Source organism: Hippocampus bargibanti, linkage group LG08 (assembly GCF_051943395.1).
Source record: "Hippocampus bargibanti isolate YZ-2025 linkage group LG08, ASM5194339v1, whole genome shotgun sequence".
In the NCBI taxonomy this organism is placed as follows: domain Eukaryota; kingdom Metazoa; phylum Chordata; class Actinopteri; order Syngnathiformes; family Syngnathidae; genus Hippocampus; species Hippocampus bargibanti.
The window spans coordinates 15446121-15516912 of record NC_142741.1 but is presented as its reverse complement, the minus strand read 5'-3'; the positions used below and the strand labels follow the sequence as shown (position 1 = coordinate 15516912).

The window sequence follows — 70792 nt, the reverse complement described above, 5'->3', positions numbered from 1 at the left end:
ATAACTTAGCATTGTAATCATGGGTTGCAGAAATCCCAAAGGCAAAACCAAAACTGAGTGATTAATGTCCTGTAGTCAAGTAAAAAAGATATGTAATCCAGCATTTTTAGGTCACTGCAATACAGTCCATGCAATTTGGTACCATGTAATTTTCTTCCGGCCCCCAAATTCCACTTTGTCAAAAAATTTCACCAAACAACCGGCGATTCATGTTTAGAATTTCAGCAACGAGCCTAATCATCTTAAATAATGCACAATCCCAGATGTTTGATGTTGTCAGGAAAGGCATTTTACAATGAGACAATTAACATACATTACATGATCGTAATTTCGACATCTGTACCCTCAGTTTACTATGTCAATAAGCGACAAAAAAATAAGACACAAAGAAAAAAACGTCTCAATGCTACTGTAAAAAAAAGATTCTTTAGAATACCACAATCTCTAAAACTGATTGTTTACATAAAGAAGCCCAAACATGACGGTTGACATGCCATGAGACATTTATATTATTTTGCAGTGCTTGATCGCTAACATAAGTGTGGTAGCTTGTAATGCTAATGTGTAGGGCAAACGACCCGTGCAGTACTTGCCAGATCTTGCCACTGATCGCTGACATTGCAGAAACTTTCTGTCAAGATTTCACCATGCACTTCAATTGTCAGAAAAAAATGAGTAAATGTATTTTGAGTATTACCTGCTACTTGGAGTAAACAGTCAAGTAGCACTGCCCACCACTGACGACTGCCAGCAACGGGCATTCGTGGTTACATGATCAATGGCCTTTGCAATCGACCTTGGAAAATACAAACCATAAAAGATAATGGTGTTGTGGTCAAAGGAAAGATTTTAACTGGACTGTTTCAAAGCAGGAGGGTTACTGATTTTTACAGGGTAAATCTGTCAGAGCTTACTTGTTTCCGACCAATTTTCTCCTCCCATTTTTCAAACAAAAGATGCAATGTTATCACAGAACGTTCCTCAATTCTAATGAATGATTAAAACATTTTTGCTACACAAGATGAATATTTCCCATCTTAATTTCACTCTCGAGATGAAATCTATCAGGGTGGCGGGAAGCTGAGTTTGATCCCAGCTGACTTTGGGCGGGAGCGGCAGATGTTTCAAAACACGCTTGAAGAAACAGACCCTGGAATCCCCCGCACAAAAAAAGTGTGGGGACGGACTGGAGTGAGTTGGAATGACGAGTGCAAGCATTATTTTCGGTCGGTGGACCTCCAAGAGGAGAAAGAAGATTCCGGCCATCAAGTATCAAGTGCTGGAAGTGAGTCAATTTCCAGGGACAGTTGTTCCAAATGGAGTCACTGACGGTGCACACGCCGGTAGCATAGGGTTGGTTCCCATTCAGTGACGGTGTGAATGTGGATGTGAAGGTTCTTTCAAGCAATGTTAAAAATAGATGGATGGTTGTTTGTGTCTGTGTGCCCTGCGATTGGCTGGCAACCAAGTCAGGGTGTCCCCGGCCTAGTGCCCGCAGACAACTGGGATAGGCTCCAGTACCCCACGTGACCCTAATGAGGATTAAGCGGCCTGGAAAAATAGATGGAGGGATGTTCCAAATGAAAGCAAAAACCTTGTCAAGTCTCAATAATACACGTTCCAAATTCTGTGCGGTAACTGGGAGCACTTTGCTTGTGTTCTTCAGATGCTCCAAAATTGTGGGATCCACCCTCAAACACCCTCAAACTTTCATGGAGTCATACCCAGTGACATAACAGGAAAAGTTTATTTGATGTTTTTTTTCTTAACAACAATTTTCAGGTTTAATCATTTTGGATGGAAGCAAAACCATCATAGAATGCCACTCATATCCAAGAAGTTTGAGGTGAGTGCATCATGGCCTTGTGAGTTTAGTCTAAAATCAATTTTCGAATGGTGGATGCTGTAGATGTCAATACTTTTTAGGTTCAGTGCGGCATTATCAAGGGCATGGTATGACAAACAGTGACTAAGGCCGAATTAGTTGTCTGCAACACAGAATCACAAACAGGGTATTTAAAAAAAATCACTATAGGGTCGGTTAGAGAGTGCCCAATGGTAACCGCCACGAAAATCCACCCCTGGAGATTATTTTTCCTTAGGTACCAGTCCATTAAGGCTCAGTAGACACCCTCTAATGTGTGTATTAAAGCTGTACTGTAGGGAAAATTGTTTAGGATCATGCCTAGCAGTTTTTTTTTTCTTCTGTCTATTCCAGTTTCCTCTCAAATTCCCAATTCTTTATGCGCCTGGTACTTGACTGGCAACCAGTACATTGTGTACCTCACCTCTCATCCAAAGCTGGGCGGGATGGGCTCTAGCTTGTCCAAAATAAGGACAGAAATTGGATGGATAAAAGCATGACCCATATTTGTATGTCTGGTTCTGTCAATCACTGTGTACAATCACAACACCTTGGAAACTGACTTCAAGTGAAATAATAGGAAGGATCAAATCAGTGAAACAGAGAACTGTCTTTTCATAAAAACTAAGAATATTTCCATTGTTCAGGTTGCCAAGAATGATTGAATAACAGTCGAGAATTCAAACTCGGTTTCTTCTTTCCGAATGAACCATAGACGATTGAATGATTATAATATTGAATTAATAAAAGAGATTTTGATGTTCAAAACTTTTGTTTTTCTGCTTGTCTGAAGTCCTGATGATCCCCTTTTGAACCTCTCAGCCAGACAGCACCTCAAAAGAGGTTCAACCTTTTTGACATGGAGATGATCACTTGATAGCGGTATGTCATTTTTTTATTCATTTTTTTTTTAATTTGATGGTGCACTATGATAGCAATGTTATAAAATAATTGACACCAGATATCTTCAAACTTCCTGAGACTGCAGTCCACTATTAAAACAAGGCGGCTATTGATGCTGAATGAGATGAAACAAATGGTGCAAATGAGTCAGCGGCAGGTCACCCTCCCTCTGCCCTCACTCCTTCTCAGTCTCCCTTGGCTTCTCACCTATTAAGTGTGTGCTGATGAAAGTCGGAGCAAATGAACGAAAACAATGGAGAGTTTCTTCCAGGCGAGTTAAACAAAAGGCCCGGCCGGGATGATGTAGCCGGTTTTCCCCTCCAACACAAAGCCCGGCTCACAGGAATCATGGATTCCACGGACTTGACTCAACCGACACCCGCCTTCTCTACTTATCCCTCCACTCCCCCACCAGTGGACTCTCCCAACAACCCAGCCGTTTGTTGCTGTTGGGTGGGAAGTGATGTCAGCAGGGGATGCACCATGCCAGGACCCCGCCTATCTGATGTCACTTTGTGCATAGACGAGAAGACACAACACCGTGGGGCCTCTCTGGATTGCTGACTGTTGATTTTCTGACATGACTGACAGGCATCATAAACGTGTGTGTGCGTGCGTGTGCATGTGTGTGTGTGTGTGTGTGCATGCGTGTGAAATTAGCGCAATATCAAGATAACCTTATAGCCTGAGCAACATTCCAGTGGTTTCCAACTCAATGGATGAGAGCTTTCTGTGGTTTTGTGATTCCGACTGACGCAATGTCAGTAGTCGTAATCGTTACTGGTTAAACCACACCAACATTATTTTTCTCTGAGAATATCAAGGCTATGTATGCACTGATAACATAATGTGACCACATCTATTAGGGACCACAGGGCCATGCTAAGGACAAAGGAGGAGTTTGAGCGTGGATTAGAAATAAATTGTCACCTATTATGTTCCTCCATGACTAGACTGAAAAGACGTTCTCTCATGCCAAATTACATTTAATTGAAGATGTTTTAGTCCTCAAAAACTGTCACTTACAACTTGTGGAGCAATGTCAGAAAAATGCACAGGTTTATTTCCATCCACCGCTTACATATATAACTGCTTCAAACAACAAAGTGTATGCAAGAAAAGTGGCTAAGATTGCACGACTGTCTGTGTCTTATTTTAGGATCTGAGCACCAGAGCCATAGAGGCCCAGATATACCACACCGGACAAGTCCACTGGACAAAAAGTTGGTTGTGCAAAGAGGCACCTGAGACGATACAACACATAACTGCACGGTGTAAGATGCTTGAAGGGAAAGCTTACATGGAGCGCCATAACCAGGTGGCTGGAATAGTCTACTGAAACATCTGGGAAGAGTATGGACTGGAAACCCCAAGGCCAGAACGGGAAACACTTTCAAAAGTGGTGGAGAATGACGGAGCGAAAATCTGAGATACAAGTCTCAAGTGATGGAAACACCAGAAAGAAGGAACACGTGAAACTGCAGAAATTCCAAGGTTTCCGAGAGAAGATGCAGAGAGCCTGGAATGTAAAAGTGACTGTCGTAACACATCAATGCTGGTTTGACAACAAACAAAATATATATAAACCTACAAACGATGTTGTGGCCAAGACCCACTATGGAATGAAAACAAAAGGTAGCTGTGAATGAATTACAATCATTTTATTTTAAGTGTAAATATAGTTACTTTATTGAGAGTTGGAATTTGTCCAAGTCTTGTCACCAGTTGGTTTTGAACTGACAACGTTGGATATGACTCTGGAAATTGAAACCAAAAGAGATAACAATCTTTCCCCAAAGACAAACAAGAATCGGAAAAACAAGAAAAGATCATAATGATCTGAGAGCAAATAATCAGAAAACCAGATTATTGTTTTTGGTCTGTTTCCGTAAAGTAATAACTTTGGACAAAATATGACTCTTGGATAAAAGTGCATTAATGTAATTTCATTAGGTACATGGGAAAAAAAAAATAGAACAAATGAATGTGGAACACACAATGACGCCGCCTGGTCACTCCCAAAGAAAACCTCAACATCTTCAGCTCTGCTACCTCCAACTTTGCTTCCTGTCTTTTCTTCTGTGGCACTGTCTACAGTCCAAACATCATGGCTGGTCTTACCACTGTTTTATACACTTTTCCTTTCATCCTAGCTGAAACCCTTCTATCACACATCACACCTGACATTTTTCTCCAGCCGCTCCAGCGTGCCTGGACACACTTCTTCACCTCTTTTCCACACTCTCCATTGCTCTGGACAGTTGACCCCAAGTACTTAAAATCCTCCACCTTCTTCATCTCTTCTCCCTGGAGCATCACTCTTGCACTTGGATCCATCTCATTCACACACATATATTCCGTCTTGCTGCGACTGATCTTCATTCCTCTCCTTTTGTATGTGGCTGGTCTCACCACTGTTTTTTACACTTTTCCTTTCATCCTAGCTGAAACCCTCCTATCACACACGTGTTTCTGGATGCATTCAAAATATGAATATCGGGTCCATAAATCAAACAAAAGGGCTAAAGAACACTGACAAAAAGGACAAACCACACCCTCAACAATAATAATAATTCAAAACTATCAAAACAATGATAACGTTTTTGAAAGACAAATTGGGAGAGGATGAGAGGAAACCTCACGCCCTCTCAGACTCCCGCCATCACAAAAGTAACCTTCGTTGTCACCGATGGGAAGCCAACGGTTTCCCGCTGCAAAGTGTTTGGACAACAGCCTTGGAAGTTGAGCTCAGAGTGAGGGATCAAACGGCGATTTCCCACGGAAACGCAGGCCGCTATTTTGTTGACCCAGCTGTGCACCCTGGCGCCTTCCCAAGTGCAAAAACCTTTTCGCCAGATTGCAGCGTCATCCGATTCCCCGGCCAGTGTTCAGACGAAACCAACATTGCAAACTGTAGTCAGGTGTTGGGGAACCACCAATTCGCTTCCAATGTACCTCGCTAACTACGGCCCGCGGGTCACATATGGCCCGTTAAGCTTTTTAATCCGGCCCGCCGAATTTGTCGAAATTATAGTAAAAACAGTGTCTGAAACTCGTGACAAAAAGGTAGACAAAACGGCAGAAAACTCAGAAAAGTTAACTGCCCAGCTTTTCACAACATCAAACACGATAAGACCAGCAATCACAAAAAAAAACAAACGTGACAAAGTATTAAGCTTTTTATATTAATTAAAGCTGTACCTACGACTAATGTTACCTTGCTTAATTTACGGTAAATGTCCAAGGCTGCAGATTGCGCTGCAGTTGTCATTTGTCACAATGGTGCACAATGCAATGTTTGCATTGCTTGCGATGGGCCACGAAGCCCCTTTCATAACTCTCACGTACACTTTACAGTCACGGTTTGATATAAACTTACGTTTTGTAGCGTCACACATGTTGTTAGCTTCTTTTGAATCTTTCTTCTGGGCTGAGGTTCTGTGCATCTATTTTGGAAAATGAGATGCAAATGCACAACCTTAGAACGCTTGCGAAAGTCCGGAAGAAAGAAGCAGACTTCTGATTGGCTGCCGTGCCGAGTATGCAAATTTAAACTGCAGGTAGCCTATGTCTGTGGCGACGGTACACGTGTACTGTTTGTGCGTGAAGGCGAGGGCGTCCGTGGAGGGTTTGTAGAGGCGCGGTCTGGACAATCCATCCATGATTTTGCGGAATTTAACAGAAGTAGGTATTATTGAGCTTGAATATTTCGTTGTGTAATAATATGTTTTGAATGTTGAAAGTGATTCCATTTTTCAATAAATGTGGATTTCTTAACTTTGCCCCTTCGATTGAAACTTATTCAAAACACGCAATCTTGATAAATCGCAGTGAATATGTTATTTTAATCTATTTCCATTTCCTCCTCCCAGTATCTGCGAAATAGTCTGTAAATGCCATATCTTGCATATTCCTTGAGACAAATTTATTAATTGATCATGGATATTTTTCAAATTTGAAAGACAGTTAATAAATTGGGTATTAGTGTACTTACTGTGCTATGAGGTTTGTACACACTACGTTTAAAGGACAACCGGCACCATTTTTTTTTGTTTCCTACTGACATCAGAAAAACGTTTTATAGCATCTAAAATACCCAAAACACGCAGGCTGATATTTTTAGTCAAATGAAAAACATCAATAAAAATGACTTCAAAATGAATCCGGAACTGGCCAGTTTCAGAAGGTCCCACCCCCTTATTCGTGACGTCACGCCAAGATGTCTTGCCTTGCTCGAGAATCAAAACAATGGCTTCAGATTCGGAGAAGATGCGTTCTTGTTACTCATCCAGTTATGAATATGATTCAAATAGTTCTGAAGAGGAAAGCATAAATGTTTGCAATTGATTCAAGGAGTCCTCCCATTTCAATTCGAGCCGTCAATGACAGCAATGTAGCACCCAGAAAATGCAGAAGATGGCGCCCAAGCTCCGTTGGAAATGGGCTGATTTGTGTCAACTAGTATCAAATAGTAGTCTTGGTGCAACACACAACGATTCACCATCGCGTTATTTATGTGTTTTCCTTCTAATTTTGCCATCAACACGGATCAACACGAAGTTTTCAGACCAAACAAAGTACCGCAAAATGCATTGTGTGTCGCTTTCTCGGTCAGGGGCGGTCCAAACGTGACGTCACATGGGGATTGTCATCAACTCGAAAACAAGACTTCATGAATATTCAGCGCGAGTCTTAAAACGTAAAGTATAGCTATATGCTGTGGAATCTTTGTAAAATACGCTCAGTCGAAGTCATTTGAAGTGATTTTACAAATTATGGACATAACTTGTCCGGGGGCGTCGGTTGTCCTTTAATACTTTAGGTTTAGTATTTCCGGCCCAAACACTCCCTCCAAATGCTCCTGGCCCGGCCCGTCTGTCAAATTTTAGAACGCATTGCGGCCCGCGAGTCAAAAAGTTTGCCCACCCCTGCTCTAGATAGAGGATGCTAGAATTTTACAACATCAATTATACACAACACCATTGCTGGAAGTCTTTTTAAGTACCGTTTCTAGATGCATGTACAGTCGAAATTTAGCTGGCAATGTAGAAGTCGTAACATTGACTGAGAAGGTCCACATCTCTTAATTTTATTTCATCTTATTTTATTTTATGAATTGTTTCATATGGGCGGCCCGGTAGTCAAGTGGTTAGCACGGCGGCTTCACAGTGCAGAGGTCGCCGGTTTGCGTCCCGCTCCGGTCGCCCTGTGTGGAGTTTGCATGTTCTCCCCGGGCCCGCGTGGGTTTTCTCCGGGTCCTCCGGTTTCCTCCCACATTCCAAAAACATGCATGGCAGGCAGATTGAACACTCCAAATTGTCCCTAGGTGTGAGTGTGAGTGTAACCGTTGTACGTCTTTGTGTGCCCTGGGATTGGCTGGCAACCAATTCAGGGTGTCCCCTGCCTCGTCATTGGTGCTCGTATTAAACTGGTCAGTTTAAAAATTGACTTGAAGGTAAAGGATGGTGACTGTTGAGTACCACATTTACTGGAGGACTTACCCGATCTCAGACATCAATAACAGGGCTGCTCATTGAACATCAATGTACTAATAACTTCCTTGCTTCCATTTGTGCATGAGAACAAATCTGTAAAAACATATTGATAACAGCTCAATGTAACATGGTGCAACATTATGCTCACCCTCATTTAACACCCTCTTCTACTATTACAGTATTATTTATCTCATAATTTTTCTGATTTGATTTTCTTTGATAGCTTGACATATTCCCATTTTTGTTGTGTTACCGTCATGTATGTACAGTATATGAAGTAAATTATATAATATGAATTGGATTGCCTTGAATTTGTGTTTAACATTTTGTCAATAGCAAGGAGAGAGAGAAAGAGAGAGAGACACACATTCCTTGCTGCTGTATAATACCTTCCTGACAGGACTACATAAATTTCATTGATAGATCAGATGGCTGTTGGATTTGAAGTCCACGCATGTCATAAACTCTACGGTTCCAAAATGATTTGCAGGGATTCAATGCCAACTGTTTGACGGCAGTCTATTTTTAGTTTTCATTCACGCTACGAAGGGGCAATCGATTAACTTCCAATTAATTTACATGTTACATGTTCCTTTTCTCGATGAGACCAGTATGGAATGCCCAATAACATTTAAATCACATTTTGTGCAATGTTCGTACTAAAAATATTTTTTACTGTAGTATATTTCACTGTTTTTGAAGTGTTTTTAAATTGTGATTATAAGAATATATTAGGATGCACAACCTTAATATACAATACAGCTCACAAAATATAAATCGATTTTATTTTGATAGTGCATTTCACAACAGCTGCATCTGTAACAATAAAGCACCTTACATAAATCATACCAAAATTATAAAACAAAAAAAGAAAGTCAAAACAAAAAAACTAAACAAATAATGTGACACAACATAAAAGACAGTCATTCAATTTTCTGCACCCTCCTTGTTGTATGAAGCAGTTCTATATGAGAGGAAATGATCAAAGCATCCTTCTCACCAGTGGATCAAGGACGGCATGGTGGAATCTACTACAAACTAAATGAAATAGTATTCTAAATGATGAAAGCAAACATGAAGCTCTAGCATCCATTAATGAAACATCTTCTGTCCTATGTAAATTCGCTCCAATTCCAAGCAGCGACAGTTCCGCATATGCATCGGCGCTCTGCGCTGACGCTCCTTTTTTCTTATCGCTGACTCCTCAAGCCATGCATCCACCAGCTGCAGACTGGAGACACTTGGAGGACAAGCTGATTCCATCACACTGTAAGTCACATTACATTATTCCATCAGATATGTAACAGAGGCATGCATGGAATACTGTTTGATCTGGGATATAAAAAGGCCCTATTAATATCCACCATGTATCACATTACTGGTATGTCCTTTTCACTGAGATAATTTGTGGATTCGCTTGGACAGATGGTTAACTGATAAACGATATTTTTATCACCACTCCTCTCTATTGCAAATCCTTTGCCTGCCAATATTGCTACATTATTATTCTGGCAGCACAGGCGTTTAAATAAATGCATGGACAGGATCAGCCACTTGAGGTCCAGAGGATGTTGGGCCACCAATGAAGCATGCAAAACAGAAGTAGACTATGATGTCATCCACAGAAAATAAAGGCATTAGCGAGAAAATTAAGTTAAACAAAATATTGCATCCTGCATGTCCTGAGTTGGTTGAGCAAGTTGAGCAGGTTGTCACGCTGGCCACCATGCTGAAAAAAAATCTGGTTATCCCCCTACATGTTTCATATTTTGCATTCATTTTTAAAATTTCATTAAATGAGGAAAATGAGCCAAATGGGTTACCACATAAACACTTTATTGCCACACAGAGATTTTTTTCGGAAATAAAGTAGTGATGTCAGGCTTACAAATATGCATTCACTATTCAGCAATGTCATGTAGAGAATACTTCGCTGCACTCATATATATCTTTATTTGGTTGAACTTTACAAGTAAGCAGGAACCGATACTGAGTGTGAGTGAGGGTAAATGTGGGGCGGGGGCCAGGGGGCTGCTTTGAAAGCAACACTGTAATACAACAACGGCGAAAATTTTACAGGTGCACATCCAGCATCCAGCAAGCACAAAAACAAGCTGGAATGTGAAGGGAATGAGTTTGTACACATTGTCTCTTTTTGCAATTTTTACAAAGCTTTTAACTCACTCTCACTGCAAGATTAATTTGTAATACAAGTACTTCACACCCTCTTCTTTGTGAGCACAGAGTAACTTTTTTGCCCCTTGCTGCACTTTTTGACATATTTCTTGATGAATCAAACGTTAGATAGATAGCCAGACAGACGTTTTTGGTCAGCAGTCTATAGAGGCAACAACAGATGGCAAGGCGCTTTCAAAATAAAATCTAGAGCCATGCAGGTGAAGAAACAATAGAGGCAAAGCAAGGCTTTTATCAATTACAACACAGGTTTACAGAAGCATGTCTAGGCTGGTGGGGAGAAGCCTCTTGTGTACAAATTTGGGACAGCGATGTGTTGGTTAAATGATTTGGGACTCTCTAAAGTTTCACATTTTTAGAATTGCATGATGGGCTGTTATCAAACGCTAGTAGGGGGAATTATAAGGCTCACAACATAGCTCATTAAAACCGCATCCAAGTGGCTCCGCTGTCCATGTGCACACAGATGGAATCCATCGAGGAAGTTGTGGTCATTCATGTGTGGACTGACATCCATTCATCGTGAGTGTGCGGTTTAAAGATGCACGTTATTTGCATAAATAAACCTTCCACAGATGGATGACCAACACAGATGATGACTGGTCTTAACAAAAGCTGAGTTTGCCAACATTACAGCTACTAACATTGGCTTATGTTTGCTTATCGCTCTGAAAAAAACTACTTTTGTAATACTGATGCGCTTGGTAAACATAATTCACACCTGGGATGGGCATGATCAATAACACTTTAGTTGATCCCTAGAATTCAGTAACGTGTGTGAAACTGATTGCGTTTGGCATCAAATGAAGCTCAACATCTCAATTGTTGTTTGATGTTTAATGAAATTTTGTAACGTTGTTTGCGGTCAACAGAAATCTCAAGAAATTTGCTGTCTAAAGTGGTCTCCATGTATCAGGCATCAATCCTTATTTGGATGGCCATCTCTTGGCGTGTCAAGAAAGTTTAAATAAACCAAAAGACTTCCTTGTCGAAACCATGAAGAAGCTCACCGCTGGCATAGACTCCAGCCCGCCCGCAACTCGTGAGTTCAACGATAAGTCAGCAAGTTTACTTGCTTCCCAGTCAACTTGTTACCCATATCACGTGAAAAGGAAAAAAAACAAACAAACTGCAGTCTAGTGTCTTATTTTTCTTTTCATCTAAAAGAACCTCAACTGACATCTAAGGACTTAATTGCGGTCAATGGTCTAAAAAAGTTTAGATTGGGGAGCAATAAATAAAGACATGTCATCTCAAATTCAAAGGAGATACTATGATGTAAATAATGAATGAAGGGATGCCCATGCCTAATTCATGGATTTCCCATTACAATCCAAGGTAATACTGTAGTTGTAAAGCAAGCCGCCATTTTAAAATGAAGTAGCAAAACTATATTGGTGGGAAAAAACAATTATGATTCGTCACTCTGTTGTCCTGAGTTTGATCACACTGACAAAAGAGAGCATGTTTTCTGTTGAAGCTATCTGGTCAAAATAACAGAAATCGGCGTGTGGAGAGGGTAAACTTAACAGGGTAATGTTCCACTTTGGGAGGTTGTATTAGAGCCGTAAGTAAGGCATGACCAATTTAAGCACTGCTGGAATCAACCTGCAATGTTTACAAACCTACATTTCCTTCACGGTTGTGTTGAAAGCAGTTGCTTCTGCATGAAAGGCAGAATGGCTAATTGGCTCTGAGGCAATTTTTGTGGTACAGTATTCCTGTGTGAAAGAGGCTATCCGTAACCCTTTAAAATAAAGGGAAGGGGTTTTTTCCTCACATTTTTTATGATGCTTGAATGAGAGTGCAGAAAGTAACAATTGAAGACTTAGGGATAGAAATACTTTTTAGAGATGGCTTTTACTCTGATAATATAAGGGTGTGGTGTTCCTCTCGCATGTGGAAACACCAAGGTCGCCAAGGTGAGCTGTGAATGTGATGATTTCATGGCCCTGGCAGCCATGGGGATTTCTAAACAAACACACACAAACGCACATGCACATGCGCACACTCACACAGACAGACACACACACACACACATTGGAAGTTGCACATCGCCACACCAGGAACAAATGGGATGGGTTCGCTCCGCTTCCTTTTTCAGAAAATGTGAGGTGTGAGATAGTTTGTTAAACCAACATGTGCAAGGATTCTGGAACAATCAAACAGTGGCAAAATAATACATTATACAAGGCCTTCAATCAGCTGACGGCGCCCTCTGGGGGATCAGGACTGTTTTAACACTTCGCTCACTGTGTTTGTGTGTGTGTGTGCGCGCGTGTGTGCACGTGTGTGCGTGTGTGTGCATTGGGGGCTAGCAAGGTGGGGGCAAGAGGCTTAGGCATGCTCCAGCAGCCACTTGAAAAGGGGGACGTGGTGAGACTCTCTGCCCGACTGAGGTGTCTCCTCCCTGGGATGAGGCTGAGCGTGCGTCTGGCTCTCTTCACAGTAGCGTAACAAGCTGTGCATAAGGTCTCCCACCCTCCACTTCCTCTCATGCAGTCTTTGGACCACAGCCGGCAGCTGAAAACACACCAAAAATTTTAATTTACGAAGAGTGAAACACTGCCTGCATATGAAATCATAGCACTAGATTTTCAGATTGAAATGAATGAAATTTGTGAGAATTTAGTCCACTTGGTCACAGTCATTTCACATTCATTTTTGATAGATTGTGAAACAGCAAAAAAATGGAACCATTTTGCAGCATTATGTCAATAAGAAGCTTGTTTCACTTGTATTAGAGAAGATTTAAAAATGAGCATTTGTGACATCACCAAATGCATCATGCAATCAATGACTTCACAAAAAAAGATCAATGTCTCTAGAACTAGAGTCAAAAAATGGCCTGTGTTGTAAAGCAGAGGTCTCCACGGACCGATACCGGTCCGTGGGTCACTTGATGCCACGCAGAAAGAATAAATAATTTACGTTTTATTTATTATCTGAGTCTGAACTATGTTTTATTTTGAAAAATGAAAAGTCACCGCTTGCAGCGCATTTCCGTGACGAGGAATGGGTCGCAAAGCTCGCTTAGTTGTGCGACATATTCAACCTGCTCAATGAACTCAATCTGTCACTTCAGGGGAAAATGACAACTGTCTTCAAGTTGACTGATAAAGTAGCCGCATTTAAAGCCAAACTGGATTTGTGGGGACGGCGCGTGAATAGCAGTGTATTTGACATGTTTTAAACATTGGTGGGGTTTTTGGAAGAGACTGAGCCCGAGCCTTCATTCCCCCAGCTGATGCTGATACTTCCCAGCCACAAAAGACCCACGAACTGCCAAGGAATGGACCCGCAACCCATTTGTCAACAAACCAGGTGAATCCAGCATGCCTGTGCAAGAGGAAGAACAACTGCTGGAGTTCGCAAATGATGGTGGACTTAAAAGTATGTTTGAGACAACAACTCTGTCGGTGTTCTGCATTAAAGTGATGGCAGAATACCCAGAGATCGCCACACCAGCACTGAAAACCCTGTTGCCGTTTCCGACATCTTATTTGTGTATTAAGCGGGGTTTTCTGCAGTGACAGCAACCAAAATAAAACTACGGGTAGACTGGACATAAGCAAGACACTTCGGGTGTCATTGATCCCATTATCCCTAGTTGGGACCGTCTTGTTGCAGAGAAACAAGTTCAGAGGTCCCAGTGATTCAGTTGTAGTGAGTTGTATTTTTCCTGCGCTTTGTACTTGTTTTTGTGGTGTATCTTATTTTGAAGGCACGTTTAAACATTACCATGGTGACCATAGAGTGTTCAGGGGCAGAGACGATGTTACATAATGTTGTTGTTGGCGTGATGTTACCAGGACTCTGCTAATAAAGTTGTATAAAAATACACAATGGATTCACGTTTATTATTATATTTAAAAGAAAGAAAAAAACGGTCTCCATGCCTGTTGTATCATTTTATGTTGTTGTATTTATCCGCCGGTCCGTGAAAATATTGTCTGACATTAAACCGGTCCGTGGCGAAAAAAAGGTTGTTGACCACTGTTGTAAAGGATGATGGCAAATCACAGGTGGTGCCACCGTATTAAACACAAGTAAAGACAAAGGATGATTTGGGGACAGGGGGCATATACACGGGTATATATACAGTAATACCTTGGCTTACGAAGTTAATTGGTTCCCAGACAGAGTGTGTAAGGCGAAAAGTGTGTATTGCAAAAAATTATTTCCCATAGGAAACCATTAAAATGAGAATAATCCGTTCCCAGGTGCCCATAAAACATAATTTTCTACTTTCTAAGCCTTAAAACTACACAGAATATACTTTATTTTGTGTATAATAAATGTGCAATGTTATTATAATTAAAGAAATAAACTGTATACTGTATAATAAAGTCATTTTATTTACCTTTGTTATTGATAGAACGTTTTTATACACATCCGTAAACATCCTTTGTTATTTCATTTTTGGTTTAGTCTATATGGATGCATGTAGTTTATTAGATAACTTTGTGTATCTATAGGGTGCACTGTAGCATTCATTTTCAGTCTAATACCATGTAACGCCCTCCTCGTTGCGGATAGACCTGGTCGAGATGATGTAATCACTGCTGTATGATTAAACTAGATAAAAGGGGCGGCCCTTTCTCTCTTGGCTTTCCCACTTTGACCAGGCATGTCCTTCTATTGTTTACAAGAATAAAGTAGTCTTTTTCGTTCACCACTTTGGTCCCCGCTGGCGTTTCATCATAAAACTCCGTCGAGCCAGAACCAGGAAGAGATACATCATTTCTCTCTAACAGTGATGGTTCCTCAGCATTAAACACTTGATGAGGAATATAACCTTCTTTCACCATCTTGAGGAATGATCCCTTCTAGGTGCTTTCTCTGTGATAATTTTATCTAGTTCCTCATGAATTGTGTACTGTTTTAGATTTTTGCAAGTGTACAGATGGCTTGTGCGGGTTGTTTGTGGAGCCTGATTGATGGGATATTTTAACCTTGCAGTCTACACTCTGCCTTTGAACTATCAAAGTTCAAACTCTCTCACTGTCCTCTGCCTCTCTCTTTAATGTTTAAACCACCTCCCCTCACTGCTGCGTTCTTGACCAATCAGATGGCTTTATTCAATGACTCGGTGCGGAAAATAGAGGACAAAAAAAGTTGGCAGCCATTTTCTTTTTGGAGAACGGCTTCACTCTCTCTCTATCTGTAACCCCACGCCCCCTCACTGCTGCGTTCTTGACCAATCACGTGGCTTTAACTGAAGACTGGGGGCAGGGAATAGAGGAATAAAAGCAGTCGGCTGCTATTTTGTTGTTAGAAGAACGGGCTCATTCGCGAACGACACATCACTTATTTAAAATAGCAAATGTAGCTATCTCTCTTGTTTCTATTTATAATTGTATTTTATTTATTGCATTGTATTTGTGATTATATTTTATTTATTGGATATGCCTTTATTATATTATATATATATATTATATTATATTATAGTACCTATGCTTGTCTGTGACTGTAAAGTGTCCTTGAGAGCTTTGAAAGGCACTTAAAATGTAATGTATTATTATTATTATTATTATCACTCATTGAGGCAGCTCCGTGTGTAAAGTTCGTATGCCAAGGTAAAATTATAAATTTAACGTTCGTAAACGGAAAAATTCGTAAGCAAAGGGGTTCGTAAAACCGAGGTATCACTGTATTCTGTTTTTTATTCATCATACATTTTTGACTGGTGGGATGAGTACGAAAAATAAGATCAATGAAATGCATGCATTGCTACTTTCTTCTCAACCAAAGATCCAGGCTTTTGTTATAAACATTAACTTTGCATTTAATTTTAAGTCACTGTCCCATGAAAATCATGCATCTCCGGATTTTGTGGGGTTCCATTTGGAAAATGAAAAAAACAATACACTATTTTTTGTAGGAGATTTTTCATTTATTTTTTTAGTTATTTTTTTAGGTGTGTAGGTTGTCGTGGGGAAAAAAATAAGGCTGTGTGCCCTCATGTAGTGCACATGACAAATACGACTAAAGGACATGTCAACGATAACCTAAAATGGCAGCATAGGCTGACTCTTGTCTAATTAAACTAAATTTACTTCAACATAGTTCCTCGGCACCAAGACGGTGACAGAGATTGAGTTACCTCCCAATCCCCAAGAAAAATGTTACTTTGTCAGTCAATCATGCTTAATAGGTTGCCACAAAGGAAGTTAAAGCTGAGCGGTTAACAACCAAAATGCATATTTGTCACCTGTTGGAGCTCTTTGTCGGGACTAAGTTGGATCAGGGGGGCGCCGGCGATGGAGGCTGCCGCCCACTGCAGCAAACACCTCAACTGGGGATCGATTGTCAGTTGTTGCGAGCTCCGTCTGATTTCACGGATGTCCGAGTTCAGGATAATCAACAAAGTCCTGGAGGTCTGTACATGCGTTGCATTCACACACAGCGTTCCTGCAAAACATCATTCGTCTCAAATTAAGGAACGAGTACTATTCGGAATATCAAAGAAATGCAACAATAGAGCACAAAAGAAGGCAGACAGGAACTGATGATGCGGGCACCGTTGTGAACTGATCACATCCCAGTCTGTTAACTTTTTGTTATGAATCGCGTCCTCCTAGTGTGTCAACTGGGAAGAGGCATTTCCTCCCCGCCCACATACTCTATACAGCCAATTGTAAGCGAGCTCGGCACCTTCACCTCAGAGCGTCAACTGGGAAGAGGGATTTCCTCCGCGCCCACATACTCGACCCAGCCAATCGTAATCGAGCTCGGTGGATCGGGGCCTGAACTCGTTGGCAACACTTAAGCATAGGCTGGCGATGATTGGTCAGCCTGGGTGTCCGTCGCATAAACATCCAGCCCTTGAAACCACCAATGTGTCTGTCTGTGCGTGTAGCACAGTACGCAGCCAGTCGTAAGCAAGCTCGGATGGAAAAAGGCGTGCCATACAAAATCTAACATCCTGTCCAAACATTTTTCGACATACAGCACCCGTAATAAAATGTTCGTATGTACCGTAACGTTGTAACTCCAATGTTCGTAAGTTGGGGAGCGTTTGTACAATACAATACATCCTAGTTTATATAGCGCTTACACAACAGATGCAGCTGGAACAAAGCGCTTCACAAAATAGTCAACACGGAGCAAAATAATAAAAACAACACGAACATTAAAAACATGGACAGTGGTGCAAATTCTGCTCTTTTTGTACTCAAGAGAGTGCACATAGGCTCAGCATTTGAATGTTTATTTGAGAGACAGTCACGATTGGAGGAAATATTTTGTTCCACTCACCAACCATAAGAATTTATTACTTCTAGAATGAAACCACATTTGAGTATATTCAAATGTGGGAAATCATTGAGAGCTTTGAAGTTTTGCCCAAAAGTCAAGTTAATTTCACAGCACATAATGTTGGAGACGTTTTAAATGCATCATGACATTCTTCATAGGATGTTTTGCTAGGTTCTACATGGGTCTCAATTTAAACACTGAATTGGGCCTGTGAGATGAATAGGCCGCCTCCATTAATTTGTGGGGGCACATGGAGGTTGTAATAATACGGGAGTGTGAAGGGGAAGCGAGCGTAGATGATGAATGAACGTCAGTGTGGCTGACTCGTACTACGGGGGTGGTAAAATCCCCTGTTGCAGTATGACGCACTCAGACACCATGGCGGGTTGACGTGCGCAGCCTAGCTCAGAGTCAAAGGGGTTGTCAATGAGTGGCGAGCGGAGACTAGACTCAAAGTAGAAGGGCTTTGCCCAATCATTTATCTGTGGTGCTGAAATGTTACTATGACTAACAGTGACAATGAATGAGATGAATGTAAAAGGAAGTTTAAGAAAGCTTACCACTGGATTCCTCTTTGGCCTCTGTTTCTTTGTCCTCTGTATGCTCACTGGGGAGAAATGAGCATTTGTGACATCACCAAATACATCATGCAATCAATGACTTCACAAAAAAAGATCAATGTCTCTAGAACTAGAGTCAAAAAATTGAGAGATTTGTCCCGTTTTGATTCGGTGATGGTCGTGATTAAGAACAAGTGGTCTATTTCTCAATTCCGAAAATCCTTGAACTGCGGATTATGTCAGAGACAGATATTTTAAACCTGGTTGTGAGTCAACTGGTTTACGTGTCTGGTGGATTTTAAGTGTCATTAGGTGTTGTAAATTGGTAGCTTCCGGTGGAGCAGATACAAAAGTCATTGTGATATTTTTGTCACTTCTTTGTCCAAAATGACATTTTCTCATCATTGCACTTGGGTCACAACCAAAATTTCCAAACTCAGATGTTTTACGTCACAGTGATAGGACTATATTTCCCAAACACAGCTTTTTTTCCCTCACACACACCTGTGCAAAGACATGGCCACATTTACCAAACTCAGAGACTTCTTACTATGTGACCAAGCCTGTGCCAAACGCGGAGACAGGTTTTACTGAGCTCAAATTCAAGAATCAATGTACCAAAAAGAACAGTCGAAGAGGGTTTCATTGTTGGGATATGACTACAGTTGTGACAACTACCCAAGTGGTTTCAGTTACAAGAAGCAAATCAACTCGTTGGAAATCCCATTAGTCAGTTTCACCCCCCAAAAAAAATTCCAATAAGGAAAATAAGTGTTTTTTTACTTGGATAAACACACTGGAAGAATCCCTTTCAATTGAGTGTAAAAAATGAAGCTGTTTATGAATATTCTCTTTTTCCTGTTGCTTTTTGTTGCTCTTCTCTTTCCAAGTGTTAGTTTGACAACATTTATGCTGATTTTGCTTAGCCCACATATGGCGGTTACCGTTTTTAATTTACTTTATGTTACTTCCGGGTTCAGTGAACGCTGGTGTATGTGGCTGCCGATGCTCACCCGCAGAAAAAATATCCCGTGACTGTAGTGTCCTTGACAGTTTTGATTGAAAGGTGCTTAAAAATGAAATGTATGATTATTATTATTATTTTGTTATTATTAGTATTCTTATTATTATTATTATTGTTTTGTTGTTATTATTATTGTTATTATTATTTGGATTTGAAAGGAACGACATCAGACTATGGCATAACATTAGAACTTGCAGGGGAAAAAAAAGAAAAACACAAGTGATGGCCATTATGGGTGATTTGTAAAAAGAGAATGGAGTAGCCAAGTCTTCGTTGGGTGACAATGCAATCAAACTGTCAGTGAGTCTGTTGATAGTTTAAGAGAGCGCAAAGACATTGGATTACAATTGAGATATGACCAATCAGCCACGATGAAACTTGACGCAACAAATTAAACTGGATCAGAGGCGTAATTGGGCTGTACAAAAAAAAAGGTTTTCAGTAGGAAAAAAAAGTTTCACTTTGGACACTCACTAATAATGTACTTTTCTTGACAATAACTGTACAGATTACACCATCTGCTGCTGTACCGTTTCTGTACACGGAAACAGGACAATGTCCAGTTTTGAGGAGTTCTATATGAAAGATGCAAGGTCATATTTCACTTTTCTGCTGCCACATCATCATTTTGCAGAACTCTGTGTTTAAAGTGTGAAACAGGAGTGTAACTGAGAGACAAGTGGGATCAAACTACGAGAGTTACACAAACACTCTGATCTTGTGGCGAATGGACTCTCAGCCTAATACCTCACACCAAAGGGTGTGAGGGGCTGATGAATATTAAAAATAGTTCACGCTAAACCAAAAAGGGAAACACCCAAGAGCTATTTTGGTGTTGTCTATAAACATCATAAAAACACAGAGTGAGGGATTCCCTAGAAGAATAATGCTGAGCTTAAAATCTGCGGAAAAAGGCACAGAGGCTGTTCAAGTTATCTATGTGTAACACGCTCTATTTTTCCATTAGTTTGTCACTGGTCTGTGATGAACCAACAGAAAAATATTTTGCATTCTCCCCATTGCAGTTCACCACTTTCCTGTTGATGTAGCCTGAAGGCAAAAACCTAGACTGTTTTTATGATCCCAAAACAGCAATGACATGAAGAGACAAGTGGGAGAAATTACAAATACTGTAAATAGTTTACTGTACTCCCGACCATAAGAGCAGGTGGGCATTAAACAAATCAGCAGACATGATCAAACATGACATCAGGGGAGCTCGTCACCCCAGACATCCCAGGAATCTTGCTGAACTGCAACAGTTTGGAATGGTTCAAAATTCAACTGGATTATGTTTGGTCAAGTTTACTACTGCCGAAGGAGGCTAAACTACTAATTAAATCCAAGAGGTCACTTATTTTTTTCCTCCGTATCCCGTGAATGTTTACAGAAAAATATGAATACATCATGCAAACTTTTAAGACATTCCAAAAGGTTCTCATTCTTCTTCCTCTCACTGCAAATATTGCAGAAGTACCATATAGGCAAGTCACTTTTCAATACCGACTCCATTTTTGCGGGCATTTCTCAATGGCGGTAGGTACTGACCTTCCCGAAGGTGAGGATGGCATGTGTTCTTCCAAGGGCTCCCCTTCTAAGCCAAGACTGCTCCAACTGCTGCTGTTCCCATTGCTGCTAGAGAGAATAGGCCCAGTGATGTACCACTGTCATCAAGACAACCCAGTCTCAAAACGGCTTGTGTTATCATTATTTTAATTGGTGTAATATGAAGAGCTTTCAAAATTTTTAATTGCCTCGTCCAACGCACGCTTATCTACAGGTATATGTGCATGTATGCACATTCACATAAGGTATGGGTGTCAAAGTTAAGGCCCAGGGGCCAATTCTCCAGTTCTGGCAGGCCACATCAATTTATTCGTCCCGCGAAAGCAAATCAAGCATGTGGAGTTCCATGATGCTTGCTAAAGTCCGGTCTAAAGTTAAAAATGGTCATATGTAAACCACAATAACAGTCACTATTTTTGACAGATTTGAAAAATAGTTATTCATTAATTTGTTGTGCATTCTGTTGGACACATTCTGTATGTAATATGTGGAGGAGTTGGAACATTCTAAGGGTTTCCCCAAATTCATCACGGCCTTTGAAAGGAAACCGTAACTATGATGTGGCCTGCGGCAAAAAAATTAGTTTGACTCCACTAATATAAGGCCTAACGATTCTATACAATGTGAAATATTGCTATTTTGGAAGAATACACTAAAATACAACATTGAGTTTTGATACTGGAACAATGAATTTTCTGTCGAGAAACTGTTAGAAATTAAAGTAAAGGTAAAGCGTTGAAATTGATTATATCTTATTTGCTAATGCAAGATCAAAATGTCCCCAAACAGCAAAACCCTTTTTTAGGCTCCCCATTACAATTGCTTGACGGGAAGAATTGTACTACAAAAGGTTTATATTTCTTTTGACAAAGATGCATCAAATTGACAGGGCACTTTCTTATAAACATTGTTTGGCGCCTACTGATGGGAAGAATACAGCAGCTACATCTCTCATGTGAGTTTTCCTTAAAATGATATGCGCACTGGCATGGGCTTTCATGAATTGAACTTTATGCATACGCCGGTACAGGTATATCGGTGTTGCTTGTCCCATCGCTAACCAAAAGACACAAGATCTCTCGTGTTATATAAGAGATGACAGTGAACCTCCACTATTTGCGGAGAATAGAAACTGAGACCAACTGTGGATAGCAAATCCATGAATAGCAATACCAATGTTAACTTTTTCTAATAACTGCCAAAAAGACTTCAATAAGTGAGGATATAGTGCCGACTTATTATTCAATATAGTTGAATAACTTTGGTGAAATAAGAGGAAATGAGATTGCAAAGGCCAAGCAAAACTCCTGACTATATTAAAAAAAAGCTCGATAGTTAGCGCACTGGTTAGCTCATTAACATACAAATCAGCGAATATATGGGTGACAACATACATCTTGGATTCCACTGAACACTTAAACTTAAAATGAACCACTATTAGTAAAGGAAGAGCATTTAAGTAACTTTTTTTCTCCATCTGATCCACTTATTTTCCATTTTCTGTTATTTGTTCTCTTCTTTTGTAATGAATGTTTATGCTCCATAAAAGCTACCGCTCTGAAGAACGCATTATATAATGCTGTATTTTACTGTATCTGGTTGAATTAAATTACATATTTTATCTTGGTTGTTAAGAGTGAGGACATGATGAAAACCTTTAGTTCATCACCACGGTCCAACACCCTTTAAGGATGGCTTTCCCTTGAGTCATTTCATCAGCTGAGGAAATGGTCGCAAGAGGCTTTTTAAAGGGAGTCTGATGAATGACACATGGTATGGACTTTGTTTGAGCAGAAAGAGTGCCTGAATAGACAAGAGCACTCTTTTAAGACACACCTTTAGAAAATATTATGATACATTAACTCAGGCTCCTCGAAAGTCAACACACTGTGCTCCTTTGGTATCTTAGGAAAGGATCTCATTGTCAGGTTTGCTTCCACAGAGATACAACCTCAATTTAACCCCTCCCAAAAAATTGGCAACTGGTGTGAGAACATGTCAAAGGACAGACACTCGAGGTTGACCTGATCTCTATATCTCTCTTTAGAATTTACGTTCATTGCAGTTTTCCTCATCTAAAAGCACATTTCCTCTGTGCTACTTAAGTGCATTATAACGACAGCGATGGCTGTTTATAGATCTTATAGACCACATAGGTTCAAATACAGTTGAATAATTTTGCGGCAATAAGAGGAAATGGGATTGCACAGGCCAAGCAAAACTCGCAACTATATATAAAATATATATATTCCTTTTATTAACTAGTTTGTACTGTAGAGTGACCTTGAAAGTTTTGAAAGGCGCTTATAAATGAAATGTATTATTATTATTATAAGCGGATTGGATTTCATATAAAATTCATTTTTAAAGCATCAAAGCACTCTGATATAAAGGCAAGCACTTTTCTTTAAAGGACAACCAACGTCACTTTTTTTGTTTTGTAACTGACATCAGAAAAACGTTTTATAGCATCTAATATACCCAAAACACGCAGTATGATATTTTTAGTCAAATGCAAAACACCAATAAAAATGACTTAAAGTGTCCAAAATCTGCAAAAAATTGAGCTGCGAATTGGGCATTTTCAGAAAGTCCTGCCCCCAGTTCGTGACGTCACGCCAAGACGTCTTCCATTGCTAGTGAATCAAAACAATGGCTTCCGATTCGGAGAATATGCTTTCTTGTTACACATCCAGTTATGAATATGATTCAAATAGTTCTGAAGAGGAAAGCATACATGTTTGCAATCAATTAAAAAATTTATTTGTGCCATTTTGAGGCAACATTGGGGAGAAATCTCCCACACAAAAAAGAGGCACAAAATGGCGACCTCCTGTGGCCACCTCCGTTTCCACAGGCTGATAAATTCCTTATATGGCGCTTGAACGCCCTCTTCTGGCCTTCTGGCGGCTTTTGGGTGCAACACGAGGTCCCCAGACCAAACAAGTACAGCAAAATACATTGACGTGATGTAAGGACGGTCATGGGGCGGTCCTTTAGTGACGTCACGTATGGCCTCGTCACCAACTCAAAAACATGACTTCCTGAATATTCAGCGCAAGTCTTAAAATGGAAAATACGGTGGAATCTTTGTAAAATACGCTCAGTAGAGGTCATTTGAAGCCATTTTACAAATTATGGACACAACTTGTCCGGAGACGTCGGTTGTCCTTTAATACATAGTCATCACAGGCTAAGATTTGTTTTTTTTTGGAGTGCACTCAAAATAAAATAAATGAGAAAAAAATAGATAATCAAAAATAAATATAAAAAAAAACTGCATACAGAAAATTACAATGATGACCTAAAAACTAAACAAAATGGAATGTTTTTAAAGTAATGCAAATCAAAAATGACAGGAACAAACACAAGGAGGCCAGGCCACAAAACTAAACAACAAATCAAAACTAACAAAAAAATAATCAAGGAAAAAACAACAGATGCTACAAAATTCAAAGTGAGGTCCATTGTTACCTGACCCAGTTACCGACGTTAACACTGATGGAAGAAAACCCACCTCCAGTAGTACTACCTAGTTTTTTTCTACCTAGTTTACTATCATTCATCAATCATCACAGGAGTCTCTCAGTGATAGACTGACGGCCTTTCATTCAGTGCCGAGAAAATGCCCACTTCTGTTTTTTGTTTTTGTGATTTGGTGCCGTTTTCTTTTCTGATGTCTTTTTTTGGGGGGGGGGGGGGGGGGGGGGGGGGTTGATTTGCTCATGTTTTTGTTATTTGTGTTTGTGATTATCTTTGTTGTTTGTTTTGTAATTTGTTTTTGTCATATGAACTTCAGGGCCACCATATTTTCCACTTGAATGTTTACCAGTGACAATGAAGAAAATTGGTATGATGACAGAATAACAAATTAATGAAACATTGGGAAAATGATCTGTGATACATGAAATTAATTGGCCTAAGCAGATGCCAATACCAAGTTCAATTCAGTTAAAGAATAATGGCATAATGACTTGCATGCCAAGAATAGAAACGTTTAACAAGCTGAAATGCGTGTTTATCTGCAAAGGTTGATGTTGGGGTAATTCGCCATACAAACATCTCTAAACATCGCTCGCTAATCTTTGTTTACAATTTGGACTTCCTGATACATCATATCCTGCCTTCCTTTACATGATGTCGCATTTACATTACGTCACATCCTTTAGCGACACACACTGCGCGCCGTATAAAATGCTCTACCAGCATTAGAGATCATGTTCAACTGGATGTTCAGCAGTATGCTTTTAATTTAAATAAAATGGATAGGACATTACTTGGCTAAACCGAGTACCCTTAGTACACTTTGCGTTGTGCAATACTCATTGATTGTGGTCTTGGCGTTGATGCTGTGTGTGCGCCGAGTCATTTCAGGTGTAACCGACCTCGGAGGGCAGTTTACGGACGCAATAAAATGTTAAATTCACATACAAATGCGAAGAAGCAATGTCTATATTCAAACCTCTGTTGTGGATTAAATTTGGATTCACCATTTAACTCTAAAATAAGGGAGTGAAAACTTGACAGACATTTGACCTGCCCACAGAAAAATGAAAGTCCTACTCTGGAGAAACCGGCATGTAATACACCATTCGAGATTTATACCTGTCACTGAGATGAAGGAAGCTGCTGTTATCATCCTCAAAGCTAAGGTTGGACCAGCTGCCCACACTGTCGTCCCCGACACTCAAATGCTGTGACAAAGTGGACTCTGTGGTTTCCCTGCCTTGAGAGCTACAAGAAAATAATCATAACATTAGGAGGCATGAAAACATAAATTAGATATTACGTTGACAATGTATGTGCTTAGTAATGAGGCATGTTTTTAACATCTGGAGTTCAAAGTAGTTGAGAGTACTAGAAAACACCCATCCATCCACCTCTTCCATTTTCTTATCCTTGCGAAGGGAGGCAGACAGGCCAGAGCCCTAGGTGTCTTCGGGCAGTGGGCAGGGTACACCCTGAATTGGTCACCAGTCAATGGCAGAGGACACAGAGACAAACTACCATTCACACCCTTACAACGAAGGTCAATTAAATTTAGAGTGTTCCATTAACCTGCCATGTATGTTTTTGAATTCTGGACAGAAAACTGTGCTTGTCCCACGGGAACAATTTTTAAAAAAAGAGCTCTGGAAAATGTATCATGGGAAAAACAGACTTGATGATAGCCACATGAATAAAAATTAGTAATGATCACTTCTAACGGTTCTAAAACCCTCAACATCAATTAAATTCATGGGTGAAAAAAACAAAATGAAAACGCAAGACCTATTCTACTGTTTTTTAACAAATGTTCAAAAATGGAAAATGGTATTCAAATTAATTAGCCAAGAATACGTTGAGCATGCTTTTTAAGTATTAATCTCTGTACACTAATTTCTCAGAAACAACATTATTTTGTTAACTATTGGATTTTATTTATTTATTTATTTTTACAGAAAGCATATTAGTTATTTATTGTGGCTGAGACGAGTGTTCATGAGATAATTAATAGAAGTTGATGTTTTGGTTAAAAAAAAAAACACTGAACGTGTCCCTACATTGATTTATCTTGCTGTTCTTTATATTGCTGGTAGCCGACATTGTGATATGTTATTCCATTTACGGCACTGTTAATCCAGATTCGCTAATCTTGAAAACAGTGTATGAGGTTTAGGGTGATCCAAATCAATGTTTCTCTGAAAACCCATCAAAAGTAAAATCGATTACAGGTAACATCAGACTTACGACCGGGTTCCGTTCCGACAAAACGGTCGTAAGTCAAACAGTCATAAATCGAAATGCATTCAAAATGGCTGACAAAACGTTTATACGACAGGAAAGTATACGATGTCAATCTGTTGTTTTTAAGCAATGTTTTCAATTGAATACTATTATATACCAAAATGTTGACAGTTCATTTATAAATCTTATAACTTTTAGTGTCATTTTTATCATTTTATATTTCGTATTATCGATCTTTATTACTGTGTCGGCGCGCACACTTTCTGCTGACGCAAATACGCACGGCTTCCCACGCATGCAAGCAGTCAAAATTCGCTCTCCTTGCTAACGGAGAAGTCACCCAACGCACACGCTCGGATTCAGCTGGACGCCGAAGAAAACATGTTCTCCCGGTTGCCCTCTCCCTGGCCATACTCCGCGCCAACGTACGGCCCGACCCAGGGGCTGTCTGCAACGCCAGCTCGCCCAACCCGGCATCTCGCCGCGCAGCAGAACAAAATGTCTCAAAAAGGCGGTGGGGCCGACCGTGAGCCCGACGCGCCGTTTGAGTCGCGGCGCTCCCACCCGCTCAAGCGCCGACACTCACGACACAAGAAACAGTTATTTTGTATCCTGAATTTGTCCTACTTCGATATTGTCACGTTCGGATTGACAGCATTGGAAGCTGGGGGCGGGGCCACGCCTCCCCGCTTCCAATGCTATCAATTCCTTCTTCAGGACGCTAAAACACTGTCAACTTGTATTTATACTTTGTATTACCCTGGACTTTCTATATCATCTGTGCTCGGTCCGAGCCCCACCCCCCCATCCCATAATCCTTTCGGGATTGCTCCTTCTCTGCACCACCGTGTGCGAGTTGCTTTGCGCCATTAGTTTATATAGTATGTGTGGTCGTTTTTGGTATTATTTATATTTGATTCCCTGGTCCTCTTTTTTGAGACCAGCGCTTTGTGTTGTCCCTTAATAAATCGTCCTGCACAGACTTCTGTCTCTGTCCCTTACTTGGGGATCCAGACATTCAATTTCGCTCCGACGAGTCGGCTGCTCTGTGCCTCGTTCGGAACATGACAGATCTAAACAAAAAGGACAATCTCGAGTCTTTTATTCTACCAAATGCATCGCAAACACGCTTCGGAGTTCAACAGCGTTGCAGGCTGTAGCGGTGGCAGCCGTAGAATTGGAAAAAAAAAGTCTGGCGGTTGTTGGCGTAAGTATGGGTGGTCGTAACTCTCGCCAGTCGTGAATCGGATGTTACCTGTATTTGATCTTTGAAAGAAAAAACAAAAACAAAAAAAATATTTAAGAATATGGCACATTATTTTAAACTGCTCCCATGTAAATAAATTCCAAATCGGATTCAATTTACCGTAATTATATTGTGTGCATCTTCATATGGAAATATCGGGAAATAATTATATAGTATGGGTTGAGACCAGATTTTCGATAAGCAATAAAAAAGGAATTAGCCAACCCCTACAAAATATAGATTCCTCCAAAATCCATCAGATTATTTTTTTAATGCTTGGTGCACTGCATTTAGCTTCAAACGGTGATTCCAAACACCCTTTGAATTTTGACAGGTTGTAATCTGAGGCAAATGTTATCACTATGCTATTGCTAGCAAGTTCGTACCCACATTAAACTTAGAATTTGAGAAAAACCTACATACTAATAGGCAAACATGCAAAAACATTGTGATGATGTCTGTGTTATTGGTACCTGACATTGGCCGCTTTGCAGACGTTAAGCGCAGAGGTCATGATCTCTGCTGTCAGGCTCTCTGCATAGCTGGCTCCATCGTGGCCAATGCCACTGTCTGCGTTCAGGCTTGTGTTGCTCAAGTCGCGTTTGGCCTTTTCCATAGTCACCATGTCCTCCACAAACGCTGACCGGTGTTCCAGGTCAATGTGGATTTTAGGAATCTCCAGGCCATGGAGTTCCTCTGGCCTAGTTTGATACTCCGGACCACGCTTCCTCCTCTGCAATGTAGGCTGGTGGTGGTGCCGACTAAATTTGGAGCAGGAAGGGCACTCCAGAGCTTGACCGTAACAGCAGGTCTTCTGTGCCTGAGCGAGACCTGGTGCTGTCTCTTCAGAGAGCCTTTGGGTGTGTGAGTGTCTGTCCAGCCGAAGAGTCTTTTGATGGTCTTGAGATGAATGCCCAACTGAAGCCAGACTCATCTTTAGTGTGTCATCAACTATTTTTCTTGCGTAATGTTCAATGACCTGCATCATCCTACTGTTGTGGCTACCGTCAAGCAAACTTCCCGTACTGTGGTAATGTCTCATCTTACTGTCCTTGGAAAGGAGGGGGCAGGAGAATGAGTTCCTAATGAGGTTCTCTGTGATGTTTTCAAGTTTAGATTTCTTATAAAGGCAAGAGTCTGTTAGAGACTTTGGGAGGCGTATAGATGACAGACGAAGCGTCCGTGTGACATCACAAGTAATATTGTACGCTAAAGACTCTGCAAAATTAACCAGATCGACACAGTTCTTGCGACCCTGTTTTTCACTGCAACAGCACTGCCCATTTTCACACTTGGGACAAATCACTGATTCAAATATGTCGTTCGCTGGAGAAACCGCATCACCTGATGCCTTCCATTCATCTGGTAATGACTTTGATGGTCGAAGGCGGGCACTGGAGGATCTCTGTTTAATCTTGCGACTAGCATGGGCCAAACCTTGTTTTATTGACCGGTAGGCCAGACGACTAGCATAATGATCGAGTACTAACTCCCGACTGCCTCCCTCCTTTTTAAGCACCCTAATGAGGTACCCGGCATATTCATCAGTCACACTCTCACAGCTGGGATATGTCGTGGACAGTCCCGAGCTGGAACTACTTGACATTGAGACAGGGGGGCGGAAAACAGAAGGTTGGAGACAGTTCAAGCCTGGTTCAGCCACTCGCTGATCCCTGCTGTGACCTGTGCCAGTAGGGGAGTGATTATGGTGGTGATGCAAAGACTCCGAGCTTGAGCAGTCTATAGTTCTTTTCCGGGGAGAACTAATATATGAGCACTGCTGGACAGAGCTGACCATCCTTTTTACGTCATTGATTACTTCCCCAGCTACCTCCCCTGCATAGACCCACAAGGTGTTTAACGTTTGTTCCGAGAAATGTGCAACACTGTCATGCCTTCTCTCATCTGGAGCGTTAGATTCCTGAACTTTATTCCCGACTTCCAGAGTGTCTATCTCTGTTGCCATTGACACTATATGACAAGCCAGCTGTTCAGCATAATGCAGAGCTTCTTTACTGGACAGCCTACGAGATGACACCCGTCTCATGTCCTGATGGAGACCTGACTCGGCCAATTTGTTGTTGCCACTAACACCGGAGTCCTCTGGCAATTCTTCCTCTTCTTCATCCTCATTAGAATCTACCTCTTCGGAAAGAGATCGCATCAGTTTTAACATAAACTCTGTCTTGTCTGCCTCTGGACTGTTTTTTGATGGACCCGGGCCAAACTCAGGATGATAGTGGGGAGTTGGAGGAGGGGTGGCTGGGGAAAATTCTTTGGCCAACTTGCTTTTTAACTTTTTTGAAAACAGTTTTATTTGTTTTTCCTTGGACACTTCACTTGGTTGCTGGGGTGTAGATGGAGGCGGGTAAGGTGTTGGACCAGATTTTTTATCTGAGTGTGGAGTTGTGTAATCCCTGGGATGAGACATCTTTTGACCACCCAAATCTGCATTTGGCACCTGTAGTGTGTCTCTTTGGCCCAGGACCGTCTTTGCAATGAAACCAGAACAGTCATCAAAACTTATTTTCATTTTAGGAGAGCTTGCAAGCTCACAAGCTTCAGTCACTATCATGTCCACCATGTTACCAGAGAAGTTTTGGAACGGTGACTTTCCACAGGTGGGTGTTTGAGTTTCTTGGCTGAAAGTTTGCATAAATGTAGTGGTATCTGAGGAAAATACTTTTGCTTTTTTAGGGCTGAAATGGGGGGCATTCGTTGCACTGGAACCATCCTGGTCTAGAGAATATTTTAGACAAGAGATAGCTTGGCCAGCTTGGGGCACAGGGATACAGCTGGCCATGCCCGACACTGTGAAAAGAGCTTCTTCCACTGTGCAGGGAGGACACTTTCCTGAGGTCCCTGGAACATCCATTGAGGCTGCATCGGAAAGCTGCCTGGCAGCAAATGTGATGGAGGTGGGAGCATTCATATTCTCTGCATTTACATAGCAGATGTTGTCCGGAGAAACACTGATGGCTGCTTGGCCAGTAAACGCAATTTCATTCTGTGAGAGTTCAATGAAAGCCTCCTGAATAACAGACTCGGACAAGTCTGAAGCATAAGAAGTAACAACCTCTTCTTCATCTTTGTGGCATTGACCAAAAGACCAATCACTAGGGGTTAAAGGCGTCGAGGGGTGAGAGAACTGACACACCTCCATAATACCTTCAAATACCAGCTCTTCAGCTAAATCCGTTGCGAACTGTGTCACTGTGTGATGAAAAATATGCTTCTTCACAGTCAAGAACTCTTTGAGGGCACCAGACACTGCTTCCCCAACCAGGAAGTTAGCTAATCCATTCACTGCTCGCTCCTTCAACACATAGGCCTGGCGCATGCCAATCTCATGGAAGGCCATCTGAAATACTGATGAGGTGAGTCTAGCAGCTAGCTGACACAAAGTAGTTGTACAAGTGGACACACCTTTTTGGAGGTCCCGGAAAGCACTGCCGAGGCTCATTTCGACAAGGTCTGAAGCAAACCTTTGAATGCCATCTTTCAAAGACTGGGATGTCTTCTGTAGTTTAGCCACTGTTACAGTCTCCTGGATTTCTGACAGCTTCATCGTGTAGCCTGAGGGATTGGTGAATTTCTTTTGGCAAACACAACTGAGATTCTTGTTGTCATAAAGGTCTATAGCAGATTGATATCCACAGACAGATCCAATAATTTCTTTGGAGAGATTGCTGGCAAAGTCTGAGTAGGTCTTATACAAACAGCAGAGATCTTGAGGTTTCCGTAATTCAGTGCTGCCACTCCCATCCTCACTTCTCTTACAGAAATATTCGAGCATCCCACTTGAATCCGCCAGGGGGCTAAAAGCAGAAGAGCTGACAGGACTGAAGAGTGGACCACTATTGTCTTCAGAGGAACTCTGTACAGGCCGTGGGGAGTCAGGCATCTCAGAGTGAGTTCCATAGGGGGAGCCTGGTTTAAGAGGAGTCGGTTTTTTCACATTGGCTGGGAGAATTGGCTGATCAAAGCAGTGAGGATACATCCCCTTTGTTGGGCAGTCTTGAGAGACATATTTAGATGATGACCCACCAGTGATAGATTGTGTGGTTTTAGTCTGTGTGGTTCGAGCACTGTCATTATCCATTGGAAGAGTGAGAGTGCAACTCTCTGAACTGGAGTCTTCCAGGTTGTCAAATTGATCAAAGCTGTCAAAAAATTCACTTACTTCGGAGTCAGAATCTTCCACCCTCTCTCTGGGACCTCCTGGCACCTGAGGGATGTCCAGCTTGGCCCGCATGCTCTTCTGGTAGCCCACCTCATCCAGGAAAATTATTGGGCTTGGGCTTGAGCAGTCAGATTCTTCAGATTCACTGATTTGAACAGTCGGTGAAGACAGACGAGCTCCTGGACTGCAATAAGTCCACTGGGTTTCGATGCCTGAACACGTCTGCACTGTGACAGAATTCTCTGGGACCGGCTCATCTTTGACTGCATATTTTTTTGAAGATGAACTTACTATAAAATGGGAACCTGATAGTTCCTTTTTTTTCCTGTGGGTCGGCATTGTTTGTGACGCCACATCATGTCTTTTGAAAGGGCAATACGCTTCAGGTGTCCATAGCAGTCAGAAGAGAAAGGAGACACACACACAAACACACACAAACACACATTAATGACAGGGCAAGTTCCAAGTCATGACATTAGCAACTCATGAAATGATACAATGTTTAAACTCCAATATTTTACCAATCCAGGTATTTTAATGTAGGTTAAAGTAATGTTCATTTCATCAAATCATGAAGGGTATCACATTACTGCCTATAAAGCAGATGTGATATCTACAAATCTGAAGTTCATGGCGTGTATATTGTATGCGGACGGATAGGTATTGGGTCCACCGCACAGAGTGACAACTCACAATAATTGACACGGAAACGGTTTATACAGATTGGATTGGATTTGCCTTTATTAGTCTCACAGTGAAGAAATTTACATTTCACAGCAGTAAAGTGATGAAAGAAATGAAAGTAGAAAAACAAAATACATGAGCTGTTGGAGAGGCAGCCACTTTCGCGGCGCCGTCTTGAAGTCAAAAGAACAATAATAATAATAATAATAATAATAATAATAATAATAATAATAATATGACAGCACAAAGACAATATGACAGACCAAAGACACAGTCATTCATTCTTCAGGACTTGCTGTACCCTCTTTGTGATGACATGGAGCAGTTCTAGATGAAAGAGGAGAGGATCAAAGCGTCTTTCTACCAGTGGATCAGGGACATCATGGTGGAACGTGCACGTCGACTAAAGCTAAATGTTGAAAGCAAACACGCAGCTGTAGCATCCACTGACGAAAAGAGATTGTCTCATATCTCCTGTCCCACATAAATCTGCTTCAATTCCAAGCCGCAACAGTTCCACATACGCGTCGGCGCTCTGCACGGACGCTCCTTTCTTCTTCTCGCGGGCTCCTCAAGCCATGCATCCATCCAGCCGCGACTGTCCAACAGCACCGACCTTTCCGCTGAACAAAGCGGGGCTGTGAAGATGCTGCCCATTACAGGTGCAAAAAAGCACAATGGCCCCAGAGCTGTCCAGCGATGGCAGTCGAATGGCACCGACATTCCTCCCATTCAAAAACAGTACTGGCATATTCATGCTGCCGAAAAGGCGCAACCGCTCAGCAGTCTCCTCCTTGATGAATGTCGTGGTTAAAAATGCTGAAAAACAATCCTTATCCATTCCACACGACGCCCAACAACACAAAGTGACAAAAGAAAACACAAAACAAGACAAAAACAACAAAAAAAGCGAGGCTCATGAGAGCTTTTGCTTTTGATGCTAACATTGCCTGTGCGTACGTGTGTGTGTGTGTGTGTGTGTGTGTGTGTGTATCAACCCATAATTAATAATAAACACTATGAGGAAATTCTGCAGTCAGTTGTTGGGATCATGCACATTTCTATATAAAAAGGTGATTTAATTCCCTTAAAACTTGAAACCTTACAGGGGTTCTGTCCCATGTCATCCTCCTCGAGATTCTCCAGGGCAGTGACAAAATCATCTTCGATAGACGAGATGGATTGGTTTGTGTCATCTTCCTCTGAATGCCTCGCCTGAACCCTGTGGAAGCTTTGCAGTTCCAGAGCGTAGTGGACGCCGGCAACATAGCATCCAAGAAGGCCTGTCAACGATGTGACACCAACCGGAGGTTGCCCACCAGCACCAGGGTTGTGGCGCAGCACACACAGAGCCTTTATCCAGCACTATATGTTGAGTGTTTTCAAAAAAGAAAAAAAAGAAAAATAAAAGTGGATTCTACTATACTTTGCTGTTTTGAATGCAATAGTAAGCAGTAAACTTTGGATACAAGACTTTCTTTTTTTTCAGACCTACTTGAGGCCCAGAGTCCTTGTATTCAGTCAGTCTCGGGGAGTCTTTGAGCAACTGAACTTCATTATTCCTCAGGCTGTAAATGTGGAAGGTTCTGAGCATTTCGGACAGCCCAGCCGGAAGGGACGCCAGGGCCTAAAACAAGGACGGATAATGCAGTTATACAATTAATCCACTGACAGTTGTGCAAACTATCTTTACGCAACTCGGAAAGTGTAACCAGTAGGCCCCTTTCATATAAAGTAGTTGCTGTAGACAGAATATGACCACACCTGTGTGAACTTAAACAAATAGAGGGTTTCACAATGAAATAATTTCCACATTCAGCACTCTATGTTGCACTCTTTTTCATTGTCACAGTGGTTCTATTACTTACACAGGTGTGACTTGTATTCGTTCGTTCATATTCTGGACAACGATCAATATACTGTGACCCCTTCTGACTTGGTTCCACAAATTTTAATGTGGCGTTCACTCTTTCAGGCCTATTTGCATCCAGATTTGAGGCACTGCATAGCCTTGGCCTTGCATAGTTAATTCTTGTTGTTGTGGAAGCTGCCACATGCTAAACTACTGTGAGCCTGAGCTCTATTGTTCGTGGTTGTGGATTTTGTAAACTCACCAAACAAATGTGACTAAAATTATAGAGTGACTTGTGTTTTTTTTTCTCTGTATAATTTTTGGGACATGTGTGACTAATTGTAATAAAGTTATGGTTGATGACAGATACAGAAGTCAGGTGTGGCTTATGAATTAGGCCTACTTCTGGAAAAAATATGGCTTCTATAGCGGTGCGATGGCAACAATTAAAGGACAACCGACGTCTCCGGACAAGTTGTGTCCATAATTTGTAAAATGGCTTCAAACGACTTCTACGACTTCTACTATTTTACAAAGATTCCACCGCATATAGCTATATTTTACGTTTTAAGACTTGCGCTGAATATTCAGGAAGTCATGTTTTTGAGTTGGTGACGTCACTAAAGGACCGCCCCTGACCGTAAAAAAGATGCATTGTAGCGGTCCTTCCATCACGTCAATGTATTTTGCTGTACTTGTTTGGTCTGGGGACGTCGTGTTGCACCCAAAAGCCGCCAGAAGGCCAGAAGAGGGCGTCCAAGCGCCATATAAGGAATTTATCAGCCTGTGGAAACGGAGGTGGCCACAGGAGGTCGCCATTTTGTGCCTCTTTTTTAGGTGAGAGATTTCCCCCCAATGTTGCCTCAAATTGGCACAAATAAATTATTTAATCGATTGCAAACATGTATGCTTTCCTCTTCAGAACTATTTTAATCATATTCATAACTGGATGTGTAACAAGAAAGCATATTCTCAGAATCTGAAGCCATTGTTTTGATTCACTAGCAATGCAAGACGTCTTGGCGTGATTTCACAAACTGGGGGCGGGACTATCTGAAAATGCCCAATCACAGCTCAATTTTTTGCAGATTTTAGACACTTTAAGTCACATTTTTATTGGTGTTTTGCATTTGACTAAAAATATCATACTGCGTGTTTTGGGTATTTTAGATGCTATAAAACGTTTTTCTGATGTCAGTTAAAAACAAAAAAGTGACGCTGGTTGTCCTTTAACAATGATAAGTATAAAGGTACCTGATCCACAGCATCATCGCCTTCACTCTGACCAGGCAAACAAACAAAATGAATCTGAAAAAGGAATTAAAATGGTTGACATTATGTCTGATTTTGGGGCACTTAAGTGTTAAAGTGTTAAAGCACAGTTGCAGAATAATGTGATTGTAATTTTTTTAAATTTATTGTAGACTTTATTCATCATAATGGCTGTCACAATTGGTTAAATACTGCATTTTGAATTACAATACAATAGAATACATATTGATTTATATAGTGCTTTAACAACAGCTGAAGCTGTATCAAAGCACTTAACATGGACAACTATCATATACGGCGGAAAAAAAGCAGACACAAAGACAGTAGAAAGCACCAGGGAGTAAAATTAAGATTAAACCTCTGCATTTTTGTCTTATGTGATGCTAAATCAAAGGAAACAGATTTTCTTCCCATGAATATATGAAGACATTGTTTAATAAAATACATATAAAAAACGAAACCCTTTTTTTAAAGGTAGTAATGCAATGTGTACAATTACAATTAGGCATTGGTAGAATTTACCGTCATCACCCATAGGCGACACAGTGCACTGTTGCACCTTACGACTACCAGAATAATGAGGACGAGTATAATAAAGTAGTCAGACTTTAAACTCGTCAAAAATTTGGACTGAAGAGTCGAGTGCTGTACAAGTGCGAGTGCATTATCAACATGACCTGATGAAGTACTTTTTTGGACTTTTTTTTGTCATTTAAACAGGCTTTATTTTCACTGAACCTATTGTAATATCTCAATCATATTGTTCGAGATATCTGGCAATAATATTGAGAAATAACATTGTATAGGGAGCTATATTGCTCAACTCTAGTATGTTGCAGCATGTATTGTTTGCATTTTTGATGGTGACAAACCTCTGTCACTCTTGTGCTGTCTTTGGATGAGAGGTCCAGGTTGATACTGCAAAGATCCTTTCTACTCCGCAAAAGGCTCTTGACAAATTTTGCTCCACCATCATGGACAATCTGCACACATAAGTCAAAGCTCATAGCATAGAATTAAACCGAAAAACAAACGAAAAAAAAGTGCGTCAATTACGGTCAACCCTGTCAGCACACTATATTTGGACTTAAAAGCTCCTACTTACTGTCCAGTTTGTTTTACAGTTTAATATAAATATTTTTTATAATTACATTTGTATAGATTTATGGGTGGATAGATGGACGGGACGGACGGTTGATGGACAGACAGACAGACAGACAGACAGACACAGGTAGGCGGGTGGGCAGACAGACAGACAGACAGACAGACAGACAGACAGACAGACAGACAGACAGACAGATAGATAGATAGATAGATAGATAGATAGATAGATAGATAGATAGATAGATAGATAGATAGATAGATAGAAACATATAATTATAATTTGTATAATTATAATTGTTTTGGATATATATATATATATATATATATACACACACACACCCCTTGAACTTTTGCACATTTTGTCACGTTCTGACCTCAAACATGAATATATTTTATTGGCATTTTATGTGAAAGACCAACATAAAGCTGTTCACAATTGCAAAGTCGAAGGAAAATTCTACATGACTTTCGAATAAAAATAAATAAATAAATAATTGAAACATGTGGCATGCAAAATTATTCAGCCCCCTTTTCTTTGAGAGCAACCAGTTGCCATCAGATGTTGCCTGATGATTGTTGAATGATCAGCTGTTGACTTAATGATCAAATGCAGTCCACCATTGTGTAATCAAACACCGTCACATCATTGGTTTGTGCATCAGTAAAAGTTTGTAATGAGAGTGAATGACATGCTGATTAATTAAATATACCGAGCACATATTTAACACTCAGAGAACCTGTTAAAATGCAATTCAAACAAAAGAGGAATGTCAAGTTAAGAATGCTTCTTTTTATGTACAATTTCAGTTATGTATAAAACATTGACAGAAAAAAATACAGCTGTCTCACAGGTATAATGCGTTGCATGGGAATAACAGTGGCCCAGACTTCTTGCATTACAAATGCACATTAAACAATAATTGGAAAGAAAATACCAGATAAATCAGTACAAATGAATATCATTTTGATGGTTTTGGAGGTGGGTTGGTTGTCAAACATTTGGTATGGAGAAATCCAAAAGTAAAGTCAAAAGTAATTTCAAGTTGCAAAAGATTCATATTGTGATCCTTGGATTACATTACCAAACACTTTTTAAAACTGGCAACGAGTACTGCAACTGCATCGGAATAGGTTGCTTGCCTGAAATGTCACTTCTGCTTTGTATTTATTCCACTATTTAGGGTAGGTAGCATTCATCTTGACTGTTCATTTCATCGCAAAATATGCTTCTCGTAGGCGCTTAAAATACAGTAATACAATCTTGCTGCGTCATTGGATGTGATAGTAAACTTATGATCAAAATCATAGACTCTTGCTGCATCATTTGGGTGTGTTATAATAAACTGAAGAGAAAAAAATCCTTTGGATTCCAAAGGAAATTATGCACCGGCTCCCAGGGACGGAAGAAATGTGGAAAACACTGCAAGTGAAGGTTCTCGAAGATGCTAGGATTCATAATGCAGCATCAATTCAGATCCCTCACCTCTTTTCTGACCGAGGCCCTGGACTTCATTGGGGCTCCTCGACCATGCGCACAAGGATCCATGGCGAACAAAGGAGGACCTCTCACCTGCAAATGTAAAGTGTCCTTCAAAGTAGGGTAACACAATAAATCTGTGACATGAATCAATTCTCACATCACATATTTCTTCCTGCAATATAGCTACTTTTTCCTCATAACCTTCTACGGTTGTACAGGATAATTTCAATTTGTCTCCTAATACGATGACATCCTAAAATATTGGACCGTGTTAAGTGAGTTCAGAGTTTGTTTCCAAATAATATGTGGTACCCAAGTGTGTGAGGGAAAGAGGGGGCTGGAGCAGAACCCAGCTTTGTGGATGATCCCTTTCAGCAAAATGATTTTGAAAAGCTTCCAACTAAATTTTTATGTATTGGATGTTTTGAAAGCACCTATAGTTACTAAAAAGGCTGTCATTTGTTAACAAAAAAAAAAAAAAAAAATATCTTAAAATGATACTCTGTCATTTAGCCCTCTACTTACTCTGGGCATGGCAAAAAATTAAAATAAAATGCTTATCTTTTTTTCTGATCATATCCTAAAATCCTGATCATTTAAATTCAAATAAAATACGCTGTGATATGTTGGCAATGCGGTACAGTGCATGTTTTCATATCGCGGCTCCACCCTCCACGATTAATGAGCTTCACCAAACACACAATAAAACACATTGGGAGTGAAATAATTTGAATAATTTTAGCTGATTAAAATTGCCTTATTTTGCTCGACTGACTGCAAGAGCTGGCACTCTTCTTGTCTTAAAGGTTTGTTTGTGGCCAGGATATCAGTAGAAAATAGCAGGTGTGTCTGAATTGTAAACTCTACATGAATTGGAATGAAATGAACTCGTTTCATAAGCTGAAAAAGGAGAAAATGCGAATACACTCTGTGGCTTCACGTCGGAGACTGTGTATGTCGTTTTTTTCAATATCGATTGGACAATAAACAACAACACATGCGTTGCAAAATGACTATATTTAGTCAGATATAAGAAATCTAACATAACTCAAAAAGAAACGACAAAACGCGTCCGATCTTGCTGGTTGACAGGCTGTCAATCAAGTGAGTTGCAGGGATAATAATAGGCCGCAGTTAGCAAACGTCATGGTATCACCCAAACGCTGCAACTAGCTAGTTGTAACAAGACTAACGTAAACGCCGACGAGCTCCAAAGACGTAAACGACATTGGCATTCACGGAGAAACATAAGCATAGTCATGTGAACGTGTAGTTTACCTCTGACATTCGTTGATGTTAACTCCCAGCAGCACCGACGCAATTCACTCTGTGCCATTCATGAACAGGAAACAAATTCAGTATTTTCGAAGACTTCCCGTAGGAAATCGAAACGTGGTTTCAATCGCCTCCTTGGTCCACCTTTATTCAACCAATGAAATCATTTGATCACAAAAAAGAGCTGAACTGAAATGGCAGTAATAATTATAAACGTAACACCGATGTTTATAACATCATTCGGGAGAAATCCTTTGATTTTAATTTTTACATATTTCAATAAACGCAACTCATCTCCCGATTCCCTGCTTCTCGCGTTGGCAGAAAACGAGTTATTTGAGACATTGCCAATCGAATGCCAATAAGCAGAGCGATATTCTGTGATTAAAGTTAATACGTACATTTTTTTGACGAAACCCCCCCTATCTGTCTATCTACCCCCACACACACATAAAACCCAAAACAATTATAATTATACAAAATATATTTTATACATACGAAATATGTTCTTATTAGATTGGATTGGATTGGATTGGATTGGATTTGACTTTACTACTCTTGCAGTGGAGAAATGTACATTTCACAGCAGCAAAGTTATCAAAGTAAAAGTCAAAGTCAGCTTTATTGTCAAATATGCTAATATGCATGACATACAGAACAAATGAAATTACTGTCCTCTCTGACCCAGCATGCAAGGCACTTATAATGACTTTAACGAACATAAACATGAAAACGCCAATTTGCTGGGAGAGGGTAGCCGCTGCGTGTTCACGCCCCGCCATCTTGGGAAAAATAAAAAATGAATAAATATGACAACACAAAGACACAGAGTCATTCGTTCTTCAGGACTTGCTGTACCCTCTTTGTGATGACATGAAGCAGTTCTAGTTGAAAGAGGAGAAGATCAAATCATCCATGTCAGCAGTGGATCAGGGACGTCATGGTGGAATTTGTATGTCTACTACAAGCTAAATGTTGAAAGCAAACACGAAGCTGTAGCATCCATTGACAGAGATTGTCTCACATCACCTGTCCCACATAAATCCGCTTCAATTCCAAACCGCGACAGTTCCACATACGCATCGGCGCTCTGCGCTGACGCTCCTTGTTATCGCGGGCTCCTCAAGCGATGCATTCATCCAGCTGCAAACTGTCCAACAGCACCGACCTTTCCGATGAACAAAGCGGGGCTGTGAAGACGCTGCCCAATCTTCTTCTTTTCCTTTCGGCTTTTCCCCTCAGGTGTCGCCACAGCGAATCAATGTCCTCCATCTATTCCGGTTTTGTGCATCCTCTTCTCTCACACCAGCTACCTTCATGTCCTCTTTGACCACATCCATATACCTCCTCTTCGGTCTTCTTCTCGGTCTCCTGCCTGGCAGTTCAAGGCTCAGCATCCTTCTCCCGATATAGTCACTGTCTCTCCTCTGGACATGTCCAAACCATCTCAGTCTGGCCTCTCTGACTTTCTCTCCAACGCCTATAATATGAGGTGTCCCTCTAATGTACTCATTTCTGATCCTATCCAACCTGGTCACTCCCAAAGGACACCTCAACATCTTCAGCTCTGCTACCTCCAGCTCTGCTTCCTGTCTTTTCTTCAGTGGCACTGTCTCCAGTCCAAACATCATGGCTGGTCTCACCACAGTTTTATACAATTTTCCTTTCATCCTAGGTGAAACCCTTCTATCACACATCACACCTGACATTTTTCTCCAGCCGCTCCAGCCTGCCTGGACACGCTTCTTCCCCTCTTTTCCACACTCTCCATTGCTCTGGACAGTTGACCCCAAGTACTTAAAATCCTCCACCTTCTTTATCTCTTCTCCCTGTAGCATCACTCTTGCACTTGGATCCCTCTCATTCACACACATATATTCCGTCTTGCTGCGACTGATCTTCATTCCTCATATCCGCATATCTCCACACCTGTAGTTTCTCCGCCACCTGTTCCCTGTTCTCGCCACAGATCACAATGTCATCTGCAAACATCATGGTCCAAGGAGATTCTTGTCTAACATCGTCTGTCAGCCTGTCCATCACCATAGCAAACAAGAAGGGGCTCAGAGCTGACCCCTGGTGGAGTCCCACCTCCACCTTGAATTCCTCAGTCATACCGATAGCACACCTCACCACTGTCTTACAGTCATGATACATGTCTTGCACCACTCTGACATACTTTTCCGTCACTCCAGTCTTCCTCATGCAATGCCACAGCTCTTCTCTGGGCACCCTGTCATAGGCTTTCTCCAGATCTACAAAGACACAATGCAATTCCTTCTGACCTACTCTGTACTTCTCTATCAGCATTCTTAAAGCAAAAATTGCATCTGTCGTACTCTTTTTTTGGCATGAAGCCATACTGCTGCTCACAAATGTTCACTTCTGCTCTTAGTAGCTTCAACTACTCTTTCCCAGAGTTTCATTGTATGGCTCATCAACTTTATTCTTCTGTAATTAGTACAACTCTGCACATGTCATTTGTTCTTAAAAATGGGCACGAGTACACTTCGTCTCCATTCTTCAGGCATCTGTTCACCATCTCAGATGTTGTTGAATAACCCAGTCAAGAACACCAACGCTACCTCTCCAAACACTTACATACTTCGATTGGTAAATCATCAGGCCCAAGTGCCTTTCCCCCCTTTATCCTCGTCAGCGCCCTCCTCACTTCATCCTTGCTAATGCTTGCTACGTCTTGGTCCACAACAGTCACGTCTTCTACTCTTTGTTCCTTCTCATTTTCCTCATTCATCAATGCTTGAAAGTACTCTTTCCATCTTGCCATCACACTACTGGCACCTGTTAATACATTGCCATCTCTATCCTTAATCACCCGAACCTGCTGCAGGTCCTTACCATCTTTGTCTCAACTTCCTTGCTGTCCAGCCGAGCATACAAGTCATCATAGGCCTCTTGTTTGGCCTTTGCCACCTTTACCGTGCGCTGCATCTCCTTGTACTGCTGTCTACTCACGTCCGTCCTCTCAGTGTCCCACTTCTTCTTTGCTAACCTCTTTCTCTGTATACACTCCAGCACCTCCCCATTCCACCACCAAGTCTCCTTATCTACCTTTCTTCCACTCGATACACCAAGTACTTTCCGACCTGTGTCTCTGATTATGTTCGCTGTAGTTTGCCAGTCATCTGGAAGGACCTCTTGCCCACCCAGTGCTTGTCTTACCTCCTTCCTAAATGTCATGCAACACTCTTCCTTTTTCAACTTCCACCATTTTGTCCTCACTTCAGCCTTTTGTTTCTTCATCTTCCTCACTGCCAGCGTCATCCTACACACCACCAACGTATGCTGTCTGGCTACACTCCCACCAACCACTACTTTGCAGTCATTGATTTCGTTCTTCGACCAACAGTAGTCCATTTTGCACTGGCACCCTGAAGGTCAACAGTAGCAATGGCGGCCGTTGTTAACCCGGGCCTCGACCGATCCGGTATGGGATTCATAGGTTTGATTCGCATATTTGTTTTGGCAATTTTTTTTTTACGTCGGATGCCCTTCCTGACATAACCCTCTGTATTTATCCGGGCTTGGGACCGGCACAATAAGACACTGGCTTGTGCCCCCTTGTGGCTACATTTGTGAAGATGCTGCCCAATACAGGCGAAAAAAAGCACAATGGCCCCAGACAGACAGACAGACAGACAGAGAGAGAGAGAGAGAGAGAGAGAGAGAGAGAGAGAGAGAGAGAGAGAGAGAGAGAGAGAGAGAGAGAGAGAGAGAGAGAGAGAGAGAGAGAGAGAGATATAATCATGAAACACTGGACATGATGTTATTCTGTCGGTTTGTGCCAATGGATGGTCCTCACATGAGATTTAGCCTTGATGTTGAGAGTGGTGTGGGAGCTGTGCCTCAGGGATGGGAAGGTTGTGAATTTCGGACACATCATCAGTAATGCTCCAAAGAATCATTGGGTGTTTCGGCCTTTCATTACTAGACACCCTCATCGATGGTGGGCAGCCACAGGTTGATCACGCCCACACTTGTGTCCCATGCCCAATCAGAAGTTGAGAAGCTGGTGGTGGGGGAGTCTTAGGTTGTTGACCTATGAGCCCAACAAGGGTCCTTCCTCTTCATCCAGATCCAGTGGCTGTTTCTTTCTGCCGCTTCGGAGAGTGATCTGTGTGCCGCAGAGCCTGTCCATGGATGTCCAGGTCTTTTAGCAGTTTGATGGTGGAGGAAGCCACAAACCCTCTGCAACTAACTTCAATGGGATAGATCTTGGCTTTCCATCCTCGCTGTTGCGCATCCACTGCGAGTTCTGTGTAGCGCAGCTTCTTGCGCTCATAGGCCTCTTCAACTGAGTTTTCCCACGGGACTGTGAGTTTTGTGATGTAGACAGCCTTGAGTGAAGGAGACCAGAGCACCAAGTCTGGTCTTAGGGTGGTGGCTGCAATCTCCGCAGCCACCACCAAACCAATTGCTGGCCAATGTCAACCCGCATCTTCCAATCCCGGGCCCTGGATAGCTGTCCAACCTCTAGTTTTGCAGGAGGATGGTTGGGCTTTTTCTCTCCCTCTCGGATAAAAGTCAATGGTGCTGTGCTGGAAGTGGTGGCTCTAATGGGCAAGGAGTTGATGGTATTCCTCTTGCTCTCAAGGACAACTGCCAAACTCTTCAGGACCTGGTTGTGCCTCCAGGTCCTGGAGGCACAAGGCCGCTACCTTGTGTGAGGCTGGTCTTACAACCGGTCAGGATGTGCTTGAGAGTTCCTGGAAATGGACAGAGGTCACAGGTTGGATCTTCACCATACCATTGGTGGAGATTTTTTGGAGATGGGAGCACATCATTGATAGCTCTGATGATGAAGCTGATGTTGCTTGCCTCCATTTCCCAGAGATCCGTCCAGCTGAGCTTTCGTTTCTCCACGCCTTCCCACCTCATCCATTGTCCCTGCTTGGCAAGAGAGACAGCCTTCGCAATTCTTTCAGCTTCCTCTTGGCAGCGCAGCTCTTCCATCACCATTTTTCTTCCTTCCGATGTTCAGGCCTTACGCCAAGATGGTTTGTTTGTAAGGCCAAAGTCCACTCTTCCTAGCTAGACATGTCCCACAATGTCGCTGTGCCTTAGGGCTGCTGTGGTCTGCTGCACCGCGATGGATGCCGTCCATTTCCTTTCAGTTGGTAGGGGGGTGCAGCTTGACTGATCCTCCGGTCTCTGGAGTCTGTAAGGGTCATCTGAAGTCTCGCTTTAGAGCACTTGTACTCTTGACGCTTGTGATGGGAAGCTCAAGGACTCCTTTGCCATAGAGGCTGATGTTGGACAGGCAGCGTGGAACACCAAGCCATCTTTTCACATATCTAGTGATGGCTCGCTCCATCTTCTCCACCGTTGAGAGTGGGACCTCATAGACTGTGAGTGGCCACATTACCCGAGGGAGAAGTCCAAACTGCAGACACCAGAGCTTGTGCTTCCCTGCCAGTGGAGTCTTGTTGATGTTTTCCAGACTTTTGCAGATGTCCTGATTTAGTTGCTGCACTTGATCTTTGTCTCTTAGGCTTGCATTGTACCACCTGCCCAGGCTTTTGACCGGTTCCTCAGACACCGTTGGTATTGGGTCATCACCAATGCAGAAGTTCACATTTTTTAGCTCTCCCTTGACTATTGAGATGCTGCGTGACTTGGTCGGCTTGATTTTCATCCGGGCCCATTTGATGTTTTCCTGCAGTTTACCAAGTAGCCGCCTTGTGCAAGCTGCAGTAGTGGTCAATGTGGTCATGTCATCCATGCATGCCCGGATAGGTGGGAGGTGGATCCCATTCCTGGTTCTCTCACCTCCCACCACCCACCTTGAGGCCCTGATGATGATCGCCATGGCCATTGTAAAGGCCAGGGGTGAAATCGTACAACCTGCCATGATGGCGACTTCTACACGCTACCATGATGTTGTGAAGTCAGATGTTGTGAAGCACAGTTGCAGGTCTTCGAAGTAGGCTTTTACCAAGGTATTAATGGGTAATGGAACCTGGAAGTAGTTGAAGGATTCCCAGAGAAGGTTATGGGGAACTGAGCCGAAGGCATTGGCCAGGTCGAGGAAGATGACATGAAGATCTCGCTTGTCTTTCTTTGCCGCTTGGATTTGGTGCCAGAACATACTGGTGTGCTCCAAGGAACCAGAGAACCTGATAGAGTGTTTATGCACATTAGTAAACATATTACGTTATTTCATGTTTAGATTAAGTAAACATATGTTTTTTCATGTTTAGCTTAGTATATATTATGAATTGTGCATGTTTAATTTCAGTCTAATTTAGTTAAATAAAACTATCAGTCTTATTAGTTCAATAGTCGTTGGAAAAAAGCAACAGCTCCAAATGCAATCTGAGACCCGCCCAACGCTGAGTTGTTCGTAACCGATTGGACGGGAAAGGTCGACTTGTCCGCAACTGATTGGACAACAGATCGCCACTGTGTATGTTTAAAAACTTGTCAGAGCGGGAGCTCGGTCTCTTTGTCTCTTTGTTCTCTTTTTGCTCGTGTGCTCATGTCTTCGTCCCACCGAGACGAGAAGTGCCTTTTCTGTCTCATTAGAATAAAGTAGTTTTTTGTTCACCATCTATCGTACTTGCTGATATTTTTATCAAGTGAACTCCAGACAATACCCGAACCAGGAAAGACAAACAAGAAGTTTTTAACCGAACAGAACCCAGGGATGCCAGCCTTCTGTATAGATGTATCTACGTACTTGTTCTTCTCCAGGTAGGTGGAAAGTCTCCGCGCTGACACACTAAAAAAGATTTTCCCCTAAACGTTGAGAATGGACTAATGTCTGCCGCATCCTGCTCATTAGGAATTAGTACGCCTCTGGCCCTTCACCATGCCTTTGGTATTATCCCTTTCTGCCACACAATCCTCATGAGCCTCCAAAGAAAGCAGAACATCTGGTGCGTTCTTGTAGAGCTTGTATGGAACTCCATTTGGCCCCGGGGCTGATGCTGATCTGGCATGCCGTACTGTGTTGTACATTTCCTTCCATTTTGGAGGGCCAGTCTCGAGGTTGAATTCTGGTGGTTCAATACGGGGGGTGTCATGTGGGATGAGTAGTTTTTCAGTCCTTTTTGTGTCCTGGTGGACTTTTTCAGATGCTTTTCAAGTTCCTGCTTTGAGGTTTTCAGGATTCCGCTTATGTACTTAGCAAAGAGGTCTTTGACAAACTTGAAGGGGTTTTTATAGAACCGTGTTCTTGTGTGTTCCTTGTTCTTATGAAGTTTCCTCAAGTGTTCTGCCCTTCGTATGGTTGCCAACCGGCATTTGATGTCCCCCTGGAGCAGCATGAGACCTTCTTTCTCTGCATCAGTGGCCTTCTTCCACTGTTTTTGCAGTTCCCTTTTTTCTCTGACCAGTCTGTCTATCTCTTGCTGCCTCCTGGATTTGGTTGGTGGTGGTCTTGCATTGGCGGTTTTCCGGATGTACACTCCAAAGCGCTCCTCCCCATAGTGATAGATGATGTCATTAATATTTTCCAGCTTTTTCCCTGCTGTGCCCAATTGTTGCTCCAAGATTTTGGTCAGATCGTCACTGACGGTTTCCCACTCTCTTTTTTCAATAGCTTTTGGCCACTTCACACTTGGTCTGTGCCCTTTGATCTTGTTCTCCTTGGGAGGTCTCTGTGGTTGGGTGGGCTCTTCCACCTTTCATTCTGTAATTGCATTACGATCCTCATTGACAGGGGTGTTGACGCTCTGCAAACTTTGATAGATAGGTGGGTGGGATTGGGTGGTAGGAACGTGGACGGATGGACTGTATGTCTGTCTGTCTGTCTATCTACAGCATCTTATCTATCTGTCCGTCCATCCGCCCGTCCGTCCATCCATCCACCTACTTAACCCACGGACGGACGGACGGCCAGCCGCCCAAAATCCGTCCGTCCATTCATTCACCCAGACTTTGGGTTGGACCACTCAATTTCAGATGGTTCGATGATCCCCATTTCGAGCATTGCTCGTACCTCCTGCTTCAGTGGTTCCACCTGCCGCTCTGAAATCCGGTATCGCCTCAAATTCACAGGTTTATTTTCTCTGAGCACAACTTATGGGTGATGCGATCACTTTGTCCAGGTTTATCTTTGAAGATTGAAAGAAATTATTAGGGCGGCTCGGTAGTCGAGTGGTTAGCACACCGGCTTCACAGTGCAGAGGTCGTCGGTTCGCGTCCCAGTCCGGCCTCCCTGTGTGGAGTTTGCATGTCCTCCCCGGACCCGTGTGGGTTTTCTCCGGGTCCTCCGGTTTCCTCCCACACTCCAAAAACATGCATGGCAGCAGATTGACCACTCCAAATTGTCCCTAGGCGTGAGTGTGAGAGTGACTGTTGTATGTCTTTGTGTGCCCTGCGATTGGCTGGCAACCAATTCAGGGTGTCCCCCGCCTCGTGCCCGAAGACAGCTGAGATAGGCTCCAGCACCCCCCGCGACCCTAATGAGGAATAAGCGGAACGGAAAATGAGATGAGATGAGATGAGAAATTATTCCCTTCCCTCTGCCACCTGAATTTGTAGATTTGGGTTCCGGTGCACCAAGATCTGTTCAGGATTACCTCCTTGCCTCTTGGGCCCAATCTCATCTATCTCCTCCCTCTCAGGAACTGGGATCTTTCTGATGAATAGACTCTAGGAGCTTTGTGTTTCCGATTGTTTTTATCAGAATCAGAATCAGAATCATCTTTATTGCCAAGTATGTAGAACACACAAGGAATTTGTTTCCGGTAGAACACGCTGCACTAGTATCGACGTCAAAAAAAAAAATGCTAAGTGGCACTATACAGTTCCATTTTGGCTACCGTTGAAAGAGTTCAAAGAGTTAATGACTTGGGGGAAGAAGCTGTTTAAATGTCTGCTGGATTTGGTGCGCATGGATCAGTAGCGCCTGCCTGAGGGAAGTAGCTGGAAAAGGTGGTGGGCAGGGTGCGGAGGGTCCAGTAGGATTTTCCGCGCCCTAGTTTGGATTCTTGCACTGTGCAAGTCCTCGAGAGTGGGTAGGGCGGTGCCAATGATTTTTTCCGCCCTCCTAACTGTCCGTTGAAGTCGGATTTTGTCCATTTTTGTGGCGGCCCCGAACCAAACGGTGATGGAAGAACACAGGAAGGATTCGATGACAGCCGTGTAGAAATGTTGCAGCACCTCCTGTGGCAGGCCATGCTTCTTTAGTGTCACATCTCGTCGCCGTCCTGGGCGCGCCCCGCCCCTCCTGTCACCTCCTCCGCTGCTCCCGGGAGACGGCCCCTCCCATCATCACGCACCTGGGTCCCCACAGCTGATTGTCATTCCCTTGATTGTGCCTTCTGACTATATCTACCGATCGCGCCATTCAGGCGCCGTCGGAGTATTCTGAAAGCCACCCTGTTACTTCCGTGCCGTCAGATCAGCTGTCACCGATCTCCCTCAGTCACCTCATCCTGCTGTCCTTTTTTCATGCGTGCCTCAGTAAAGACTTTTGTATACGAGTATCTGTCTCGCCGTGTATTTTGGATCCACACTCCCCGCTTTCCTTTCGTCACTCGAGCCCAGCCCTCGAGCCTCAAGTGACGTTACATAATACTCCGACCAACTATGGATCCCGCCGGCGAAGACAGATATCTCGCCGCCCTCACCGAGCAAGCGGAGCGTTCAAGCCAGCTGGCCCGAGCCATCGCGGAAATCAGCCAAATTACCACCATGCTGGCTCAACGCTTCGAGGCGGCTGAGGCACGCATTTCCGCTCTCACGGCCAAGTCTTCCCCGCCCGTGAGTAGGCACGCTCCTCAATTTCCTCTTCCCTCCCGCTACGCAGGCGAAACCGGGCGCTGCGCTCAGTTTTTAATGCAGTGCACGCTCGTGTTTGAGCAACATCCATACGCCTGCGTTAGCGATGAGGCGAAGGTAGCCTTCATCACCAGCCTGCTCACGGGAGAAGCCGAGACGTGGGTGCTGGCCATCCGAGAATCCCGACCGGAGCTGCGCACCTCGTACCCGGACTTCGTCGCTGAGTTACGCCGGGTTTTCCATCATCCGGTGACGGAGTCCGAAGCGGAGGGGAGACTACTGGACTGCGTCCAAGGGGCCCGTTCAGCCGCGGAATACTCCGTCGACTTCCGCATCCGGGCCGCTGTCAGCGGCTACGGCGACCGAGCGTTGAGGGGGGTGTTTCGTCGCGGATTGAACACCGACCTCAAGGACGAGTTGGCTACCCGCGACGCGGGCACCACCTTCGACGACCTGGTCGCCATAGTCATCGGCCTGGATCACCGCCTTCGGGAGCGACAAAGGGAGCAGCGCGGCCGACGGCCCAGACAGCCACGCAGCCGGTCCAGATCTCCCACACCCGGCAGCGAGCGTGTGCGGCGCCTGGAGGAATCCCCCGAACCCATGATCGTAGGGGGGGGGAACGACCACACTACCCCCGGGGCTCGTCGCACCCAAGGCCCCCAGGCGAAGACCTCAGGTCCACGCAAGTCCCCGTCAAGACGGCGACCACAGCGACCTCTGGAGGTCAAATCCACGACCCTCGTTACGCGGTTGGAGCTGGACAGCGAATTAATCGGCCCGTCCAGCTCCCAAACCGTGCGGGCCCTAGTGGACTCTGGGGCCGACGGGTGCATCATTGACCCCCAGCTGGCAGACTCGTTGGGCTGCCAGCTGATCGATCTCCACCCCCCAAAGGAGATGGTCGACCTGGACGGCAGACTGTTAGCCCGAGTCACCCACCTCACGGCCCCGCTCAAACTCTGGGTCGCGGGGAACCACGTCGAGCACCGCCAATTTTTAGTTATGCCCTCACGGGAATGCGCCGTTGGTATTGGGTCTCCCCTGGCTCAATACCCACGACCCGTCAATCTCCTGGGAGGGTCCCACCATTCAGGGCTGGAGCCCCTACTGCTACGCCAACTGCCTACGGTCGGCTACGGCAGGGCGAGACGCCTCCCGCGGTGGACCGCCGGAGGCCATCTGCCTCAAGGGCGTGCCACACTGCTACCACGACCTGCGGGAGGTGTTCAGCAAGGACAACGCCCAATCCCTGCCGCCCCACCGACCGTATGACTGTGCTATTGACTTGCAGCCAGGGGCTCCATTACCGGACTCCAGACTTTTCCACATCTCACAACCGGAACGGGAAGCCCTGAGCACTTACATAGACTCCTCCCTCGCGGCGGGACTCATTCGGCCGTCACGGTCTCCGCTGGGCGCAGGGTTCTTCTTTATTGACAAGAAGGACGGAACCCTGCGTCCGTGTGTCGATTATCGGAGTCTGATCGACATCACTATCCGTAACAAATACCGCCTCCCCCTCATGGACTCAGCCTTCACCCCCCTTCAGTCCGCAACCATTTTTTCTAAATTAGACCTCCGCAGTGCGTACCACTTGGTCCGCATCCGGGAGGGGGACGAATGGAAAACTGCATTTAAAACACCATTAGGACATTTTGAATATCTGGTGATGCCGTTCGGACTCACGAACGCTCCCGCCGTATTCCAAAATCTGATCAATGATGTGCTCAGGGACTTCCTCAATGTTTTTGTTTTCGTTTATCTGGATGACATTCTTATTTTCTCTCGTTCTGCAGAGGAGCACCGGCAACACGTCCGACGGGTCCTGGCGCGGCTCCTGCAAAACCGGCTCTACGTGAAGGCAGAGAAGTGCGAGTTCCATGTCCGCTCTCTGTCCTTCCTAGGGTTTGTCGTGGAGCGGGGGCAGCTCAGGGCCGACCCTACTAAGACTAAAGCGGTGGTGGAATGGCCGATCACGAAGACGCGCAAACAGCTTCAGCGGTTTTTGGGGTTTGCCAACTTCTACCGCCGCTTCATCCGCGGGTATAGTCAGAAGGCACTACCCCTCACTAACCTCACGTCCTCAAAGATCCCCTTCAGGTGGACGCCCGACGCTGAGGGGGCATTCAACCGCCTCCGTCTTGCCTTCACTAACCCCCCAGTTCTGCGTCATCCCGACCCGGATCTCCCGTTCACGGTCGAGGTTGACGCATCCAAGTCCGGAGTAGGGGCCGTCCTGTCCCAGCGCTCTCCCATGGACCAGAAGCTACGCCCAGGCGCCTTCTTCTCCCGCCGGCTCAGCCCCGCCGAGGCCAACTATGACGTCGGCAACCGGGAACTGCTGGCGGTCGTCCTGGCCCTTCAGGAATGGAGACACTGGCTTGAGGGAGCGAAACACCCCTTCACCGACTTCACGGACCATAAAAACCTGGCGGCCATCCGGTCGGCCAAGAGACTAAACTCTAGACAGGCCCGATGGTCACTCTTCCTCACCCGGTTTAACTTTTCTCTCACCTACTGCCCAGGGTCACAGAACACCAAGCCCGATGCCCTATCCCGCATCCATGAGCCGGCAGAAAGGGAGGAGACCACCACCAACATCCTGCCGGCCCAACGCATCCTGGGTGCCCTGAGGTGGGAGGTTGTGAGAAAAGTACAGCAAGCCCAGGGGACGACCCCCATCCCCAGGGGCTGTCCTAAGGATCGCCTGTTCGTCCCCCCCCCCCTCTTCGCACGTAGGTGCTCGTCTGGGGGCACACCTCCAAGATAGCTTGTCACCCAGGGGTCAACAGGACGATCCAACTCATCGCCCAACGGTTCTGGTGGCCGGGGTTCCGGAGGGACATCACCCTCTTCGTGAAGGCCTGCCCGACCTGTGCCTGTGGGAAAGCCTCCCATTAGCCCCCGGCAGGACTCCTCCGGCCGCTACCGGTACCGTCCAGACCCTGGTCCTACATTTCCGTTGACTTCGTGACAGGCCTCCCCCCCTCCCGTGGCAAGACGGTCGTCCTTACCGTTGTGGACCGATTCTCCAAGTCGGCCCACTTCGTCCCGTTAACCAGGTTGCCGTCCGCCATCGAGACCGCTCAACTCCTGGTTAACCACGTCGTCCGTCTCCACGGGATTCCGACGGACATCGTGTCGGACCGGGGACCGCAGTTCGTGTCCAAGGTATGGAAACGTTTCTGTCGGTCCCTAGGGGCGTCGGCGAGCCTGTCGTCTGGATACCATCCCCAGACCAACGGACAGACGGAGAGGAAGAACCAGGACCTGGAGGCGGCCCTCCGGTGCGTGTGCCTCCACAACCCGGCGTCGTGGGCCCTGCACCTACCCTGGGTGGAGTACGCCCACAACTCCCTGGTCTCCGCAGCCACAGGTCGGTCCCCATTTATGTCCGCCTGTGGCTATCAGCCGCCCTTGTTTCCCACTCAGGAGGGCCAGGTGGAGGTCCCGTCTATTGAACATCACCTCAGACGGGCCCACCGAGTCTGGAAGGAGACCAGGGACGCCCTGACACGCACCGCATCCCGGAACCAGCGGGTGGCGGACCGTCACCGGAGACAGGCACCCAACTACCAGGTCGGGCAGGAGGTGTGGCTGTCGACGAGGGACCTTCGGCTGGCAGGGTCTTCAGCCAAGCTGGGCCCACGCTTCACGGGTCCCTTCCCCATCGAGGCCATCCTCAGCCCGGTCTCGGTGAGGCTCCGGCTGCCACCCACCGTGAGGATCCACCCCGTTTTCCATGTTTCCCTCCTCAAGCCAGTGGAAACCTGCTCCTTAGCCCCCACGCCCACCCCCCCCCCCACCTCCCCCCCGGATGTTGGCCGACGGACCGGTCTACACCGTGCGGGAGATAATGGACTCCAGGCGCATGGGCAGAGGAGTGCAGTACCTGGTCGACTGGGAGGGCTATGGACCGGAGGAACGACAGTGGGTCCCACGTGCCTGGATCCTCGACCCATCTCTCATCCGGGCGTTCCATGCGGCTCACCCCTCCAAACCTGGTGGGCCGCCAAGGCCGACGAGCACCTACGTGCGAAGAGGGGGGGGGACGAACAGGCGATCCTTAGGACAGCCCCTGGGGATGGGGGTCGTCCCCTGGGCTTGCTGTACTTTTCTCACAACCTCCCACCTCCGTTGAGGGGGGGGCACTGTCACATCTCGTCGCCGTCCTGGGCGCGCCCCGCCCCTCCTGTCACCTCTTCCGCTGCTCCTGGGAGACGGCCCCTCCCATCATCACGCACCTGGGTCCCCACAGCTGATTGTCATTCCCTTGATTGTGCCTTCTGACTATATCTACCGATCGCGCCATTCAGGCGCCGTCGGAGTATTCTGAAAGCCACCCTGTTACTTCCGTGCCGTCAGATCAGCTGTCACCGATCTCCCTCAGTCACCTCATCCTGCTGTCCTTTTTTCATGCGTGCCTCAGTAAAGACTTTTGTATACGAGTATCTGTCTCGCCGTGTATTTTGAATCCACACTCCCCGCTTTCCTTTCGTCACTCGAGCCCAGCCCTCGAGCCTCAAGTGACGTTACATTTAGCAGCCTCAGGAAGTACATTCTCTGTTGAGCCTTTTTCAGGATAGAGTTGGTGTTGACCTCCCACTTCATGTCCTGGGAGACTGTGATTCCCAGGAACTTGAAGGTCTCAACGGTTGACACCAGGCAGTTGGATCGTGTGAGGGGTAGCTGTGGTGATGGATGTTTCCTGAAGTCCACGATCATCTCAACTGTCTTGAGCGTGTTCAGCTCCAGGTTGTGACGGCTGCACCAGAGCTCCAGCGGCTCCACTTGTTGTCGGTACGCAGACTCGTCGCCGTCTTTGATGAGACCGATGACCGTGGTGTCGTCTGCGAACTTTATGAATTTGACAGCTGGGTGCGTTGAGGTGCAGTCGTTCGTGTAGAGAGAGAAGAGCAATGGAGAGAGGACGCATCCCTGCGGGGCTCCAGTGCTCGTGGTTCGTGTTGTGGATGATATACAGTAAAGTCTCGTTATATCGATATTCAAGGGAGTCCGAAAAAATATCGATATAACCGGGACTATCGATATATCCGACCCTGTTTGCATGTAATTTTCTCCGTCCGTGCATAGAAATAGTATCGATATAACCGAGACTATCGATATATCCGATATCGATATAACGAGACTTTACTGTATTTCCCAGTCTGACCTGTTGTGTCCGTCCTGTCAGGAAGCTGAGGGTCCACTGGCAGATCGTGGGGGATACACCAAGCTGGAGAAGTTTGGGGATGAGGAGTTCTGGGATGATGGTATTGAACGCAGAGCTGTAGTCCACAAACAGGATCCTTGCGTAGGTTCCTGTGTTGTCAAGGTGGCCGAGGATGTGGTGCAGTCCGATATTGACTGCATCCTCCACAGACCTGTTTGCCCGGTAGGCAAACTGAAGAGGATCTAGCAGGGGTCCGGTGATGTTCTTTAGGTGGTTCAGCACGAGGCGTTCAAAGGACTTCATGACCACAGACGTCAGAGCGACAGGTCTATAGTCGTTCAATCCCGAGGGTGCTGGTTTTTTTGGAACTGGGACGATAGTAGACTGTTTGAAGCAGGATGGGACTTCACACTGCTCCAGGGATCTGTTGAAGATTTGTGTGAAGACCGGAGCCAGCTGGTCAGCGCAGACTCTCAGGCAGGAGGGGGACACTCTGTCAGGTCCTGCAGCTTTATTGATCTTCTTCTGCTTGAAGAGCCGTCTAACGTCCAGTTCGTGGATCTGTAGGGCAGAGGGCGGAGATACGGTAGTTTCTGGTAATGGTGGGCAGACCAGGGAAATGGGGGTGTCCTTTTCAAATCGGCAAAAGTATGTATTTAACTCATCAGCCATACCATTGTTGTACACTGCTTGGGGGGAAGGTAAACGATAATTTGTTATTGCTTTCAGGCCATTCCACACCGATGCAAAGTCGTTAGCGGAGAACTGTTTGTTAAGCCTCTCCGCATAACGTTTCTTTGCGATGTTAATTTCCTTCGTCAGCCTGTTTCGGGCGAGTTTGTAAACTGCTCGATCGCCGCTTTTAAATGTGGATTGTTTCTCTTTCCTAAGCTGCCTGAGTTTGGGAGTGAACCATGGCTTGTTGTTGTTGAATGAGCGGAAGGACTTTGTTGGTACACACACGTCCTCACAGAAACTGATGTATGATGTTACAGTGTCTGTGTATTCATCCAATGTGCCCGTTGAAGTTTCAAAGACGCTCCAATCAGTGCAGTCTAAGCATTCTTGTAGCGATAACTTTGCTTCATCTGTCCATGTTTTAACTGTCTTGACTACCGGTTTTACACATTTGAGTTTCTGTTTGTATGTGGGAATTAAGTGGATTAAATAGTGGTCAGAAAGACCCAATGCTGCATGCGCAACAGACCGGTATGCGCCTTTGAGTGCTGTGTAACAATGATCTAGAATGTTTTCTCCTCTGGTGAAACAGTCAATATGCTGCTTATATTTGGGAAGGTCACGGTTTAAACGTGTTTGATTAAAATCGCCCAAAATGATCAGGGGTGATTCTGGATATTTTAGTTCGAAATGGTTTACATGGTCCGCTAGCGTTTGTATACACGCGTTAGCATTAGCTTGTGGCGCGATGTACACGGCAACGAGAATAAAGGAAGCGAATGCGTACAACTTCAGTAGATTCACATGTAGAATCCGCTTCTTCTGTTTTTCAGGACAGAGAATCTCATATGTCACAGGTCCTATTCTCCGAGTCAGGGTATTGGCCCTTCCACTTTGCCAGTATCTTACTTGGTCCCGTAGGCAACAATATTAACACTTTCTGTCCAGGGCGCAAGTCTCTCTCTTCTTCTTTTCCTTTTGCCTTTTCCCTTTAAGGGGTTGCCACAGCAAATCAGTGTCCTCCATCTTCAGAGGTTTGAATTGCATGTTTGTTTTGTCCAAGCTTTTACGTCGGATGCCCTTCCTGACACAATCCTCTGTTTTCATCCGGACTTGGGACCGGCACAATAAGACAATGGCTTGTGTCCCCTTGTGGCTACAGAACAAGCAACAAGTACAGTAAAGTCTCGTTATATCGATATTCAAGGGAGTCCGAAAAAATATCGATATAACCGGGACTATCGATATATCCGACCCTGTTTGCATGTAAATTTCTCCGTGCGTGCATAGAAATAGTATCGATATAACCGGGACTATCGATATATCCGATATCGATATAACGAGACTTTACTGTATTTCTCTCTGGTGTATTTGTCACACAACACCTTTTGAATTCTTTTCCTCTCCTCCATGTATTTCTTTTCCATCTCTCTGATAGTCTCCAACGTGTCCACACCCAATTCTCCTTCAGCATGTTCAGGGGTCCATGGATCTGTCTACCATAAAGCATCTCAAAAGGAGAAAACCCAGTTGACGCTTGAGGAGCTTATCAATAAGCAAATATTGGAGAAGTCAGCCATTTGTCCCAGTCTTTACAACAAGACCATCACTTTAAGGATGGTATGGAGTGGTTCTTATTCCTTTCACTCCAAAATGGCTCAATAGGTCTTTCATCAGGTGGGACATGAAGTGTGTGCCCTGGTCTGTTAATACATGTTTAGATATGCCTATTCTTGATAACTCAATGTTTCACCTAAAGAGAAAGTAGTGGATAACCATGGCATGGACCAGATGGCTATCCTGTCATATGGGACACTCATGATAGGTAACCCCTATCAGATTTTTTTGCTGGTGCAACCATCTGACACATAGCCTGCAATATTCTTGTACGTCTTTATAGAGCCGTGGCCAATAGAATGGGTGATTGACTCTGTCATGTCTTTGCCTGATAAGCAACTTAGGTGTTGCAATGTCAGAGAGATGCAAAAGGTCATGTTTTAATATAAACTGGTCACCAGTGATTCTTTGCAAGCACTTTTTGCGACGCAGTGGCACCCCATCAACCTCAAAAACCTCAAAACAGTGATTTCAAAGTTGGATCTTTTTTAATGTTCCCCAAATATCTCTGGAATCCATTATGTTTTTCTCTTAAGACTTCTCATTAAGACTTCCTGATCCGGTTTTTGGGTCTTGTTGGTGAGAACACTTTCACCAGACCATTGCCTAAAACCATGCCAAAATCGATGTTGAATTTGTCTCCAAATGCAAGCAAATATGCTGTTCACCATTCATTCGTCTTTATAATGACTTAATCTGCCTGCGTATGTATGAATTGAACAGAAAGTTCCTGTGAAGAAAAGAACTCCGACAAATGTATTGATATTTTCTTTTTTTTTAATTGAAGAGAGATATGTACTGTATGGGTGGCCTCTTGTAAGGCACCCTTGCAAATTGTACAACAAAAAGCTGAACCATGTATTTATTACCAGAGTACAAAAATACACATCTCAGTGACTTCATATCCATATATAATAAATATAACTAATCATGCATTTTCAACCCATAAAAAGGCACAGAAAACAGTCACGTAGTAGTCATTAAAAAGTATTATTATTTTTGTTATTCTTATTATTATTATTATCAGTAAACTACTTTTTACCAAAGTCATTCAATATAGCAACACAGGTGACGAATGACAATATATTCAAAATGTGAGAACACAATGCACGCAATATACATTAGGCAATAAATATATATTTTTAGATGATTGATAGTTCTTACAAATTAAAACTGTCAACACAATGTAAACAAATACAACTCCCATGACAATTTTTTCTACGCTATGAAAGGTCCTTTTGCATGGTTGGTTTGGACAAAACCAGGCAGTTTGCAGCATTATTTACAGACATTTAAGAATAGATGGAGCTTCCACATGGAGGTGGGGTGGGGTGGAGTTTGCAAGGAGGGGGGGGGGGGGGGCTTGCTTGCCTTGAAACCAAACCAGGCAGACACTTTGGATGCATATGTTGAGGCTGAAATGCAACTAAACCACACCAATGCAACTTGGAAATGTAAAAAAAGTGTCAGACATAATTTAAATGTAACATTTTTATCATTAGCTAACAGATGCAGAATGAAATCTTATTCACAGTAAATGTTCAACACTGCATCGGTAATTGAAATGTGCACGATTCAATAATGCAAACCGTGATCATTGGGCATCCACCAATTCTGGATATGTAAAATAAAAGTTGCTTCGCAAACGAAAGATATGTCATAACTTCATCAAAATTGTAAAAACAGACATCATGCATGGTGTGTGGTGAACTATCAGATTATAACCACAGAAGCAATTGAACTCGATTGGAATGCAACTTTTGTATCGTGTATATCTGTGTCAATGAACTTAACCTACATGAAATAGAGTCTCCAAATCAGGATTTTAATATGTTTGATAAAAGGTGAAATCAGTCAATGAGGGAAAAAAATTACCCACTAGATGAATACTAATCAACTTCACATGTTTCGAGGGCGAACAGAGGGAGAACAAAGTGGCAAGGTTCTGATTTCGGGCCTAGCGAAAAAGCTGTTGGGCAACAATTTTTGGGGATGAAAATCCGAAACCAAAGAGCAAAATAGAGGATTGTTAAATAAGATGTTTGGCAATTCTTGCGATCTACAAACAGTACAAATGACATACTGTAATTGCTAAACTGGTGTGCCAGCTCGCTCTTATTCACTAAAGCAATCAATCCTATTTCAACAACTCATAATGGAAGCACCACTGGAAGAAATATGTGTGTGTGGTGGATTGTGTGTTTTTGTGTGTGTGGAGGGGAAGGGGGGGGGGGGCATGTGTCAAAATATTGCACCATCATTCCTTCATGACAGCAATATCACGATTGTGCATGAGACAAGTGTCACGGTGTCATGTACAAAAAATCCAATGTGTTGACACACACGCCATGCCATCCACCTACTGGATGACACCACTTAACAAACATTGCTTGCATACACCGCTACACTGTACTGTAGAGACTGTGCATATGTCGAGATATAAGATTCACAATATTTACAATCTTACATATAGAAACAAATAATTGACCCTGTAATGCCACCAGTTGAATAGAAATAATGTCTGTAAATGAAAAAAAGTCACATGCATGACCACAATGTTCTGCAGAAAAAAAAGTACTTGCATGATTCATGAATGTGTGAACTTGCCCAAAAATTGAGGTGAGCTGTTAATCTATTGTAGAAGAATGTGCACTTGCATGAAGGAAAGAGATCAACAAACAATAACAACAACAACAAAAACGTATTTCCTCGCATAGAGACCGAAGACGTTCATTTACTTAATTCGAGAGTGCCACACATTTTGGCATAATTTAAATGTAACATTTTTATCTTTAGCTAACAAATGCAGAATGAAATCTTATTCACAGTCAATGTTCAACACTGCATCGATAATAGAAATTTGTACGATTCAAAACTGCAAACAAACCGTTATCTACAGTAAAGTCTCGTTATATCGATATTCAAGGGAGTCCGAAAAAATATCGATATAACCGGGACTATCGATATATCCGACCCTGTTTGCATGTAATTTTCTCCGTGCGTGCATAGAAATAGTATCGATATAACCGGGACTATCGATATATCCGATATCGATATAACGAGACTTTACTGTATTACATTGGGCATCCACCAATTCTGGATATGTAAAATAAAAGTTGTTTCGCAAACGGCAGATACTGTATGTCATAACTTCATCAAAATTGCCAAAAGAGACATCATGCATGGTGTGTGGTGAACTATCAGATTATAACCACAGAAGAATTGAACTAAATGTGTGAACTTGCCAAAAAGTTGGTGAGCTGTTTAATCTATTGTAGAAGAACGTGCACTTGCATTAAGGCAAGAGATCAACAAACAATAACCAAAACAACAACAACAACAACACATTTCCTCACATCGAGAATGAAGACGTTCATTTGCTTAATTGGAGAGAGTGCCACACATTTTGGGATGATTTTATAAACAAGAAATATCAGAGGTGGGCATCGTCCGTCTATCAGCGAGCTGCTGTCGGTATTTTACGCCGGCCCAGCCCATCAATGTCGAGAATGAACCGGTACCACGGCACATGGAAGTAACGCATATTTGACACGCAGTGAAATACAGACCAAAAAAAAACATACATCTCAGTTTCACCGACCTCACTGTCATGTCCCATTATTGCTTTTATTTCACCAATCAACCTTTATTTATTTATTTATTTATTTATTTACTTACTTAGTTTTCAATGTGGCTGGCTGCGTGACAAGGCGCCTGAGTGTGCCGTGGAAATTACGTTCTCGACGAGGATAATGGAGGGACATAAAATAACATATATCACAGCATGAATTTAACGGAAATGAGATGAGCTGCTTTGATTGGACATGATGGAAGTTGCCCGTAATCACTCCCGCAGCGATGCAGACCTCCATTTGTCAGATAAGGCCTGGGCTAGACTGTAAAATTACCAACAATGGGACTAACCCAGAGTTCTGAAGTTCGCACACGAGTCACACGATTCAAGAAAATCATGAAAATAGAATCAATACATTTGTTTTCAGAATTTACCAGGTGAAGGTTGACATAAGAGATTTACTTCTAGTTCATCCTGTCTACTTGGGATCTAATTTAAAGCAGATTCTTTACTTACAGACAGTGTAGGTGTTCAAATACCTGACATGTCAGGTACATGTCGTGTTAGGTATTTGAACATCTACACTGTCTGTAAGTAAAGAATCTGCTTTAAATTAGATTTACTCTATAGTTCAGGCAGACTTTGCAGGCAAGTGGGGCACGGTGGCTATTTGTGGAAATATGGTAACCAACATACATCCTTCAGCAATCATTAATGAAAAATTAAACTTCCTGGTGAGCGGCAGTAAAAGAACGTGAGTTTACTGTTTTTTGTGTAACATTCACTTTGTATTACGATTTTTTTTTCCGGCACAGTAAACCAGGTGGACTTGTGTCCCCAATAGCTTGAAAAACTGAACATCATCTTCCTAGAGAGCATGTTTGAATCTAAAAATACTGTAAATATATGGCACTCGACGCAGACCTTTGATACGTCATCGTCATGCAAACGCAATAAATTAAAACTCCTCCCTCATGTGCACGAAAAAGGACACCCTCAGTAGTCACAAATGGCACTGATAATAATTGTAAAGTTAACTTGTTCAAGTGTTACGAAAAATACTAAATCATGCAATTAAACCTTAAATGATCGAGCATGGGATATGCTGTTGTTGAAGTTCTACAAACTGCTTTTTTTCTTTAAACAACAATATTAACCAGAACAACATCTCCACTCATGGAAGACGTGCTTTCGCTACTTATTTGTTATCACAAGTCAAACAACAAAATCTGCACTTTGTTTAGTTGCATGTCTGTATGTTAAGTATAATTGGTTAATTGTCAAAGAAATGGCTTTTTGTGATGATTCTTCACAATCTTCCCTTTTCTTTCTTGACTTTGGACACGCATCACCCATCCGATGGCCAGCTTCTCCAGTGACGTGAGAGGAACAATTCTTGTGTGTTTCCCCACTCGGTGGCGTCTGCTTACTGGTTAAAGATCTACCATGGAGTTCTTGGCCAGATCCTTAGTTCCCTGCAGGATTCTCTTCACATGACCCACTTTCGATATCCCCAGATCCTGCAAGAGAAAAAAAGAGCAATTAAAACTACAGCGTATTTAACTCATTCACTGCCAGACGATGCCAGACAAATATGTGTCCATTCCAGTGCCAGGGTTTTTGTCATTTTTACTCAAATTGCAGGACCCACAGAATATTGAATTTTTATTTCATCATCAAAAAAGAGTTATGTGGGTCTGGCGGTATATGAGCTTGAAATGAGGGCAGCTGTACAAAATACAACACATGTTGATTTATATAGCACTTTACAACAGCTGAAGCTGTAACAAAGTGCTAACAAATGCTGCCCTCTCGTGGAAGGGAACCAACATTGCTAGAGTTCAGACCAGCGCTTTATCGGCACACCATGCAAGAAAACCCAAAACCCGAATACATTCGGGAACAGCGCTCAACGTCATAATTTTCAATTCCCGAATAAATTCGGGATTAGGAACGAGAAAGTTAATTGTAAAAAAAAAAACAATCACTATTAAAATGTCTGAAAATTATTTTAGAAGAATGACATGGATAAAAATGAGCGGACACACATTAATTTTGATTTACTCAGTGGAGCTAAAAAATTCCAATCACACACACACACACACACACGCACGCACGCACACACACACACACACACACACACACACACACACACACACACACACACACACACACATCATGAGCTTGGGCACCTGTAAGTCAAGGTAATACTGTGTCTAAAATTTTTAATGTATTACGCTAAAAACACCTAGCAAGTATAGCACCTCAGATAAAACATGAGCTAATGTAATAATAGATATAATAGATATTTTTTGAAATGGAAAATCACAGAGGGAACACGGTTAACTCTGTAGGTTAAAGGACAACCGACGTCACTTTTTTGTTTCTTAACTGACATCAGAAAAACGTTTTATAGCAACAAAAATACCCAAAACACGCAGTATGATATTTTTAGTCAAAAGCAAAACACCAATAAAAATGACTTGTGTGTGTTCAAAATCTGCAAAAAATTGAGCTGCGAATTGGGCATTTTCAGAAATTCCCGCCCCCAGTTTGTGACGTCACGCCAAGACGTCTTGCATTGCTTGAGAATCAAAACAATGGCTTCAGATTCGGAGAATATGCTTTGTTGTTACACCTCCAGTTATGAATATGATTCAAATAGTTCTGAAAAGGAAAGCATACATGTTTGCAATCGATTAAAGAATTTATTCCATGCCATTTTGAGGCAACATTGGGGAGAAATGATCACCAGAAAAGAGGCACAAAATGGCGACCTCCTGTGGCCACCTCCGTTTCCACAGGCTGATAAATTCCTTATATGGAGCTTGGATACCCTCTTCTGGCGGCTTTTGGGTGCAACACAAGGTTTTCAGACCGAACAAAATACAGTGGTACCTCGTTCTCGAACGCCTCACTGTTCGAACGAATCGGTGTTCGAACAAAATATTCGAGATATTCTTGCTTCGGCATTCGAACATCAATCGGTGTTCGAACGCCAATACGACGCGTGAGTGCGTACGCGAGTGTGGGGAGCTGAGCGGCGCACGGGTGTATCGCTATGTTCGTGACCAACTGTTGTCGCTAGCGGACGTGCTGCGTTTTTCTCTAGAGTTTCATATAGGTTTACGAAGAGTTTTAGCCCCTAATCATGCCTCCAAAGAAGGTAAGTACTGCTTAAAGTGACAAAAGAAAAGTAGTGCGTACAACTATAGCATTTAAGAAAGAAATAATCGCAAAATATGAAGGAGGTGTGCGACTGTCTGATCTGGCGAGGGAATACAGCATGGCGAAATCTACGATCAGTACGATATTAAAGAATAAGGAGGCCGTGAAATCTAGTGATGTTGCTGTGGGAGTGAGCAAGTGTCATTGGATAGATATTTTAAGAGAAAAGAACATCCTGTAGTCATCCGAAGCTGTCACGTTCCGAGCGAGAGTGACGGCAGCTGACTCGTCGGAACGTAGTAGAATGTTTGGGATCCCAAAACAGACACGTACTAACCAAGCAGGATGCTTATTCACAAATAAAAGAAAACCCGGCGAGTAAGAAGGCAGGGGGTGATCCGACCCGCTTACTACGCCAAAAAGCAAATGGCACACGAGGGTGCAAAATTACGCAATCCCGGAAGATGACATAAATTTACGGGACGCAGGGAAAATACCTCGGACCGGATACACTCGCGCATCGAAGGAAGAGTCCAGGTACGGTGGCGAGTTGAGTCAATGATGGAAGGACTGCTACAATATGTCTTTTTTCGGTCAGGGGGCGTTCCTTTAGTGACGTCACGTACGGACTCGCCACCAACTCAAAAACAAGACTTCCTGAATATTCAGCGCGAGTCTTAAAACGTAAAATATAGCTATACGCGGTGGAATCTTTTTAAAATACGCTCAGTAGAAGTTGTCTGAAGCCATTTTACAAATTATGGACACAACTTGTCCGGAGACATCGGTTGTCCTTTAGTCTATGTAAGCTCTGTCGTACAGGAGTGGTTCATCGATGAAAAACTTTCTTCAGCCGTCATCTGTACTTTTTTGATGGTGTCAGACATTTATACACACATATATATATATATATATATTGTGATATCATGAGAGGATTGCTCTCAGCGGGACGGGACAAGAAGTGCAATGGACGACAGGTTTGGATGCAAATTGCCGGCCATACCGGCACCCGATATGGACGTTGGTGGACTGTTTTTCCAGGTGTGGTGCGTATCTCGTGTCGCACCACGTTCATGTGTCCAGGTATGGAGGAGAAGACGTCTTGGTTACGCTCAACCAATTCGAGGGTCATGGTGTGGGGACAAATTTGGACCCGTCTGGACGTCTTCTCTGGCCGGTTCCTTCGCCTCGCTGGGGGGTAGGCAACTAAACAGCGCCTCTCTGGCATGCCATTTCTTTAGGAGGTTAACGTGATAAATCTGCTCCGGTTTCCTCTTACCAGGTTGCCTCACCTTGTAGTTTACCTCCCCCACGCGTTCGATGACCTCAAAGGGCCCCTGCCAGGATGCCAGGAACTTGCACTCCACGGTGGGTACCAAGACCAGCACTCGGTCCCCTGGCTTGAACTCTCGAGGCTGGGCAGGTCTATTGTAGGAGGCTTGCTGCTGTCGTTGGGCCGCTTCCATGTGTTCTCGCACTATGGGGTAAATGGCCTTCATCCTTTCCCGCATGTCCCCCACATGCTCGATGAGGGTACGTTGTCGGCACGGCTGCTCTTCCCAAGCCTCTTTGGCGATATCCAGCAGTCCCCGGGGCCTGTAAGAGTACAACAACTCAAAGGGTGAGAAACCGGTAGAAGACTGTGGTACCTCCCTCACGGCAAACAGCAAGTATGGGAGCAGTTGATCCCAGTTTCGGCCATCTTCTTTGATAACTTTCCTCATCATGGCCTTGAGTGTTTTGTTGAATCGCTCTACCAGTCCATCTGTCTGTGGGTGGTAGATGGAGGTTCTCAGCTGCTTGACCTTGAGCAGGGCACACAGGTCCTTCATGACCTTGGACATAAAGGGGGTTCCCTGGTCGGTCAGTATCTCCTTTGGGATCCCTACCCGGCTGGCGAGAGCAAACAGTTCCTTTGCGATCTGCTTTGTGGTAGCCTTTCTGAGGGGGACAGCTTCTGGGAACCGGGTGGCATAATCCATCATTACTAAAATATACTGGTGTCCCCTAGCACTTTTTGGTAGAGGTCCGACTATGTCCAGCCCAAGCCTCTGAAAAGGGGTCTCAATGATGGGTAAGGGAATTAGCGGGTTTCTGTATGTGGATTTGGGCGCCACCTGTTGGCACTCGGGGCAAGAACGACAATAGTTCTCCACATCCTTGTGCACCCCTGGCCAGAAGAACCGTTGCAAGATTCTCTCTTTTGTCTTTTCCACCCCTAGGTGTCCCCCTAGCAGGTGTGTGTGTGCCAAGTCCAGTACAGTAGCTCGGTGTGGTTGTGGTACAAGAAGTAGTTCACGCACTTCATCATTTTGCTTCGCAACCTGGTATAATAACCCCCGATCAACCGCAAAATGGGGGTAAGTGGGGCTTGTCCTTTCCCCCAGTACTACACCCTCTAAAACCTGCACATTCTTCATGGCGTTAGCAAGGGTAGGATCCTGTAACTGGGCTGTACCATACCGGCCTGTTAGAGGAAGCAGCTTCTGGGTCCCTGGGTTCTCATCACCACTGGAAGCCGGGAGATTTTCTGGCGCTGGAGTTTCCTCGGCGGTCTCTGGGCCAGACTCCGTCTCCGGTGGTGCATTTGCTGTCCCTAGGAGGGCACAGGCTGGGGAGAGTGAATTAGAGGGGTAGGCTTGAGTATTCACTGCACGCGTCTTACCTCTCCCCTTCCGAGTTAGTCGGGCCAGTCTTTCCTGCGTTTCTCTCCACAGGGGGTGAAAGGCCGGGCAGTCGCGTCCAATCAGGAGGGGGACAGGGAGAGAGTCAACCACACCAGCTACCGTGCGGATGATTCCCTTGGTTGTGGTCATGGTGAGTTCCGTAGTGTGGTACTCTCTGGTGTCTCCGTGGACGCAGGAGACTGGAAGGGCTCCGGAGATAACCTGGTTGGATCGACCAGCGTTTGGCGCACCAAGGTGACCAGGCTTCCGGAGTCCAGCAGGGCTTCCTGTTGATTCACTGTCACCGGACAGGTGGGGGGCCTTGTTAGTGAGCTTTCACTACCCCCCAGGAGGGAGGCATAGTGAGCAGGGTGGGCACTGGAAGAGTCAGCGGTCGGCATGGACTCTTCCGCTGGTTTTCCACACTGCCATGAGATGTGTCCCGTCTCTCCGCATCTGTGGCATCGTCTGGTTTCGGTGCCACTGGGCGGCCGCCACGGCCTGGGTGGACTTCTGACACTACCTGGAGCATCTTGGCGGGCTTGGGCAACTTTGGGCGGGCCATTTCAGTCCGGGATGGGGGTGTGTTGCCGGTTTCCCTCTTGGTCGTTTGCAGCATCTCCGCTGTGGCCTGGTACTGCTCCACCGCTGCCACTGTTTGACCCGCAGTAGTCAGCGACTGCTGACTGATTATCCTTTTTGCCTCATAGGGCAGGGCTCGTAAGTAGCGATCCACGACAATGGCCTCGACCACCTCAGCTGCCCTGCTCCTTTCCGGTTCCAGCCACTTCCGTGTGATGCGGGCCAATTTGTGCATCTGTGCCCGTGGAGGTTGGTCTGGCTGGAAAGTCCAGGTGTGGAAGCGCTGTGCCATCCCGAACTTGGTGAGCCCGTGTCTGCTGAGAATTTCAGCTTTTAAATAGTCGTAGTCTTCTGCTCTGTCTGCGGTCAAGTCCAGGACAGCATTCAGCGATTCCCCTATCAGGAAGGGTGCAAGCAATCCCACCCACTGCTGCTTGGGCCATTTTTCCCGAGTGGCGGTTGCTTCAAACGTATGCAAGTACGCCTCAACATCATCCGTCGCCCCCATCTTGGCTAAAAAATCCCCCGCCTTCACCCGGGGAATATTCTTGGCGGCCATTTGTTTCTGCAAGAGCAATTCCTCTGCCTTCAGTTCATTGGCTCTCCTTTGCTCCTCCAGGAGAGCCAAATTGGTCTGATATTGGGCTTCCTGACTTGCAAGCAGGGTTTTCAAAACGTCTTCCATTTTTGTAATTGAGGATATTTTCAATTTAGAAAAACCATAACACAAACACTCAATGTCCATGCACTTACTACCGCTTGTCCAATGCCCGTATCCTCCACCATATGTGATATCATGAGAGGCTTGCTCTCAGCGGGACGGGACAAGAAGTGCAATGGACGACAGGTTTGGATGCAAAGAAAAAGGTTTTAATCCAAGGGTTCCAGGGGGAATTCACAAGCAACAAAGGTTTGAATAGTGTCTCTTCCAATACTTATCAAAATAAAGTCTCTTCTGATGCTTAAATCCAAATAAAGTCTCTTCTGCTACTTAAATCCAAATAAAGTCTCTTCTGAGGTAAAAACTGAAGACGGGGTTCTTTACAAGAGTCTCTAGGCCTCACCCCTCTTGACGTCCTCGTCATGTAGCCTAGCCACCTTAGCTAGGTTCAAATCCAGTATCCAGTCGTGTGGTCCCAACTGGCAATGAGTTCCACGCAGCAATAAACTTCTCCACAGAGCACAGCAATCGAGCTTGTCTTTCCCCAAGCTGCACACTCAAAGGCTCTCTGCCTTAAGAGCCCTGCTTTCCAATCAAGCCCTGATCAGCCGCAGGTGTGTGGGTTTAATTGCTGCCTTCCACCAGGTGGGGCCAAGACTCTCTCTGGGTGGAGCCATCTTCGGGTGATGTATTTCCCCTCCAGGACCCAGCCTCTCGTGACATCACAATATATATATATATATATATATATATATATATATATATATATATATAAAAGAGGACTGTTTCCTGAGGCTACACTGATTAATTCTATTGTCCTGACTGATAATGGTCTACGACTGGCCTGATTGACCCATTTGCCCTGGTATCACCTCATCAGCATAACTTAACCTATGTGGTAACAATGTGTGTTGCAAGGTCAATACAAATTAAACCTCACACCACCATGGCTATTTAGTGAAGGAGTTTGCTGTCTATATATATATAAAACCTCTCTTTTGAGTTCTCAGAAAGAGTCCAGTGTCACATTCAATTGTCAGTCCACTGTGTACACTCCTGACACCAAAAGTCACCTGGGATGAGTCACAGCTCGGCTATAACCCTCGATACAAAAAAAAGTGCAGCTGATCTTTCCGCTTGATTAATAATTCATTCATTAAATGAATAAATGTCGAGTTGAGCATTTTTGGCAATCCCAAGCCTTTAGGTTCAGCTTTGGCATCAATCACAATTCCAAGCAACCTTAGAGAAAAGCAGCTGCTTTACCATTTGTCATTCCCGATGTTACAGCGTTTTGACAAAAATAAAACTTCATCGAAAACATGTTTTCTGAAAATGTTGGTCGAAATCAGATTTTGCTCTTATTGATCTTACACCGTTTTACAATGGACAAACTGATATGAGTCTGCTTCAGAGAGGCAAACACCCTTGCGATTCACAGAGGACAGATAATGAACAGAATACATCTGTAGGTTATTGAGAAATCCCTAAAAATGTTTACAACCAGCTATATGCTATGATAGTGGCACCGGACTACTTTTGTTGCTTTGGCCTAAGTACAAAAACAGCAAATAGGTGAGTTTTCAGTAAATTCAAAAGACACCAATTCAGACTACGCAGAAACATCCTGTACTTGCTACTCTGAATCCAGTCTGTTTCTTTTGCACTAAACTCTCTCATGGTACTTGAGAATAAATTATTGGCTCTTTGACCAAGCAAGACAGTCAAACAGACAAAAGCCAGGCAGAGCAATGCATTGCAGCGGACAGGGAGTTATTAAAGAAACACATCAGGAGGAGAGAAGAGTGCTGGTCAGGAAACAGAGTGAGCTGAGTGTTTGTGTGCGAGTCTGTGTACCTTCAGGTCCCTCCTCTCCAGGTGCAGCAACTCCGAGCCTCGGATGTCGTGTCGGATGAAGGTGTCCCGGTACTCTCCCAGGCTGAGCTGCTCCAGCCAGACGCCCACCTCTTCTGTGCCCCATCTCTCCACTATACACACACACACACACACACACACAAAAGCAGAAAGAAGAGCAAAGAGAGGCTCAGAGCGCCTCACAAATACCAAATACGCCAAAAAAGTGCAGATGTAAAAACGTCACCCACGCACACACAGAAATGTATAATTCCTCAACTAGCGGTTCCTATTGAAAGACGCTGTGTCCTTGATCCTGATAAGAAGAAATAAACGCCTCCCTCAAAGTACCGGTAATGCCTTCCTTTATCTTCATCTATATCTATCATGAAACATACCTATCATATTTATTTAAGTTTATGACACTTACAGTTTTTCTCATTCTACTCAAATGGATAGGTGGTTACTCAACATTGTCAGTCGTAACTTGCCGTATTGTATCATGACGCTTCACTGGTTACAATCAAATTTCAAATAAATAATATATGAAATGTGGGAAATCACTTCTAGTTTTTGAGTATAAATAACCAGATGAAAAACAGAAAATATGAGAGCAACTCTATTGTTCCGTTCTGACACAAAGGCCAAAATAGCACCGCTAACTTATATCACGCAAAGGACCAATTCTGTCCAAATTCTGTCGTCAGCCCCCGCTATTAACTCATTCACTGCCAATCCAGAATTTATTCAGGAATTGAAAAGCATGACGTGGAGCACCATTTTCGAATCTGTTGGGGTTTTGTTTTTTCTTGCGGGTGGGGGGTGCCGATAAAGCGCTGGTCAGAACACTGGCAATGTTTATCCCTCCCACGAAGGGGCAACATTTGCCTTTTGTACAGCTGCCCTCATTTCAAGCTCAGATAACTCCAAACCCATAGAACTTTTTTTTTGCAATGAAAGAAGAGGGTCTAAGCTTTCTTACGCTGCATTGAATGTTTATGTAGTCCTAAAATTCAATATTCTGTGGGTCCTGCAATTTGAGTGAAAATGACAAAAATACTGGTACTCGAGTAGACACATTTTTGCAAATCGTCTGGCAGTGAATAAGTTAATGGATGATTGGGATGAAGCTCTTTAGCTCCCATATAGTGAGAAGCAGCAAGTAGATGATGCCTATTCAATATTTTTAATTGCTAAGAGATGCCAGCTCTTCCTAAAACTTCAACATAGTTTATTGAAACCACGAGACGACAACCTGCCTCAGCAGCAGCATTTTTGTATTTGTCAAGGCCTGGGCCAGAGCATAAAAGTAAATCTGTGATTTATTTTCAGAAAATAATTACGGATCGAAAACAAAAAACCCCAGAAAAAAATG

General features: G+C 43.8%; 2 protein-coding genes across 12 annotated transcripts in view; both read right to left on the bottom strand.

The window, feature by feature from the left end:
- Nucleotides 1–10068: 10068 nt before the first annotated feature.
- On the bottom strand, nucleotides 10069–39966 carry akap11 (A-kinase anchoring protein 11). Of its 2 annotated transcripts, none has more exons than XM_089002163.1 (12): nucleotides 39695–39966; nucleotides 38420–38506; nucleotides 36705–36815; nucleotides 35815–35868; nucleotides 34204–34335; nucleotides 33815–34073; nucleotides 28315–32404; nucleotides 25474–25602; nucleotides 20851–20937; nucleotides 18279–18325; nucleotides 16673–16872; nucleotides 10069–12981 (listed from the first exon to the last, which is right to left on the bottom strand). In XM_089002163.1, exons 1-12 carry the CDS (start codon nucleotides 39701–39703, stop codon nucleotides 12796–12798), a joined length of 5391 nt encoding a protein of 1796 aa, XP_088858289.1. In that variant the 5' UTR covers nucleotides 39704–39966; the 3' UTR covers nucleotides 10069–12795. The 2 variants fall into 2 exon arrangements, with proteins under 2 accessions (XP_088858289.1, XP_088858290.1); XM_089002164.1 differs by having other exon boundaries at nucleotides 20851–20934; nucleotides 39695–39965.
- Nucleotides 39967–57642: 17676 nt separating this feature from the next.
- dgkh (diacylglycerol kinase, eta) overlaps nucleotides 57643–70792 on the bottom strand; it is an 86938-nt gene continuing 73788 nt past the window's right edge. For 6 of the 10 annotated variants that reach the window (XM_089002079.1, XM_089002081.1, XM_089002082.1 and 3 more), the window contains 2 exons: nucleotides 69421–69551; nucleotides 64952–65250 (listed from right to left, as the gene is read on the bottom strand). In XM_089002079.1, the coding sequence (XP_088858205.1) occupies nucleotides 65080–65250; nucleotides 69421–69551 (302 nt within the window). In that variant the 3' untranslated portion in view covers nucleotides 64952–65079. Of the gene's footprint in view, nucleotides 62007–64951; nucleotides 65251–69420; nucleotides 69552–70792 lie in introns of those variants that run through there. The other 4 variants (XM_089002080.1, XM_089002083.1, XM_089002086.1 and 1 more) reach the window with 3 other exon arrangements.

Coding starts and splice junctions, on each gene's coding strand:
- akap11 (XM_089002163.1), bottom strand. Junction 32,405..33,814: donor TGACATGGGACAGAACCCCT/GTAAGGTTTCAA, acceptor GGACACCTGAAG/CGTATTGCCCTTTCAAAAGA. Junction 16,873..18,278: donor GGCCAAAGAGGAATCCAGTG/GTAAGCTTTCTT, acceptor GATGTTTTGCAG/GAACGCTGTGTGTGAATGCA.